The 72,089-nt window shown below is 40.8% G+C and overlaps 1 protein-coding gene across 1 annotated transcript; it reads left to right on the top strand.

Annotated features, from left to right (window-relative positions):
* The first annotated feature begins 49,090 nt into the window (after positions 1-49,090).
* SLC10A2 (solute carrier family 10 member 2) lies at positions 49,091-69,973 on the top strand. The gene is made up of 6 exons (XM_045978540.1): positions 49,091-49,611; positions 56,561-56,679; positions 61,284-61,372; positions 62,475-62,650; positions 64,972-65,129; positions 67,441-69,973. Exons 1-6 carry the CDS (start codon positions 49,235-49,237, stop codon positions 67,566-67,568), a joined length of 1,047 nt encoding a protein of 348 aa, XP_045834496.1. The 5' UTR covers positions 49,091-49,234; the 3' UTR covers positions 67,569-69,973.
* The last annotated feature ends 2,116 nt before the right edge of the window (positions 69,974-72,089 follow it).

Genomic DNA, 72,089 nt, shown 5'->3' with positions numbered 1-72,089 from the left:
ATTTTTTAAGACTTATTTACTTATTTTGGAGAGAGAGGAGGGGATGAGGCAGAAGGAGAGGGAGAAAGAATCTCAAACACGGTGACACTTCTATGGTGTTTCCTTCTTTATACTTTTCTGTGCTTCTCAAAATTTTTATAATATGATAGAATAATATAAACTGCTTTTAATTAATCTTAAATAGGATGAGAGCTTGAAAGAGATCACCTCTAATGGACGTCCAGTTATGAAGGATTCTATTGCCATCACAATGTCACCATTCAGGTTCCCACAATTATTGTCTAAGTATAGGGGAGCCCATATGCACCAAAACCATTTTTAAGGCTAGTGATGGTCTACCATGAATTTTAAATCTCTATATTAGTCAAGCTTGATGGTATATTTTTACTTTTCTTGTTTCAATAAAGTGGCCTATGAAGAAAATCACCCAGCTTATTCTAATATGTTAAGATGTAAAGAATGGGAATACTTGATTGCTTAGAACATATTTGAAAATTCCACAAATTATTTAGACTCTTCAATGAGGAAAGCAAGCCTTTACATACATACAAGTATGAAATACATACACGTTTGAAATACCTGTCAAAGTTTCTGCATATAGCCTGACGATTTGGGTAACATATAATGAGCTGAGAAAGAACTGTATCATTTGAGTTTTTAAAATGAGGGGAGGGTGTAGTGTCTATGACTTTGCCTAGACTTGAGAGAGACTTCTGTCATCTGGATTTAAAAAGGAGAGAAGGGACGCCTGGGTGGCTCAGTGGGTTAAGCCTCTGCCTTCAGCTCAGGTCATGATCTCAGGGTCCTGGGATGGAGCCCTGCATTGGGCTCTCTGCTCAGCAGGGGGCCTGCTTCCCGCCCCTCCCCCACCTGCCTCTCTGCCTCCTTGTGATCTCTGTCTGTCAAATAAATAAAATAAAATCTTTAAAAATAAATAAAAATAAAAAGGAGAGAAAAGTTCAAAGATGCTGTCATCCATTCAATTGTTCACATGAAGGAAAGCCACCAGATAGTTACTCATCAATTCACATCTACTACTGCAGAATGCGATCATTGATTTTGCCTATTTTGAAAAACAAATAAATCAGTTTGTTGTCATTATTTATAGTCTCCAATTACACAGGGAAATAAAATTTTTAAATGGAAAGTATGCAGAGGATCTGAGTGGCAGTCCAACTAAATTATAGGCCCCAAACAGGCTTTCAAATATATATGACTTACATAATTAACTCAACGTATTTTGTTCTCTGTGCCCGGGTAGACATAGGCAAGAAAATCCTCCCTTCCCTTCACTAAAATAAAACTGAAGGTGTCATTGATGGGTTTGCATCTCATCAAGCCTATTACCCTTATCTCTTCCTTATTTGAAGGTTTAAAACTGAGATTTCTTCATTTTCACGAGTTCACTATTCTTTAGGAATCTAAAGGGAATACGTTCAAAATTTGCTTACCCAGTCCCAGTAACGGTAAGATTGCTTTGGGGAGAATGTTTCTTAGAATAGAAACTCCATTATTTCCCTCTATTGTCAAGATCATCTTTTACTACAGAGACAAATTCCCAATCTAATTAATCATTACTCTGACTTTCAGTACCTGAAAATTAGAAGAATTTTGCAGTTTCCTATGTATTTGTAACACTTGAGCTAGACATAGCTAGTGAGTTCAGTGAAATAGTTTCTGCTACTAACTATTCTCTGTGATAAACTGTTTACCTCAGCGACAGGTTTGAGTCAGTCAAAAAACTGCGAATCATTAGTTATTGGAATAATTTGATTAACCACTTTAAGTTTCAGGAATCAATCCACAGTAAAATCCTTTTCTTATTGTTTTTTTCATCCACCATATGCACTCTTCCTATTTACCTTATTCTGTGTAAATCAGGAAGTCTGCAACACATCTTAATTCATACAATTTTGTTCGGGTCTTCATGTCAACAGATGCTTTGTAACCATGATCCTGTCTTCAACTTCCTTTCTTCAAACTGCGAAATCTTTCAATTTCTTATATAACCTATTCTTCTTAACCCTCAATGCATTTTTTGTGTTCACACTGTTGATTTCAACCTCTTTCTAAATTCTGAGACTGACATTTTCTCTAATACATTAATTCATCCATTGCTTTTATAGTAATTGAGCATATGACATGTACAGAGTCCCATGGTGACCTGTGGGGGTGAGTACGTGGATAGCTTGAATAATTACCCAAATGGTATGAAAGACCACATTCCCTCTCTCTCACTGGTAGTGGCTCTCTGACCGTGTCACAGCCACTTGATTTCTGTGCAGTGACAGGGAGTGACTGGTTCTCACCTGATTATGCGCTATCGTTTGACTAATCGAGCCATAGAGTTTCTAGGTCATTTCAATATCCTTTGGCTGAGTTTGATGTTGATCCCTACATATGTGCTTTTGGTTTCAAGACACAGTTCTTAATTTATCAAAGCCACTATGCAATCATAGACGTCACAGACCAAAATCTCAGTGTTTATTCACTGAACTCACATGCTGGATCTGGATTGAAAGATAATTTCTGTTAGTCTTCAGGAGTAACCCATTTGATTAGTAATTTCATTCTTGAGACGACACACTGTGCTTAGAACCCATATGACAGGTGTCGGTCTGGAGGAAGTGGTATCTGAGACCTTCAGGAAGTAATTCCACCTACTTGAGAAAGCAGATTTTATCACCTCTTTTGTCTCCTGGTTTTGCCAACTTTGATTAGAACTCACCAAAATTGAAAGAGGAAATATTAAGACAACTAGTGAAGCCAAAATATAATTAAAACAGACCAGAGAATGGATGGAAGTTCAATGCTCTGAAAAAGTATCAACAGCATCAAATGGGCTTTCTTAGTCCCTAGTATTTTCAGAATACAGTTAGAGACGTAGACCCTCTGTTCACTATGCTTCTCTCCTAATCAACAGCGACACATTCAGCTATAATTCAGAATGGGCAATGAATTTGGTTTGAACTTAATGAGACAGAAAACACAAAATAACAGTGGCTGAAGCAAGAAGTAATTTATTCTCTCTCAGGTAGACAAAGTATGATGGCTCCACAATCTGTGGGATCTCGGCCGTTCTCGCCACACAGCAGAGACCCTGTGGATCAAGATGGCTGCCTCAGCTCTAACAACATGTCCAGAAGGAAGGAGTCAGAAGGAAAGAGGAAAGGGCAGAAGTGTATTCTCCCTCCCTTTAAGGATCTTTACTGGAAGATGCCTATACCACTCTGTTCACAGCACTTTGGCTGGAATTTAATTATATGGCCGTAACAGCTGTGAAAGAGATTAGGGAAATTCATCTTTATCCTGGGAAATTATGTTCCCAGCTAGCATTTGGAAGTTCTATGATTAAAGAAGAAGGGAGAATGGATATTGAGGAAAAACTATCATTATCTGCCGAGAACTAATTATTTTTGTTAAATAATGATTTGAATCATTTAATGACACATGAAATCTGACCACCTTTTTTCTACTTATGCTCTCAGTCCAGCTTTCTCTCCATAAAGTCTGATTGAGTCATCTGCCCTAAAAAGCAGTTACAGCAACCGTGATTGCAGTAGAGATATCACTGAGCACAATATCTACATTTACCATGGATAGCACAAGTCTGTATTCAGATTAATTAGACCAAATAACCTGTGCACAAAATTTCATGTAGAAAAATAAAATAGATATTAAAGGTCATGAAAATTGATCCCTTAAATCTAAGTAACGTTTTGATAAACACATGAAAATGTGCATCTCTTCTCTGACTGTACTTTGGCATCACCTGGGGAGTTTGCCTTGTTGTTCTTACTATTTGCTTCATTATCTTCTAATAATTCTAATGCCCAGTGCACACTTGAGACCAATTAATCCAGAATCTAAAGGGTGTAGAAAAGGAACGTGGGACCCAGGTCTCTGTATCTTTGAAAAGCACTTTCTCAAGCATAGGACTCCATCCATAGTAACTGCTAATGAAGTCTTAGACTATAAGCATTAAACAGGGCAGCACCAATGCTTTTAATTGCACTCAAGAGTAAAGTGCAATTAAGAAAATCTGTGATGTGATTGATCTCTCTATATATGGAAGATTTTGCACTAAATAAAGTAAGTCACTAAGGTGAATTAAACACATTTCTGACTTTCCTTTGAAATCAACATCTTTTTTCCCCCTTCCAAGTTAATTATATAAAGCAACTGCCATGATGTAACACATAGTAACAAAATACTGTACCAGAAGGAGGGGAGACTAAGGGGCTCAACATGATAAAAAAATGTAAGTTATGACTGAGATCCTTTAATGTCTTCACAAAACTGTTTCTATTCAACCTGTTAGTACCTGATGCTCCTTCAGCTAGTCAGTCTTCTGGTTATTCCAGCATTCCTAAGTGAAAGGGACAGAACAGAAGGACAATGCCCGTCCCCTAAAAAAACAATGTAAGGGCAAAGTCCTGTGACCAGGCACGAAAACACTTGGATTTTAAGCCTAGACCTGCCCGATTTCCAATATGAGTTCCAATAGCTCATTCTCCTTAAAGCAAGGCATCCTCATCTGTAAAACCCAGGCATTTGACCAATGGTGTCCAGGTCCCCTTCTAGCTCCAGAATCCAAAGTTTCTACCCAGCAGTCATCCTACTTGGCGAGAAAATTACTAATTCAGATTTCCTGTCCAAACGATTGCATCAGCCTTCCCTGACCCAGGTGATACCAGAATAGCAGCAATGACCAGAGGGCAAATCCTCAATCGGAGCCTCTCCCAGGTCCTCCTGACAATTCAAATACATTAAGTTTGGGGCACATGTCTAGAGTGTGCTCAGAGTTTACACACATAATATAGAAAACACGTGGCAGGGGCGCCTGGGTGGCTCAGTCGGTTGGGCCTCTGCCTTCGGCTCGGGACATGGTCTCAGGGTCCTGGGATCGAGCTCCGCATTGGGCTCTCTGCTGAGTGGGGAGCCTGCTTCCCCTCTCTCTCTCTGCCTGCCTCTCTGCCTACTTGTGATCTCTGTCTGTCAAAGAAAGAAAGAAAGAAAGAAAACACGTGGCATGAGTTCCTCCTTTTGTGGTCTCTAGGGAGGACCACTGCTTAAAGTTTTTGAGACTTTCTAGGAGGTATTTAAAGGTCATATAACTTTCCAATGATCCAAAGAACACAGCCGACTTCAGAATGGGTGGTAAGAGGGCTGAGGTTCCAAGGGGCTAGATCCAATAAAAATTCAGATACTGAGGTTCAATATGAAAACATGGACAGGAAAAGAAGGAGGCTCATGGGTATGAGACAAGCCTGGAATGTGTCTTGTTCCCAGAACGAAGAACCACGGATATAGCGTGGGATATGCAACACGCAGCCTCAAAGATGGAGTCAAGATACTTGAGGATTTGTACCAAGTTACAGGCAACGTGTTAAGGAATCAGAGTGAGAAATGGCATAAGGTTAATGAGAAAAACACTGAGAGTCTAGGGAAGCATATATCAGAAACGAGAATACCAAAACTACCCAAAGGCGGGGCCAGATGAAAGAAAGATTGATCATTAGGCTCAGGAAGGGATTAAGCTGAGATGGATATCTTAGGCAGACTGTACACCAGTATCCCTCCCATTGCTTCCTAAAGAATCCCAGTCTTGTTCAGGGCAGCAACCCGTGCTGCTGGAAATAGTCTCACAGCCTCCCAGGCATGAGTAGGGGGTATAGGGTGAGGAACAGGGTTGTGAGATAGCTCCGGCCCCGCGTGAGGAGACAGAAACCCCTGGAGGTGTGTCACCCCTCCCCAAAAGGGATGATAGAGTCTCTGCGGGAGGCCGGCTGTGGCTCTCCCACTTTCCCCAGCCTGAAGCACGAATATGAAGCTGGAGCAGAGCTGGACCTCTGTCTTCCAACCACGAGGTGTAGAGACGGAGACAAAAACCATAGGGTAAGGATGGGAGGAAAATGATGGAAGGAGGCTAAGTCAGGGGACATCACAGAACCACCAGACCATCCTGGACTCGTGCTCCAAGGGGAAGGAAAATGCTATTTGATGAAGCCAAAATACAGGCAAACTACAACCTTCAATAAGCCCAACAGCTCATTAATTACAGTTTAATAATATGCATGAGTCGGCAGTGCAGAGGAGCCAAAAGCATGAAAGCCTGTACAGCAGAGCGTATCTTTCTCTTCCAACAGCTGCTCGTAGGAACCAACGAAACATCTCTTGTCTATAAGGTAATCTCCCTTGAGATTAAAAAGAAAGTTAAAAACATCTTCAAGGAACCAGATGAACGCAGAACTCCAAGGCACATGTGACCAGATGCTTTGCATGCCCCTACCAAATGCGGGGTTGGGGAGGTGTTTATGCCGTTTCTATAAACAATGGAGGAAAGATAGAAAGGAACTAAAATTAGAATCATGCCAGAACCCTGACATTTGAGATGATATTAAAACTACAAACTGGCACTTATAAGTGATGAGAAATTCACAGGAGACAAGCACATCTGCCTCGTGTAGCTGATTAAAGTTTGAAAGGCAGCATTAAGACTCAGCAGTTCCAGATAATGCCTGGAGAATTTCGGATTAGTTGAAGAGGGACAAATAGGAAAACATTACTTTTCTAGTTCAGGAAGAAGTACTGAGACCTGAACACCTGTGGCCGCTGGAATAAATGAACTCCCTCGGGGCTGCACTGCATTTATTGCTTGACGTGGGTAGTCTGACTTCGGGATGGGCGGGCCACAGCACGTCAACAATGTGGCTAAGCCTGGCGACGTCAGTGGTGCACAGCCATACCGTCAGTGACTAGGCGGGCGCCATTGAAAGTGCAGAACAAGGAAGGCCTCCCTGGCCCCAGGAGTTAGTATGTTTTTTTTTTTAGATTTTATTTATTTATTTGACAGAAAGAGAGATCACAAGTAGGCAGAGAGGCAGGCAGAGAGAGAGGGGGATGCCGGCTCCCCACTGAGCAGAGAGCCCGATGCGGGGCTCGATCCCAGGACCCTGAGATCATGACCTGAGCCAAAGGCAGAGGCTAAACCCACTACGCCACCCAGGTTCCCCTCCAGGAGTTATTTTTATTAGGAAAACCCAAACTTTCAGAGGAGCTTCAGTGCAGAAATACAGCCAGCAATGTTTTCACCAAGGAGTGGAAGTGCAACCCTTCTCCTTGCCAACCAGCGACCTGACTCTGGCCCCTCCAAAATTCCCCGTGTCTGAACCCTGGTCAAGGGCCAGCACCAGGTAGAACCCCAGAGCTGACTATGGCCTCACTGTCTGGAGTCAGCAGTGGTGAGGGAGATGGGACCCTGGCAGGGAGTCAGCCCTGAGAGTGCCACCAAGATCACCCTGCTCCCGCCCCCGAAGCACCCAAAGGACAAACGAAGCCGAGTTGTCCAGGCAGGGACAGACATCACACTGTGAGGGCAACAGAGTCTGAAGGATGTCTCCCCAAACTGCTAAAAACTTAACTGATAGTCAAGTTAATCTCTGGCCAGAAATTATGTCAGGAAACCTGGACTACAACAAAAATGAAAAGCACTCCACAGAAGGAAGCTTGAATTTTAATTGTGACTATACTAAGCAGTTGAAGAACATCATAGCAACAGGATTATCTTTGGAAAAAGGAGCAGTGTGTTGTAAAAATGAGGCAAACCGGGATCGGAAATCCAACTTCCCTCAAAACTAGCGGTGTAGGTCTATCCCGTCCACCCTCCCTCAGAACACCAGCCTCCATTAAAAGGGCATCACCACAACTCCCTGGAGAAGCTCGGGGAAGATTAAATGAGACAGCACCTGCAAAGCACTTGGCCCTTTGGTAGTTAGTAGAATTGTGGCATCATTATAGGCAATCTCTATAATGTGACTAATACTTCCTTCATGAGGAGAATATAGCTTCAAGATTAAATTCTATCATAAATGATAGTCACTAAAAAGGGACTTCTGACCCTACATCTGAAAAGTACAAATCACCTTGACATGGGAAGATCCTGGCTTCTCCAAGCCACTGGCTAATTGGTAAAGACGAAGGTCTGCTAGTCCAGAAGGGTGCACTGCCCTTCATCCGGGGGTGAACCCCCTCCAAAGGAGCACCAAAGAGTATATGTCTCCAGACCAGGAGTCACCTGGGGCAGACGTAATAAGGAGTGAGCTAGAATGGGACAAACCCACAGTGTGATGAAGATCTGGGGTCCAGGAAGAAGAAGGAATAGTTGGTCTGGCACATGTGGGTTCTAAACACCACAGGTTTCAGAACAACAGTGAGCACTATCTGCACAAAGATCTGGAGAGTGAAGAAGCTGAGTACAAGCTCATGAAGTCATACTGATAACAGTTCCATTACGGAGTGCCCACCCTGAGCATGTCAAGTTATACTCACTCCTCATTGAATGCTGACAATCAGACTATGAAACAGACCTCGTTCTCTCCACTCTATGAAGAAACAAGTGTCCCAAAAAGTTCAGCAAAAGGCCATACAAAGTGTCATGAGTTTCCTTACCCTTTTCAACTTCATAAGGAACCAGCTGCCTTCAGGCTGGTTCCTAGCTTCTTAGAGTATCTTTACAGTGACAGATAACTTGGGTCCTTCTATCTTGCTATCTTGGGTCCCATTTATTCTCCAAACCTTTTCTTATTCCAATTTCCTAACTATAACCTGCCTATGTCTTGCCTGGTTCTCCTATGACAAAGACAATCTGGTAACTAGATAATCTGATAAATGGGGGTGGTACTAAGGTAAGCAAAGGTCATACTGTTCATCTCCTTCTATAGATAAAATAAGAAGGTCCTCCAAGAGTATTTTCAGCAACCCTGGAAGTCCCCAAGAACTTTCAGTGGTCCATATGGCCAAACCAATTTTTTAATAATGCTGAAATATTGTTTGTCTTTCTCACTGTTCATTATTTTCCTTGAATGACTGATCTATCGAGCTCATTTTTAAGAAAATATCTGCCAATACCCAAGTCTAAAAAACCATAGATTTTCCACCATTTTCTCAAGTCCTCCAAAAAATTCTCACAACTCAAACAACAGCACAAGGTCTTTTCTTGGAGATGACCATCAAATTTTGGTCTACAGCAGAAGTCAATATACATACTTGTCATTTCATTACTAATGAATAGTTCTAAAACCATGTACTAACGGGTGGAGATTTAATAAAAATAATAATTTTTGCTATTTCATCACAAACCCTGTTTAAGGGAAACTGATTTTATTTCTTTACTTCTCCTGCACGGAGTGGGGAAGAACTCCATGACTGTCAGTCCAGTTTGCGATCATGGCCATGATTCATGGGCAGGCACCAGCAGTTTTACCCACTTCTGCTTTTGCACTATTAGTGCAAATGCCCACACAGGGGAAAAGGCAGATTTGTTGCCAATAATAAAATGTGAGCTTTCAAGAAAAAAATAAAAACTTAGAAAACTCATATTGTCAATATGAGCTTTTCAAAACTTAGTTGTTGTTTTTTTTTAATATTGGACCATTTCTTTTTTTTCTGAGATTTTATTTATTTATTTGTCAGAGGGAGAGACAGCACAAGTAGGGGGAGTGGCAGGCAGTGGGAGAAGCAGGCTCCCTGCTGAGCAAGGATCTGGATGCACAATCCAATCCCAGGATCCTGGGATAATGACCTAAGCCAAAGGCAGACATTTAACCAACCGAGTCATTCAGGCATCCCTAAAACTTAGTTTTCTTTTCTGATAAAATTAACAGTGATATTCACAAATGTGGGTTTTGATATACTAAAAATTCATTAATTAGATGATCTTCATAAATCTATGAATCAATATTTTCCAAATTATCATGAATGGGATTATAAAACCATGCATGAGTTAAGATCTATTCAAAGTACAAGACCATTGGACAGTAGAGTAATAGATTATAAAAAGTTATTTGATGTGTTTTTATATTCCACATTGCAATTAACCTTTTAAAAACCACCACCTGTCTCATTTGTCAAATTCTGATATAGTATCAAAGAAGTATACCCACAATTATCTGAAATTGAAACATACCTCCTCCCATTTTCCAACTATATATCTGTGTGAGGCTGGATATTATTCATATACTTCAACCAAAACAGCATCTTGCAAGAAATTGAATGAAGAATCAAATATGAGATTCAACTGTCTTCTATCAAACCAAAGAGATTTACAAGAATATGAAGCAAGGCCACTTTTCTCACTAAAATTTTGTTTTAGAAAATGTTTATTTTTAATTAAAATGTTATTCATATTAACATGTAATACATTTGTTATGGACACTTAAAATGAATTAATAAATAAGTGTGTTTAAATTTTCTCAGTTTTAATTCCTAATGCAGTATATATCAATAGATAGAGCCCAAATAAACTGAAGTTCTTTGGGGTCTTCAAGAATTTTAAGAATGTAGAAAGGACCCAAGATGAAAAAAGTCTGAGAGCTGTTACCTTAAGTCAAAAAAATTCTAAGTACTCAAAAAAGTAGTATTTGGGAAAATAGGTCTTTTTGTACCTCCCATGAATTATCCAAGAGATGTATAGTGCTAGGCAAATTATAATCCCAAAGATGTCCTGTTTTCCTGGAACCGGGGGAATGTGTTACTTTATGTAGCATAAAGGGATTAAGGTTGCAGATGGACTTAAGATCCTAATCAACTTACTTCAACATAGGAAGATTATCCTGGATGATGTTGTGGAAGAGCAAGGCAGGAAGGTCGGTGTCAAGGTGAGGCAACATGAGGACAACTCTACCATCCATTGCTGGCTTTGGAGACTGGAAGGAGCCGCAATCCAAGGAATGCTACAGCCTCTAGAAGCTAAAAAATTCAAGATAATATATCCTCCCCTGAAGCCTCCAGAAGGGAACACAAGTCTGTCAACACCATGACTTTAATCCAATGATACCCATGTCAGACTTCCATCTTCCTGAAGGTAAGATGATACATTCACATTGTTTTAAGACCCTGGCAACTTTGAATTTTACCTAAGCCCTGTCATCCTGAAAAACAGCCAACTGAAAAACTCATACTGCTATTTTGTGCTCTGGGAAACAGCAAAGAACCCCTCTTCCCCCAAATGACTTAAATCAGACACAAGGATGCCCCTCTTGTTTCCCTGAGACAGGGCCGGACATGGACCTTCCAAATCCCTGTTCTTTGCCTCATACATGATTGAGTGGACTGCTTTGTCCACATTGACAATTAGAATAAAATCCACATTAACTAAACATCAGTTAAGTTTCTCTCCTTCCTCTTTCTCTCCTTCCTCCACATCCCTGAACTTTGACCCAGCCTCAACTGGAGCCCCTCCTTAATGTCCTATCATAAGAATAGGCCAACCTCAGGATAAAACACTCTCTGATCTACTGTCCTGTCATCCCACTGCACACGCCTGGTTCTACCAATAGCCTTATTCACTTGTTCTTATGAAAGAGAAAACTTTTGCTGCCTGACCTTGGAGATGCTTACAGATCTCAGGGACAGAATGTTCTCCCTATGGCAACAGTCACTCCACCTCTCTTGCAATAATCCTTTCAAATAGAGTGCCTCCTTACCAAAGTCCACATCTGTTCCTCATTTGACCTCATTAAGCGTGCTGTCATTTGTTACAGCAGCAAGAGGAAACTAACACATCTGCCTAGTTCTTCTAACAGTACTTACCACCAAAAGCCATCTTGGGAGAATGAACAAAGCAGAAGCAGGAGAAGATGACCTCATTTTCCACCGCATTGCTAGTATGGCAGTGCTCCGACCAAATGTGGTAATGATTTGGGGTTGAAGGAGGTCACAAAGAGGAGGATCTTTGATCAATCAGATCAATGATCCCTCCATCCAGACTTACAGGTGGAATAGCAAGGAGTCTCAGAGAACCATCTTAAATTCCTCAATCGTCCAGAGTCCAGGGGATCATCACTATGGGGACTCTTTGGCAGCCCAAACAACAGGGGTGCACTTGGCCTCTGAAGATGTTCCCCTTCTCACTCATGTCAGTATGTAAGAACTCTTGTCCCATTTCAAAATCAAAAACTACAAGTTGCAGAATCATACCATTCACTGGGGTGAAGAATGAAAAGAGAATCTTCTCACAGTCATTATAGTGTGGAACCCTTGAGGGTATCCCCAAACCTCATGATGTGGAGTATTTACAAGGATGTCCTTTTAACAAAAAGTACTTTGTTTTCCAGTGTGCATTATTTCAAGCATTAAGAGATACAATACGAGCAATGCCAATCATTGCTGACATTTCTGAAGTCGCAAAATGAAACTGTTTAGTTCTTAAGAAAGCAATCCTTACCTCCTAAAAGTCACCCCGCTGAACCAGATGTTTGAGTAATACTGGGTGCTGTTTTAATGTCTTAAGTTCTCGTTCTTTTCTTGAAGATTTAAATACGATGAACCTTAGCCGCAGAGAGAGCCTGGCTGGGGAACAAGTCACACACGTACGCTTCGCACACGTGCAGGCACACTTCTGCCATGTGTGTCCCTCCAACACAGACGTTGTTCAACTCCCCCTCCCTAAATCCAGAGTTTACAAACTTTACCCAGAGCACTCACTACCGTGTGAGGAATCCCCACTGTGCTAGAGACAGCCACCAAGCGTCCACCTGAGCTCAGTCCCCATCTTTTCTACACAGTAAGTAGAATCTGAGATTTCTGACTTATCATCCTATAAAACTCAGAGCAGGCAATTTAGGATATCTCATAAAGTAAAAAGGTTTTCAATGGGGGGACCTACCCACAGCTGCACTCCTGGCCAAGTTTTATTACTATTTCGGAACCCAGAAGCCTGGTTTGCATTTCCCCTGCAGCTTGAAATCTGCAAGAGGCCTTTCCCAGCTGAGTGGCCCGCAGCGGGAACTATGGCCCTTCTCCAAGGAGCACACAAGACGGCACACGTGCTGTGTCCAACTAGCCACCTGGCAAAACTCTGAATTGCCCCCATGTGAGGGTTGCATGTTATGGAAGGGAGTTAGAAAAAGCAAAAGAAAGAAACAGCGGTTGTGCTTAAAATGAACTCAACATGTGTGTGGACGATCTCCCATCCCTGGTCCACCTTGGGTTCCTGTGTATGCAAAGCATTCCCAACCCAAGCTCCCCAAGTGGGTTTTGGGAAAAAGATGGTTTCCTGTTACTAGATGCAAAATGGGGTGGGGTGGGGAGGTTGAGCAGAAGTGGAAACTGTTTTTATCAGATTCTCAAAAAAAGGTTAAAACCCATCTCAATAAGTTTAAAATTCAGTTGAGTCAGAAACATCCTCTTTAAACTCTCCAGCACAGCTCAGACTACTAAAGGTTATCATTCTCATATCTGTGTTTTAACTTCAGTTGTCAAGAAAAGAAAACTAAGTGGGAAAAAGGGAAAAGCAAAGAAAAAGAAGAGAGGAAAAAAACAGTAGAAGACAAATTAACTTCTAGATAAAAAGAAAAGGTAAACGTTATTCTTTTATGAAAAATAAGGATCAAATAAGAAATTGCCACTGTCTGAAAATCTGAGAACTAACGGGATCACTTATGGGGTACCTGGCCCATTTAGTTAGAAGAGCATGAAATTCTTAATCTCAGGGTTGTGCATTCGAGCCCCATGCCGGGTTAATTATATTTTAAGAAGTTAAAAAACATTTTTCAGATGTCTTTGGGGCACCTGCGTGGCTCAGTTGGTTAGCCTCTGACTCTTGGTTTTGGCTCAGGTCATGATCTTAAGGTTGTGAGATCGAGCCCTGTGTGGAGTTCCATGCTCAGCAGAGTCTGCTTGTCCCTCCCTTTTCCCCACCTCCCCACTCAAGCTCTCTCTCTCTCCAACAAATAAGTAAATAAATAATCTTTTAAAAAAATAAAATAAAATGAGATGCCTGGGTGGTTCAATCAGTTAAGCATCTACCTTCAGCTCAGGTCATGATCTCCAGGGTCCTAGGATCAAGTCCCGCATTGAGCTCCTTGCTTGGCAGGGAGCCTGCTTCTCCCTCTGCCTGCTGCTCCCCATGCTTGTGCACTTGCGTTCACTCTCACTCTCTCTCCCCCCTCCTCTGACAAATAAACAAAATCTTCAAAAAATAAATTAACAAAAACAAAAAATAAAATAAAAGGATCACTTATTCCAACACTCTCTCTTACAAAGTGAAAATAATTAGTGCTTTATCAAAGACCAGCAAGAAGGCTAAACTTTTGCCTGAATACTCTTACATCCCTAAACCAGCAGCCAGAAAACTGCTCAAGGTGAGTGCGCGGTGGTGAATCATCACAAACTCATCATCTATGGAGTCACCAACAGGCTCTTTACCTAAGATATGTCCCTCTGGGTTTGCCTTTAAAGATATTATGGATGCACAAAAGCATGCAGTGACAATGGGACCAACACTGAGCAAACTCAAGTGCAGATTTTTAAAATTCTACTTGGTGTTGATTTGGTTATAATGCTCTTCTTTCTACTTACCACTGTGCCCTAGGAATTAAAATAACTGGATTCAGGAAATATATTTGCTGAATGTCTATTCCATTGTTTCATGCACTTCTTGGTGCCTGTGTGCATCTTATTGTTTAAGAGGATGTGTTTCAAGAGCATAAAAAGATCTGGTCAGAACCTGCTGGGGCGTCGGGGCACGATTCACAGATCCTCCGGTCCTCCACTCTGACCCACACACACTTGGGCTCCAGCACTAGCCTCCGCCAGCTCTCTTGCAGTGGGCAGGAGAAATGTAGACTGGCCAGGTGTCTACACACCCCGGGCAGCAGCCTCATCCCTTCCTGGCTTTGACCCTGTCTGTCACCTTCTCTCCAGAATGCCTTTCCTCTTTGTCTACCTGGCAACCATACACTGCTATTTCCCTGACCTCACCACTGGCAGAAATGCCCCTTTTTCCATGACCCCAGCAGACTCTAAGGTCATTGAAGGTAAGAACCACATCTTACCCATCTCTGAAGACCCAGCTGTGCCAGAGAGTCTGGTATCTAGAGGGAAGTCTCTACTGTCAGGGTTGAGCTATAGATTTAAAGAACTTAGAATTTATTCACCTGACAAGCATTTTCTGATCATCTACTGTGTACCCGGTGTGCGCTATGAGGAAGGGATGTAAAGATGAATGAGTCACAGTTTCTGGTTATAATGAGCTCTTGGACTAATGAAAGTGAATGCAAATCTGTCACCTCTATGGAAGAAAACATTTCTAAGTTTATTCATTCCCTCTGATAATAGTTCAGAGGCGTTAGAGTCATGATGAAAAACCTACCCTTGTATTCTACAGGGGTAAGATTATTCCACCATTCTTAGAGGAACTCGCTTAACTGTATATCACACCTATGCCTAATGAAGGTTTAATAATTTGATATTTTTAAAGTTAAATTCGAGTTAACAGAGGCCTGAAGATATTAGGTTTGGAGAGGGGAAGTACAAGTGAGAAAGGAAGAAAATTAAATATGAGAGCAAGAAAAATAGAAAAGATAATCAAATTTTACAGTAGGAGATTTCATTCTATTTCTTTGTCTCAAAGTGAAGGCTGAGGAGAATTTCCCTTTATTCTTTAGAAAATCCGCAGCCGGCCCAGGAGGCCAGGCACGTATCCCGTTCCCACCTCCAGACTCCATTTAGAGCATTCTCCTATTTTTAAAAATGGATTTCTGTAAAACGTTTCATAATGTGGATTGGTTTCTTCGGGGTCTGCCTCTGCACTATACCCGCATAAAAAAAGACATTAATAACTTCTCCGTTAATGGGTTTTTCAGAGTCTCAAAAGACTCACCTTGTACATTATAACTTCCTCCCACTTAGCCCCCTGGCTAAGTCTTGATTGCCCTTGTAAGGCGTCTTTAGGACATATTGCCGAAGTTAAAGATGGTCCTGAGGAGAACTAAGTTCCCTGCGATGCACAACGCGAACTCACGCACCGGCCGAACAGAAGCCCCTTCACTTCCTGTGGCATCCCACGTTCATCCCACCACTGGCTCTGCTCCGGGAGGACTGACCCTGCCTGGGAGAGGACGAATTTTAAGGACAGGCCACGGAGGCTCCCAGACCTGAGGGGTACTTTGAGCCAGTCAGTTCACATCCTTGTCCTTTGTCAGGACACTGCCGTCCGCTCACCTGACCGTCGTGTCACAAGGTGGTATGTGGTGTGCTGGGGAGAAGTGGGAGAGAAGCCGAGATACATAGTATGTGTCCTGGAGGAGTGCCTCTGCACACATCCACACGCACAGGAATACCCGTACACTCGGGAATGTGCGTTTAATGTGTGTGTGTGTCTATGTGTGTGTGTGCGTATATATGTATGGGTGCATGTGTGTATAGGTGTGCGTGTGTGTCCGTGTGTATGCACGCATGCCTGTGTGTATCTGTATATACATATGTTGTGTATATATGTGATATATGTGTAAATATGTGTATGCGTCTACGTGTGTATGAGTATCTGTGCATGTGTTTGTGTGTGTGATGTGTGTGAACATGTGTGTGTGCATGTATGTGTGTATATGATGAGTATGAATATACGTGTGGTATTTATCTATCTATAGCATATAGTTAGATAGAGATAGCAAAGGTAGACTCTTGCAGTGGGTCTCCGATTTTGCCCCATAGGGGCTGACAGCCCAGGGTGTAAATCATTAGAGGGCAGGAATTCTGCTGGCCCGTGTTTTCACTTCTTCTAGTATTAAATTTTAGCCTTTTCTGGTTCCAACAGGAATGGCACCTGCATGTCTCTAAATGTCTGTCCTTGGGACTAGTAACTGCTTGGGTTCAACAAGTAAAACCTGAATTCAGTTGAGACAAGCAAAGAATGGAGGCTCTTCTGCTGAAGCAGGAGTTCCTTACCTTATATAAGTCACAGACAGCTTTTAAAAAATAAAACAATGTTTGGGGGCCTGGGTGGCTCAGTTGGTTGGGTGACTGCCTTTGGCTCAGGTCATGATCCCAGAGTACCGGGATTGAGTCCGACATTGGGCTCCCAGCTACACGGGGAGTCTGCCTCTCCCTCTGACCTTCTCCTCTCTCATGCTCCCTCTCACTGTGTCTCTCAAACAAATAAATAAAATCTTTAAAATAAAATAGTGTTTAAAACGATACCCCATATGTACTTACCCACACGCGTTTGCATGTGATTTTTGGAAGACCGTGGATGCCCAGCTCACTTGAAGTCTCTGCTCTTGGAAACACTTTCAAAGGCAGCTCACTTCATCTCCTCCCATTTTCCCCTTTTTACCTCCATGGGGGCGGCTCACTGTCTCTCTGTGGTCTCTGCGGTCTCGGTGCCACCCAGAGAACACTCCCTACCACCACCACCCGCGAAACCACCGCCTGGTGTGTGTCTCAGCCCACAGTAAATGACAGGGGGACTAACAAAGCAGCACCGGGTCTAGACAGATGACAAAGCTCCGGTGGCAATGCGATCAGATTCGAAGCAAACGGCTGTCTCACGCCGCTCGCCACTCCGTCAGGGGACTGGCAGGGACCGCCGGCGTCCCGCGCGTCCCAGGAGGCCCGGCCAACTGGCGCTGGGAGAAGATGACATGTATCAATGGCATCAGTCCCCACAGGCCTCCGCGGGCCCCCCCAGACGTTCAGACAAAGGATGAAGAAGAGGTATGCCGGGCTGGCAGCTGCTGATAAACGGCAAATAATGAAACCACGCTTCCAACATTCAGATTCACGGCTGGGATGCAGTGTAACGGGCTGGCTCAAAGCACCAACCTTGGGCTGCCGCACACCTCCTCTGCCACTTACTCGTCCACTAGTTAGGGAGCCACCCTGACCCTCGGTTTCTCCTTATAGAAACTGATAGGTATAATAATATTCACATATGATATAGATACATACAGATATATATTATATATATTATTCTAGCTATTAGGCAGGGGAGGATCTCCATTTCCCAGGGTTACAGAGAGAGAAAGAGAGAGGGGGAGAGCTCTCTGGTGTCTCTTCTTATAAGGACAACAATCCCATCAGATCAGGGCCCCATCCTCATGACCTCATTGAACTTTCATTACTTCCTAAAGGCCCCCTCTCCACACAGAGTCACACTGGGGGTTAGGCCTTCAACATATGAGTTTGGGGGGCATAAATCTGCCCGTAGCAAGAGAGAATAGATTTTATGCATTCTGAGCAACTCAGAATAAAGAGCTCAAAACTATGATATTATGTCTGATTGGGAAATTTAATAAATTTTGAGCTGAGGGGGAAAAAATTAGAGAAAAAAATCCCCTATAAAAGATATTTCTTCTCCTTTGGGTTCAGGGAGAGTCAGGCTAAGCACGGAAATTCTTCAATACTTGACCTGCTGTGTGAGAATATTTGTACAAATTGAGCCAGATGCAGGGCACAAGGAACACGCCAACAAGTACACGGAGAGCATGGCTGGGGGCACAAGGAACACGCCAACAAGTACACGGAGAGCATGGCTGGGGGCACAAGGAACACGCCAGCAAGTACACGGAGAGCATGGCTAGCAAAGAAGGTGGCTCCGTCCCGCACCAGGCATGCTGGGCTCAGCGAAGGAATTTGGAAGCCAGAGAGAATAGTCAAGGTTCACATCACCAGGGAGGCCTGAGTGCCTTCGGCTCGGGTCATGATCCTGGGGTCCTGGGCTCCTGGGATCTTGCCCCAAGTTGCATAGGGCTCCCTGATCAGGAGGGAGTCTGCTTCTCCCTGCTTCTCACTCACCCCACCATTCCCCCTGCTTGTGCACACTCTCTCTCTCTCTCGCTCTCTCTCAAATAAATAAAATCTTAAAAAAAAAAAAAAAGGCTCACATCACAACAGGAGTGAGAAGAAGAAAGGGAATATTTTCTGAGATGGCTAAAACCTGCCTGATTCTCTACAAAATCTGCATGGTTTTCTAACTATCTGGGGAAACTAAAATACAAGAAAAAAGGCCTCCTACGTTTTCATGCCTCTTCCTGTGCCTGAACACAATTCTTTTCTTCCCAGAGGAGCAAAATAGCTCCCCAGACTTGGGCAAGGCAGCACTTACTTTCTCCAAAGAGTCCACATTCCCTCCCTGTTGCCCCTCAGCATATTCCCTGACCCCACACTTGACAAGAGTGTGACCTTTTCCAACGTTCTTCAGAGTCTCATGCCTCAGCTCCTCACCTGCAAAATGGGTACAGTACTGGTGTGTATCTCATAGATTTGTGATAATTCCTGAAATCATCATTTTCTGTGCTTCATGTGGATAGTTTATATGGCTGTTTTCCAGGTCTCTGGCCTTTATTTCTACAGTGTCCAACCAGCTAGCAAGCCCATCTATTTGATTTTGTATTTTGGACATTGTATATTTCAGCTTTCTAATTACACTTGGTTCCTCTTCTCTCTTTAATTTCTGTTCTTGCTGTGTTCATGTTTTCTTTTAAGTCCAGGAGCATATTTCTGATACCAGCTTTAAAGCTCCCATCTGCTACTTCCATCATCTCTGTCATTTCTAGACCTATTCTATTGATTTCTCCCGCCTCATTATGGGTCACATTTTTTCTTTTGCCTCTCTTCATACCTAATAATTTTTCACTGGATGGTGGATTTTGTGAATATTATGTTAGAGTATTTTGTTGTCTTCCTTAAGCAGTAACATGTTTGCTTGGGCAGGCACTTAAATAGCAGTTTAATCCTCTAGATACTTGTTTTGGTTTCCAATACTGTAGATTCAGAATAATCCTAATTCTGGGGCTATTTTATCTCTATGTGCTGAGGCATGAACTCTTAGAGTCTCTTCTAAGTCATGCATGACCTTCTGGAATCTTGACTGAATGCCTCAGGTATTCCTTCTGACTTGTCAGAAATTCAGTGTCTCTTAGTGCTGTGTCAGCTCTGGGAATTATTCCTTCATAGTCTCATCCTGGTTATTCTTGGCCCTGCCTTGTGGAGTTTCATCCTTTGCCTGTGCAGCTTAGTGGTCAGCCAAAGATCAAGGGCAGACCTATGTACAGACTTCTAGAGCTCTTCCTCCCAGCGGTTTCCTTCTACAGCACGCTGCTCTTCAAATTCTAGCTATCTTCTCCTCTGTCTTAGGTCAGCACATTGGGCATGTTCTGGTTGTGTTCCCTCTCCCTGCACTAAAGTCCAGAAAGTACTCTCAGGCAGGAATCTGGGACAACTGTAAGATTCACATTGTTAGCCTTTCTTCTTCAGAAAGAATTGCTGCCTATTGTCAAATATCTGAAAACAGTATTTCCCACATATTGACCAGTGTCGTAGCTGAGGACAGAGGAACCTTGTCATTGAAATAGAACCATTTTTAAAATTAATCTTCAACATCCCACCAGACCACAGTAGGGTGGAGAATTTCTGTCTTCCCTATATGTAGACACCGAATCCAGCAAAATGCCTGGTATGGAATGAGCATTAGCCTGAAATACTTGTTGAATGGATATATAAGGTTTCTTCTTCACTCTTGACCCGGGCTGCCAGCTTTCCAGGTGTGACTGGAGGACTGACTTCAGTTTCTTTTTTACTGACTGTGTTCCCTCATCATTGCCCTTGCTTCCTTCCAATGTAAACCTATGTGGATTAAGGCTGATCTGGGAACTCTACCCTGATTCCGATTTATTTCTTTACTTGATTTTTGATTAGGGGATTTTTTTAAAAGATTTTATTTATTTGACAGACAGAGATCACAAGTAGGCAGAGAGGCAGCCAGAGAGAGAGAGAGGGGAGGAAGCAGGCTCCCTGGGGAACAGAGAGCCCGACACGGGGCTCGATGCCAGGATCTGAGCCAAAGGCAGAGGCTTTAACCCACTGAGCCACCCAGGCGCCCCTGATTTGGGGATTTTTAACTAGACCATATTCCAAGTCCAACTAGATTAGTAACAGAGCATAGAAGATGTGGACTTTCCCCCTTGACCAGCCTATACACATCACCGTGTAAAAGAACTTTCACAATTCCTGGCACATAGGTAGTAGCTAACAAATGTGTTACATTTTTGTACTCTCAACCAATCAGTCATGACAGAATCAGAAAGAGCCATAGGAATCCACCACATTTTCATTCCCAAATACAAATTAGGAGAAGCATGCAGTGGTTAATTTGCCATTCTAATTACATACATGCTTTTTACATGCAAAAGTCTTAATTTGGCTTTGATCTCTATTCACTGTAAGGGTTTTTGTCCCTTCACTTACTAGTTTTCATGTTTTCTGCTGTTGTCTGTCTGTTCTTCAGATGCATAAGCTCCTGGTAGGCAGTAATATCAGGAAAAGCCAATGCTTATCTAGCACCTACTCTATGTCAGACACAATTGCAAATATTATATGTCTATTAATGCATCTAAACTTCCTGAGGTGGTAAGTATTATTATGATTTCTATTTTAAAGATGAGAAAACTTAGGGCCATAAAGGTTATCCAGTGTATGCAAGGTCACCTAACTAGGAAGCATAGGAGGAGTGATTCAAACGCTAGAACCTAAACTCCTACCTGCTGCAAGTTACTGCTTCTGCAAGGATAATCTTATGTCCTCCGACAATGCTCTCGTCTTCATACACGAATATGGTGTGTCTTTAATTGGATACTAGACCAGCATCTCCCACATCCACTCAGCTCCATCTGCCCCTGGGTCTCTGCTCCTTGCTTCATCTCCTGGCCAAAATGGTTCCAGCAGAGACTTGCATTTCTATAGTCATTTCTTCATGTCTCTAAACTCCAACAACATTCTCAGCCTCTTCAGATCACCAGAGTCACGCTTTGTCACGGCTTCTGTGCATTCACCATTGCAAGAACTACATAGTCCCAGTACCCACAGCCAACATGACAGGACCCTCGGAGAGTCTAGCTTTCCCAACAGTGGTCCAGAGGGACAAAATGATATTACTAAGGAATATAAAGGGTTAATGCCCCATGGGAGTACTTTGACCTAAGGCAGACAGGAGTAAGCTAGCAGATAAGTTCCTCTCCCTTCCTCCCCACTTGATTGCTCTAAGGCACAGCGGTGTCATATCACCTCCCCGCCCTTCTGAAGACGCCTCCTAGGACTGAGCAATCAACTACATCCCGAGAAACTGGGGCCAACTGTGTTAAGCACCACTTTGAATTTTTTCCTGTCTTCCTCACCTCACTTTTCTTTTTCCTTCACTCGGGCTTCCTTTAAGATTGTGTCTCCAATATAATGAAAGCATGCAATCTTGACTTTAGGCTCTGTTTTCTTAGGCTAAAACAACTTGTTTCCTTTCACTAATACAGATTAATTGGTGCTGACACATACATCTTCTTTCTCGGTATATTAATTAGTTTTTGTTGTATAACAAGTTATCCTGCACTCAGTGGCTTAGAACAATAAACATTTATTTTCTCAAGGTTTCTGTAGGTAAAGAATTCAGAAGTAACTTAGCTGGGTGGTTCTGGTTCAAGGTGTCTCACGAGGTTGCAGTCCCTATACGACCCATGGCTGCAATCATCTGAAGGCTTGACGGGGGCTGGAGAATCTTCTTTCAGGATGGCACCTTCACATGGCTGTTGGCAAGACGCCTCGTTTCTCACTGACTCTTGGCCTTAGAAGGCCTTAGTTCCTTAGGCCACGTGGATCTCTCCATAGGACTGCTTAAGTGTTCTCAAAATGTGGCCACCAGCTTTCTCTAGTGTAAGTAATCCAAGAGAGAGCAACAAGAACGTTATAATTCCTTTCATCACATAATCTTTGAAGTCACACACCACCATTTTCACCTCACTCACTAAGTCTGGCCCACACCCAAGAGAAGCAAAATTCTTTTACTTTTTGAAGAAAAAAGTGTCAAAGAATTTGTGGGAAGATTTTTAAATCACCACACCTGGTTTCCTTCGTTTCCTAGAATAAATATTTACAGGTGAGATTGCTAGGGATAGAGTCTGTAGGTGAAAGAGAGTGATGCTAATAATCCTACAAAATCAGTAAACTAATGATCATCACCAACTCGCTGTCTTATTGTATTGTACTATCAAAAAGGGTTCACACATGGTTTCAGATTTAAGTATAAGGTCAAGGAAAGCACTCTGAAGTCTTCTTATCACCAGCTAGACCCCAAGACCTGACCTTTATTGCCCACCTGCTTGTACTCCACAACCTTGGTCCCACATTTTTCCTTAGGCTCTTCTTGCCAGTTTCTCTCTTAACTTGGGCAAATGGAAACTGAAACCACTTCAGACCTATAGTGACTGCTCTGAAGAGACCTCCAAATGGCCCAGACCACACTGACCGGTTTGAGCTTAACCCCCGACTCCTGTCAGCATAAATGGAGTGACCTCTAGAATGATTAGCAACTACCTTGACCTCATTATAATACTAAAATCTCCACCCAAGGAAGAACACATTTACATAACATACAATGTGTGCATAGGCATGTTTCCATAAGGTACATGAATGACCTTCTGCCCACCTATAATGACAAGTCTTCCCTATCTAAATATTCATCCTAACACTAAATAAAAAGAACCTGTCCTCCCTTGTTTGGGGAGTCATGACTTTGGAAGCTATTCCCTGTGATCTCCTTATTTTTTGCAAATAAAGTTCACGCTGTGTGACAGTTCCACCTGGTGCAGATTTTGACTCATCAAGAAGCAAACTGACATTGGTTCAGTTACAATCTGAGTATATTGTTTGTTTCCTCAGATCCGTATCTCCATGTTATAATCAATATCCCAACATCTGGCCAATCTGACTGCATCTACCAAGAACATTGACAGCATCTATTAGTGACTGTTAACAAAAATAAATGTTCTCATTTGTAAGCAGTTGCAAGGTTATTAAAAGAATCAAATAATTTAGCAGATGAAAAATCACTTTGGTGTACTACTTGGCACAGTAGATGTTCAGTAAATGTTCCTTTCTAAATCGAAACAAAACCAAAAAATCTATACCAACCACCAATCAGCCAATAGTTCTTGACATTGGCCGTTGGAGTCAATGTAGCTATGATCATGTAGGCCTTAGATCATATAACCTGATTTTCTTCCCCACTCTGGCCCTAAATGGTAGAAAATAATTTGTCTCTTTCATCTGATATTTTATTGGTACAAAATATATAAAAATAATAACATGTCCAAAAAAAATGTCAATTTGAGCATTTTCCCACTTAACTATCTTCTTTTCATACTTAGTCTATCCCTTTGCCTTTAACCTTGGTGAAACATGAATGTCTTTTCACACTGTGGTTTTAGGGACGTTATTACCCTGTATATCCAAAGAGATAGTGGTTTATGTCATAAGTTTCACACTTCAAGCTATATGCCTTCAGCTGTTGAATTAACCTTTTAACTGAAAATAAATTTTAATTGCTGATTATGACTAGAATTTTGGTTGGACTATTAATATTATTATTATTTTTATTATTTAAAATGCATATCTTACATACAAGAATGGTAGTAAGCCTTGTGAGTAGACATTCACTAAAAATGTTTCTGTCGTTCCTATGTACAGTTGACTTAATTATTTGTGATGACAGGTAATAACATAACTGAAATGAACAATCTAATAACTCCAACCTATTTTCCAAAACCCTTTCATTTTCTCTTTGCCACAACATCTACCACACTTAAATAACTAAAATTTGATCCCTTTCTATTTCTACGACCATGTTTATAGATGAAATGCTAATAAACAATCATCAAAATAGGTCAACTAGAAGAAGAAAAGAGATTAGTGTACCCAAAAATGAATATCCATTCCCTAAATAAATAAGAATGAACTGCACTTCCTATTATAATGAAGAAAACAGGAAGACTTGCCACAGTGATAATGATAAGCGATATGCCATCAGGTCAAGAAACAATGTTGTGCACTACGCCAATCATTTTCAGTTCATGTCCCATCTGTAACCTAAGGTACATGATGCTAAAGCATTGCACTGGAAAGTTTCCAAAACCAACGATATGGATGGAGGGAGGGTAGTGGCACATCTTTCTCTTTCTGGGCCTTTGAGAACAGCCTTATTCATAATAAATTGCCTAAACCATTTCATATTCATCATGCTCACTTAATTTACATAAGCTTCACCTTTGGGCCAACCATACCTTCCGTTTCTGGGATGTAGGTTACAGTTTACCATTCACTTCCTGCACCCCACCTCCACTAATCCAATGGCCCCTGTGGATTCCCTCATAAATGTCATTCACTCTCAAAGGAGGATGGCAGCAATGAGATAAGTTATATGGAAAGTTTAAGTGGGAGAAGGAAGTAGAGAAAAAGAAAAGACAGCCATGCTCCATGAGAAGAGTCAGAAATTATCACAGCTTTGGAAGGGACTTGAAATTCTTAAGGGGAAAGAAATAATACAAATTTGATGTCCCTGGAAATTTGCCTGGTAATTCACCGTCTTGAGGACAGACCCAGCTTACCTTAAGGATCTGTACTCACGGGTTAGAGAAGAGGGCAAATGGGCTTCCACCGCCGGCTTGGAGCTAGACTCCACCTGTCAGTTCTGGAAGACACTTCTTTGTTCAAAGCAGTAGCTTTTCTGTAAAAGGTCAATGTTAAATGAAAACGCATTGAAAAAGCATGTTTACCCAGTGCTTAGTTTATGAAGGAACACTGTAGATACATTGTTATCATGTGCAGGTATCTCTACCAGATGACACTCTGGCAGAGAACTTGACACTCATGGCCCCTTTGGAGGTTAGCACAAAGTACCAGTCTGGCTTATCAGGGAGAGAGTCCAACCCTTTCTCTAGAAGAACAAGGGAACTACTCCACAGTCACTTCTCTCAGACACCAGGGATCCTTCATAGTCACAGAGGAGCAGTTTCCCTCCCCCTGGCTCCGTGCAGCTCCCAAAGCACAGTTATGCCCCAGCTGTCCTTGGCACCCGTTTTTTTAATGAGTGCTTCACCCTTACGGAGCTGAGTCAGACTGATGTGCAAGGGCCCCACCCTTGATAAGTCTGACATCCTGAACGTCCTGCCAAACAAATGCCCAGTAGCTGAGCCCATTTGTTGAACAGACAAGTGCATTTGTTCCTGTTACAGAGCTGCAGGCAAAGTCAAGCAGTCCCGAAACTGAAAGAGGGAAAAAATATCTTTGTATTATTATGGCCTCAGCATGACTTCAATCAAAGTAGCAAGCCCAACAAAGTCACAGGGTCAAACACATTTACACAAAAGACCCCCTACACCAATTTTAACATGCTCATGCATCTAGTTTGATTAAAAGAAAATCTGTTTCCAAGACTGAATCTTAATCTTGCAAATTCCTAATCGAATTCATTTATGTTAATAAAATGGGTCCTTGATGAGATCCATGTGCAATTTTTACCTGAATTTCTATGACTTTAATATTGAAAGGTTGGTTTTATTATTTTTTAAACCTCCTAGAGTACTTACCTACATAATTGCCTTTTTTTCCTGTTAAATTCTTTGTAAGCTGAATTCCAGATTGACCACTTCCAGGCTCTGAACTTGAGCAAGTCACTTCACCTCCTTCTGCTGCAATCTCCTCACCTATGGAGTGAGGCGATAATAGGGGTGCTGAAGGACCTTAAGTGTCAGTACATTGAAAAGCCCACTGAACTGAGGCAAGCATAGACCCGTGACATTTTTGGGTTGAAGACAGCCTCAGAGAGAGAGAGAAAAAAGAAATCAGGTTACAATATCTGAGACTTCAATATTATATAGTGAACATTAAATAAGTCTTGGCCAAAGGTCAGCAATAGGACCTATTACCCAATAGGTCATGTGCCAGGTGTCCCGATTCTGGACACTCTTATCTAATTCCATCATCTTTCATTGATAATATCCCCACCATTAGCTCACTCTTGACTATTTAGACTTTCCATCCTCTCCAGCACCCTGGAATGATGACAAGCTTAACTTCTGTGGTCCCACTTCTCAGACTCTCCGTAGACATGGTTTTGTACTTATCCTCTGGCTCAGATCTCTTCTATCTTGAGTAACTTCATGGGATCCCCGTCCTCCAATGCCTCCTTCATAACACCTTTCCCGAAGTTGACTAAGCAAAGATGCGCAGGTGCCTGTGCACGAGAAGTACCAGCTGCAGTGCATCTTGGGAGGGCATCCTGGGCAGGCACGAGGCAAATCAGCACAGACGCATCTTGAGAGCTTGTTTGAACTCAGTCTTTCTTCTGTCAGTTCACAGTTTAAAGAATGAGAAATGATATTCTTGAATGTTACAGTCATGACATTCAAGTAGGAAGAAAACTTGCCACCAACTGGACTCCACCAGCTAGATCTGCCGCCAACTGGAGCAGCCTGGGCACACGCTCATGGAAATCCTGTTCCACTTTTTTGCTTTTCAGAAAGCCCAGAATGGAGGAAACATTCGGAAAAGAAATGAGATACTCCTAGAAGCAGCAATGAGTTGACTGGCTGAGTCCATCCAAGCTTCCCTGAAAGCCAGCAGTGGGCACCCGCACATCATACATTCTCGGCTCTCCGTGACTACTACTGCCCGCCTCCTTCCTTCGAAGGCCTTCACAGAGTAGCCTCAAGCTTACCTTTCTGGCCTGATCTCCTCTGATGACCCACGCACATAACACACTCCTGCTAGGTTGGAGTATTTGATGTTCCCCAATGATCTTTCTCAATGACTTGTGATCTTATTTCCACAAGAAAGTTCTTTCTCCATCTCTCCCCCAGCCTTGTTCCTTTTCCATATCAGATTTTACTTCTTCCCTGAGCACAATCACCGTGTCCTCCCACTCTTGCAACAAGATGTAATCTCTCTCCACATAACCTCTCCTAGCACCATGGGTGTACCTGTCCTTGGGCCCTTATTCCATTCCATTCTATGTTATAATCATTCACATATTGAATTGTTTCCTTCGCCACCATCAAGGGGTATTCACCTTGAGGGTAGAGACTGTATCGTTGTATCCCCTGCCAGGCCTAAAACACAGCTTGGCATGCTGAAAGCACTGAGTAAATAGTTTTCATGTTGAATTAAAGATTGCATTGTGGATAAATATCCTTTGATTTACTTTATACTTATTTAAATTTATTTTGTTTTATTTTGCAAATATTACTGACTGTATCAACTTAATATTGCTTTTCCCCTGTTTTGTTCCTGTTACTGGCAGTGAACAGTATTCTCAATATGCTGTGTAGATGCCGAAAGCCAAAAAAGCAGAAAGAGCAACAAAAAATGGAGAATCAGGCCTTGTATTTAATCTCCATGTTTTTTAAATTTTCAGGGCAAAGTCCAAAAGCATCTCATGTTCTCAGATAACCTGCATACTTCAAGAGGCTATGGCTCCGCAGGAATAAAATGAAATTTTAAAAGCTAGTTTATATTATTATCCTTTGAGACTGTACTTCTCAATCATCCTTTGGTTTATCTCTAGTTTTCCATCCCCATGAAAGTCAGCTTTCTCTCACTTTTTTCATTGTAAACAATTCACTTCACGAATGTAGAATAATAAAATTAGGCTTCACAGGAAGAAGTTCTGGAAGCTGATAGAAAATAAATCTTAGCTCTTTGTCTTCCCTGAGCCTGGCTTCCTGGTCTCTGTGGTTTCTTGTCTCTGGATCTGTGCCTCTTAAATGCCTTAAGATCAAAAAGCAGGAAGGTAGATGGCACCTAGTTCAGTGTTTTAATATCCGGTTCTTGATTTTGGCTCAGGTCATGATTTCAGGGCTATGTATGGAGCTCGGCATTCAGCTCAGTGAGGAGTCTGCTGGAGATCCCTTCTCCCTCTCCCTCTACCCTCCCCCTGCTCATGCGTGTGTGCACTCTCTCTCCTTCTCTCTCTCAAATAAATAAATCTTTAAAAAAGTAAAAGAGGAGCGCCTGGGTGGATAAGTGGGTTGAGCCTCTGCCTTCAGCTCAGGTCATGATCTCAGGGTCCTGGGATCGATCAAGCCCCACATTAGGCTCTCTGCTCAGCAGGGAGCCTGCTTCTGCCTGCCTCTCTGCCTGCTTGTGATCTCTGTCCGTCAAATAAATAAATAAAATCTTAAAAATAAATAAATAAAAATAAAAGAAAGTAGGAAGGTGGAAAAGATGAGAAGAATGACTTTAACAAGGCCAGCTGGGTACAGTGACTTTGTAATCGACACATTAATTACAAAGTAAAGGTAACTTCATTTGAGCCATCTCAAAGGTGTCATCTTGTTACATCTCAACAGGAGCGCCTAGAAGATTGTACTATTTTTGCTTAAATGAACTTTCATTAGGTTCATCAGAGCCCAGCATATTATAATAAACAGATGATACTTAATACAGACAGTGTGATAAAGATAAAAATTATCAATATTTTTTACTTCCTGATTCTTCAAAAGACATTGAATCACTGAACTAGTTGAAAAGAAGGAAGGAAGGAAAGAAAGAGAGAGAGAATGAAAGAAAGAAAGAAAGAAAGAAAGAAAGAAAGAAAGAAAGAAAGAGAAAGAAAGAAAGGAAGGAAAAGAAGAAAGGTAGGAGGGAGGAAGGGAGAAATGCTGACCTTGGGAGAGTGAGCTTAAGCTGTCTCCTATAATAAGCAAATTGAAAAAGCAAAGGGAAGACTTCCATCTAACTTACATAGCGCCTGTCAAAGTCCAGGGTTGAGTCTATCTAAAGAAAGCAATACGGTCGGTTTCTACGTTAAAGAGCTCCAATAAAACCACTTGAAATGTCTAAATGGATGTTTATTGTAACTCGCTTATTTTCTCAACACATAGCCATGGACCTCTCTGTGCTACAGTCAGTGGCATGTAAGGTATCCTTCCAGGTTCAACGACCAAAGAGCTACGTGACATAGAAACCCTTTGTCCTGCACCTTATATAGCATTTGCAAGCTGGTGTGGGCAGGGTGGGGGTGGAGGAGGGGGCCGGGGAAGAACAAGGTTAGGTGAAGGGTGTTCAGAAACCAAAATGCACGTTTTTAAAGAAAATCAGCAAGTAAATGGAACTATTTTAGGCACCATCCTCTCTCACAATTCTCCATTCAGATATTCCTACTCAAAGACTCAAATTTTCTTAAAAGCAAAATGCCTCCCTCTTTTTCTTTTGCCATTCCTTTAACTTGAAATCCTTCTATTTTCTATTCCTCATATTAGGATTGCCAGATTTTGCAAATAAAAATACAGGGTATCCAGCTCAGTTTGAATTTCAGGAAATAACATTTTTTTAAAATAGTAAGTATATTCCATGCATGCAATATTCAGAAATATGTTCTAAAAAAAGACTCATTGTTTATCTGAAATTCAAATTTAAACAATGAATCATTTTTTTTAATATAAGTGTGTCCCAAATATCACACGAGCCCTACTTACACTGGAATGTTATTTGTGGTTTATCTGAAGTTCAACCTGAACGGGACCTGCTGTATTTTATCTGACAGCACCTCTCTTAGGTGAATTCTCCCATCATTCGAGCCCAGATTAAATCCCATTTCTTCCATGAATGCTTTCATATCCATCCTATTTTGAAAGGAGTCATGCATTTATTCATTACTCCCCAATCAAATATGTATTGAACACCTATTTTCCTCCAGGAACTGTGTTGGGTACTGGGGATAAAAACAAACAAAGAAACAAACGAAGTCCATAGCTCACAGGCAGAGGATGGCCTTGAAGGCAGGCAATAATGAACCGAGGAACAAGTGTCATGAGAGAGAGATGCACAAGGTGTCACGGAAAATCCATACATAAGCCTTCTTGTAGTGTAGGGCTGCAAGCTAACTGTCCCGTTCATCGCCAATCCCGTACTACCTTATATTAACCCTTAACTATATCTATTACTTCGCACCCTCTGCCTGGCGTCGTCCTTTGCTTATAGTAGGTACTTATATTTGTTCTGTACAATGAAGCCCTTTTTCCCCCATTCATTTGCTCTTCTTTGGAATTTTTAGAAAGATAACCACAAGATTAAGTTTGGTTTGTTTCACTTCAATCACAGTGAGAAATCATGAATTTTCCAACGTACTAAATGTGCCAGGCATCACTTCGTGTGCTTCACAGTTACTGAATCCTCACACTGTCTCAATGAACGAGGTACTCTTTATATCCCACTTTCTGGAAGAGGAAACAAAGACACAAAACGGTTCATTAACTTGCCCCCAAATCACACAAATAATAAAGGTGAAGCTGAGCTTCAGACCCAGGCGACTGGCTTCAGAACGCCATGTTGCCACTTTGATGGAGGTGACTTTAAAAATTAAGAGTAAACAAGCTTCTGGAGTTTTCTGTGGACACTTTATTTGTTCTTTTTTAAAATTTTTATTTTTAGAAAGAATAATCCTTTTTCTGTTTCTAAAGATCCACAAATGAACCACTTAGGCTCCAATACAATTCAAGAGAAGAAATTTTGAAAGGAAGCTAACGCAGTGCCAACTCACATAATGAAAGCGTAAGGTAGTTCACGACCTTTCCCTTCATCGTTATCTACCCCAGTCCTGGTCTGTGCTACAGTCTAGAGCCTGGATTCAAGAGCAAGCCAGTACACATCCCCAGTTACTACTGGACAACAGCAGATCTGATCCATCTAAGAAAGCAGAGTCATGAAAGCCTTTTCAAGGAACTCTTTTAACTGAAGATTAGTTATCATGTGATTAGAAAAAGCAAAATCATTCTTCAACATGTGGCAGAAAATTTAGAGAAAATCAAACATGGTGCCAAGAGACATACCTAGGATGGAGTATTATAACCTTATTACCTGACTTGTAAAAATACAAACTTAAGTGTACCGAATGCTCTAAATCTTATGGCTTCTAAAATGTGACCTTGAGAAGCCTATTTAATGAATGCTAAAAATATCCATTTTTCCATTTGCATGAAATGAACATACTTAAAACATGAGGTGAATTTGGAAGCACTCAAACCTGAACTCTCTAAAAAGGAGACTGTCCCTTCCCTCTTCTTGATGACTGGGATTTCTAGCAGATATGTTCTTATTTAAATTCCAGCTACATGGGATGCCGAGGTTTTTGTCTTCAGGAAATCACCTCCCTCTACAAATAACAGAGGCTGTTGCGGCCTGGTCTCCGTGTTTATGTCCCACTTAGTTTGGTGCAGGTACTCAGTGTAATTATTGCTAATAGACTACGATGTTAAAATAAGTAAAATTATTGACAAAAGCTGTTTGTCCCTACATGGCATTCTGATACCAAAGCTAAGACTTCAGTAGTATTTTTTTGTAAATCTGTGAACTAAAATGTTGTCTGTGGCCTCTTTTACTTTCTGAGTCAGTGGACAGTGCAGAAATGGGAAGTTATCATAGTAAATTATATTCAATACTTAATATAAATCCAAAAATTCAAAATCTCAAAAATATATGAAATTCTCTTACTTTGGACAAATTTTCTGCCATATAAATTAATGGGAGCTTCATATATAATTGAAAATGCTGTGACATTTGAAAAAATATAAAATGTCAAACAGAGACATCATGAGTAAACATATCACAAAAGTCTGTGTTTATAACAATAAAAGATAAATCGGTTTGGGGGAATAATAGAATCTCAAAGGTTGAAAGAACTTTAAAGGTTATTGAGTTTACCACCCCCAAGTTTTAATATACTCTCCAGCATCTTCTTCCCATCTAGGCAGCGCTGGCCCAAGTACAGGTGACTATATTGTATCACCAAGCAGTTTGTGCCTATGTTTCCATCAAAAACCATCACTGAGATTGACCTACAGACAACAAGAGAACAGAGGGACTTTGAAAGGGACCTGTTTCCACCTGTCCCACAACAAACTTTTCTTTTAACTTCCAGAAATTTTGTCTTCCAAGACTTGGAAAGAATTTGGGCCACTGAGGAAGCCCAGCTGGGTGAACTGAGAACCATAGGCAGGAACACTGATGTGAAATGAGAGCAAGGCTGAGAACAGATGTGTGTGAGAGGGTTAATGGGAAGAGTGCAGAGTTCTCAAGGAGAGAAGGAAGTGTCTTCACCACTCTGGAGTTGAGAAAAAGCCATGTGATCAGAGACTTCTTTCTTTCAGTCATGGTAAAGAACACATAACATAAAATTTACCATTTTGTCTAGTTTTTAAGTGAACAGTACCTTAGTGTTAACTACAGGTACATTAGTGTCAACTATGGCTCTCTAGAAGCTTCTCATTTTGCAAAATGCATGAAATCCTGCACTCACTGAACACCAACCCCACTCTTCCTCTTCTCTCAGCCTCTGGCAACCTCCTTTCTATTTTCCCTTGACAACGGTCGACTAGTTCAGACACTTCATGTAAGAACCATACAGTATTTGTCTTTTATGACTGGCTTATTTCACTTACCCTAATGTCCTCAAGCCTCCTCCATGTTGTAACATGTGAAGGAATTTCTTTCTCTTTTGAGGCTGAATAATATTACATTGTACATCTAGGCCATCTTTTCTCTAGCTGCTCATTCACTGATGGACATTTAGCTTGATTTCACCTCTCAGCTGTTGTGAATAATGCTGCAATGAACATGGATGTGCAAATACATTTTTGAGATCCTGTCTTCAGTTCTTCAGTTTAGTTCTCCAGCCTTCCCTTTTTTAACTATTTGCTATGTGTTCTTTTCAATTGCCAGTCCTTCCAATTCTGGCTTCTAGGAAGACACACCTAATACTAGGCAGGGACATCTGGTGACAACCTTCCTCTGACTCCTCCTACACAGATTAGTGCCAATACTGAGAGCAAGTCTCTTCTGCACTGCTCTACACGGTCCTCCAACGATAAAACCCAGACCAGTTATTCTTTTCTTACTCTCTTAGAATGGGGTCTATACAGATTCATCTAATAATTAAGTGTTTCCCAGTTTATCTCAAGAAAACCTATCAGGAACACAAACACAGTTTCTATTTCAAAGGAATGATCTCCTTCCCCTCTTCTTTGGAGAAAGTAACATAGATATTTTTAGTTAAAAAAAAGTATTCTTTGGGGTATTTGATATGAAATGTGTATAGATATGTTGTTTATGTGGTGTAGTAATTTATAAATGTAACTTACAGAATTAGGTAGTGCCTACCTAAAATCTCAAATTCAGGTGTCTCCTGTGAATTACGTTACTGAATAAACATATCAGGAAAAAGGCAAGTTTTGATGTTTCTAGGTAGAACTCTGAAAACCAGGGCCTAATGAAGCTTAATGAAGACTTGATTCATGTATTAGTCAGGATGTTCCAGAAAAACAGAACCAGGACAGAGAGAAGTTATGATGAGTTAGCTCATGCAGCTATAAAGACCAAGTCCCAAGATCAGCCATCCACAAGCAGGAGACCCAGAAAAGCCAGTGGTATAATTCAGTACCAAAGACCTGAGAAGAACCAGGGAAGCCAATGGTGCAAATTCCAGTTTAAGAGGAGGAGAAAATGAGGTGAGATGGATCCAGCTTAATTACTTGAGGCAGAGGGGAAAAGGATGAACTCCTCCTTCCTCTACCTTTTGTTCTATTCAGGCCCTCAAACAATTAAAGGATGCTCACCCACAGCTGGTGTCAATAGTCCATCTATTCAAATATGAACCCTATCCAGAAACACCTTCACAGATACAACCAGAGACAATATTTAGTCTGGGTAATGAATCCCCACTCAAATAGACACCTAAAATTAAATCACAACTGGGTATCAAGAAAATTTTGCTTAATTGATGGAATTATTATTCTACAGGAGGACTGTGAACATCAAGGAACCAAAGAAAGACAAGCGCAAAGCAGAGAAATTTTCCACGGTTTGCCGAGAATGATTCAGAAAAAAAAGCAATACTGAACCCAAGGTAGAGACATGCTGCTCTTTCTAAAGCTGGCGAATCTGAAAAGTAGGGAGGGAAAAGTCCCAGAGCCTGGAAAAAAACAACCCTCAAGGTGATCTCTTTCTCTTCATTCAATATCAACAAGCAGAATTTTGAGTAACCCAAAGTACCCTGATAGTGCAAAGGAGGCATCAGATTGAGGTCACTGGAAATAAATTTTCTCCATTGTCCATAACGGTTTGTCATTATGTTTATACATCACTCTCTTGTGAGTTGGTTTAAGGTAGCAGTCTCTGGAACGTTGATAAATCCCTGCCACTCTGCATCAGCAAACTAGAAGACAAGACCACTCACAGATGAGCTCTCCAAAACTCTCCACCGGAGGCATACTCCATGAGCAGCTGAGACCCAGTACAGGTTTATTTTCGATACCTAACTTCCATGTAGAAGCAACAGCTATGTATCTCTCTGTCTATCTATCTTCCAACCACTGTAAAGAATGAAGCTGAGTAGGAAGATCTACCACAGGGTCTAAAGATACAATTTGTCTCAGCCTGAGATAAAGGACAGAAACCAGAATAGAACAGGATAAAAGCTTAAGTTGGGAAATGAGCACAATAATTAAACCCAGGATACCCAATAAAAATGAAGAAATAATTTCAATAGTTCCAAGCCATGATGGGCAGGGCTGGATGGGAGGGACAGCACCAACCAGGACAGAGATGGCTTTGACACCCTTCCCCCCTCCCCAGTCAGTGAAAGAATGCCGTCGGCCATCCCCACCCACTATCCCTGGATGAGAATCTCTCTTCCTCTCCCTTTTTAGGGGCAACTTTCAGGAATAAATACAAAATCAGTCATTTATACCTTAATATGAATTTAATTCTGCTTAAGGGGTTCCTAGAGTGACTCAGATCTTAATCCTCAACTTCTTATTAGGAACCACAGTGAGTTGATCTCATGGGATAGCGGTAGAGGTGTTGGAGTGACCAAGTGGCAGGGAAACAGATGAGGTCATCAGTAGGGATGCTAGACGAAGGTAGGGTAGGTAAAGTTCAGAATCAAAAACCCAGCCATGCCAGAAACTCAGATTATAAATAGTTCTGACCTCTCTGGCTGAATTTTATAACAGATATCTGTCACTGACTGCAGCTTTTATCTCATTTTCTGGGGTTTTGTTAGTTTGCAGATTTTTGTTTGTCCGGCATCTCGGTAGTCCCTGATGAGGAGGGGTAGAGGAGGCGGCTGTGGTATTCATTCCCTGAGATGAACATAGATAGGAATGACCAGGATTCTGAATTCTCGTTTTGACCAGGTATCAAGAATATCTACAAGCAACCCTGAAAAGGCCTGGGGAAGTCATACACTCAAAAAAACACAAGGATACACAAAATCACATTATATTTCTTTAACAGTTTGTCCCATAACCCTTAAACTACACAACTCAGTCTCATTCTGATATACACCTAATCTAATCTTTGCCCTCTGATTCTTCAAAAAACCACAGAAGGATGAGCCCAAGGGAAAAGTAAGTCAAAAAAAGAAACTTTGTAGTCCAAATACCTGCTTTGAGAAAATAAGATAAAAGTCAAGATCCATAGACAAAAATTGGCCCAAGCCATTTATTTTACCTTTCTTTTACCGTGGCTATCACCCCTGTTTGTGTTTGTTTGTTTGTTTGTTTGTTTTTAATATGTTCAGTTATCCAACATATACTACATCTTTAGGTTTTTTTTTTTCCATTTTATTTATTTTTTCAGCGTAACAGTATTCATTCTTTTTGCACAACACCCAGTGCTCCATGCAAAACGTGCCCTCCCCATTACCCACCACCTGTTCCCCCAACCTCCCACCCTTGACCCTTCAAAACCCTCAGGTTGCCCCAACCTCCCACCTCTGACCCTTCAAAACCCTCAGGTTGTTTAGTTTTTGATGTAGTGTTCAATGATTCATTAGTTATGTATAACACCCAATGCTCATCACACTTGTTTTTGCTTAACAGGGCACACACTCTACCACTTCCTGACGAATAGAAACCCAAAAAGTGACCAGCAGCTTGGAATGAAGATCGAATTCTTACAGCAAAAACAGAAAAAAAGTAGTATCTCAAAAACTATCCTGCCACACATACAACAAAAATCCAAAATGCTCTCCTCAATAATTATCAAATGTTAAGATAATCCTCAGTGAAACAGATGGAATAAATTATAGTCAGATAATTAAACATTTATTGATGCTGCAGCAACTTTCCAGACAGTCCAAAATTCCAAAGTAATATTCTTCTTTGGAAGTAATATACTTCCAAAGTAATGTGGCACAGATTTCTGGAGTTCTTACCACATCTGAGAAGCTCTGCTCTTTCTATTCAGTCCTCAGGAACAGGGAAGGGCATTCTGATGGACGACTTCCAAATCAATGAGATTTTCTGCTTGTAGAAACAAGATATGCCACAGGAAAATCAAGCCCATGTGTGAATATACCGGAGTGCCTCCACATCTCTTTATGGGAATTGACATCCATTGATTTTTGAAAGTATACATTTTACCAGAACTCAACAGTGTTTTTTAACGAGGCCTTCTCACACCGTATCATCAGCTTCAGTCACTCTGTAATTAGGTTCAATTAACATGTCCCAAATGCCAGAAGGGTTAGCAATAGTGACAACACCGAGTACAGTTAATGCATAAAAATTAAAATGTTTGCTCTCCATAGCATTAAATTACATATCATATTCCTCTTTGCTTCTCTAATGTTTCCTTGTAGGAACCTTGAGAATTATGGTTTCTCACTGTGGGTCATTCATATCAACATATTTTATAGACAAGTTTACTGATAGATTACATAATAAGAAGACAAAAACAGTCAACTCCTAACAAAAGTGAGAAGTTTCCTGTCCCAACCCCTCTTACCTGTCAACTGTGGGGCTGAAAATAGGCTTCCTATATGAGCTCATTTTTGAGGATGAGCGAAGGGTAGTTTGAAAAGAGAAAATGTAATCTTCTCAAGGCATTCAATAGCCATAGCCAATTCTGTCAAATAAGGAGGATAGGATAAAATAAAATCTAAATACAGTCATGGCTATAATATTTAGCAACTACATGAGCATGAAGCAAAATACAGTTACAACAGTGAAAGATAGCAGACAGTGATAAGGATAAATCATAGTGTCAGGTCTGAGGTGGGACCTACTGGTACAACAAGCTGCCACTTTATTTTATTTTTTTTATTTTATTATGTTATGTGAGTCACCATACAGTACTTCATTAGTTTTTAATGTAGCATCCCATGATTCATTGTTTGTGTATAATACCCAGTGCTCCATGCCACAGTATTTTAAAAACAAAGTTTGCACATGAATTCCAATTCCAAATTGATGAATTCATTGACAGAAATGAATTCACATATAAATATCAACCAATAAAAGAGAAGAACAAAAAGGAAGACTAAAGAAATATTTAATAATTTATCAACCACAAAAGTACCACAAAATTATTACCACAAAATAAGCAACTTCAGCCAACACTCCAGTGAGATTAAAATAGGTGTAAATACCTTTTTAAGAACTTGAAAATATAAAAGCCAATAAGAGAGGAAATATAGAGTTAAAAGGAGGTTAAGCAAGCATGTTGGGGGGGTGCATACAATTCTGGAGGAGAGTCAAAGGATTAGCTGCGTGATTCACAGATTTTGAGGGAGGGAATACAGACTGGAGTCCAGCACATCATAAAAAATAACCAAGATGCAGGACAACTTAAATGAAACCCAGTGGGGGTGGGGGGTGAAGAGCAGAAAAAAAGCAATAGATTCAAATCCATTGTGGTCCAGATATTAGTTTATATATTTTTTTAAAAAGTATTTCTACTGTTTTCAATAAGATGCAAACAAAATTGATGAACTATCATCAGAAAACTAGACAATCTCAAAACAATGAAAATTCCAGAAATAAAAGGTATGATGACTAAAATTAGAAAAACATGAATAGTTTTGCCGAATTAAGACAACTAAATGCAAAGAGTATTGGTGAACTGGTAGATAGTCCAGAAGAAAAGATTGAAAATAGAGGATAAAGAAAATACTATGGAAAATAACATGAGAGATTGAGCAAGTCAGAAGTCACAATGAGAAGCCGACAGTACATGTAATTTGTGTCTGAGCAAAAATATGGGACAGAAGTAACAGTCACCAAAGCTGTAACTGATACTTTGTCAAAATTGAGGAAGATATTGAACATATTTAAAAGTACTATGATGTACTTCTAAATAAATCTTGTTTTCAAAGAAAAAATTAAAACAAGAATTAGAAAAAAAATGTTTAATTCATTGATATTAGAAATCAACAAATCAGGATTTGTGGAATGCAACTAAAGATGTAAAAATGTGTGTATTGGAAAAGAAGGGTTATGTGTCCATCTCAAGAGACAAGGAAAAGGCACAGAAGTAAAATGGAGAATCAGAAGAAAATATACAAAACAAGAAAATTATAGCCACTTTCATTCTTACCTCATAAAATGTATTTGTAGAGTGTTTAAGTATTTAAAATAATTCATCAGTGAAGGCATTTGGGCCTGGAGTTTTCTCTGTGAGAAGATTTTAATTACAAATGTAATTCCTTTAGTAGCTATGGAACTATCAGTATTTCCTATTTTTCCCTGTGTTAGTTTTGGTGAACAGTGCTGTTTAAGGAATGTGTCCACTTCATCAAAGTTGTCTAATTTATTGGCATAAAATTTTTCATATTTGTTTATCATTATCCCTGTAATCTCCATGAGATTAATAGGGATATATTGTCTTTCATTCCTGATGCTTATCACCAAGCTTTTTTTCTAACATGATCAGACATTCTAGCCATTTATCAATTTCACTGATCTTTTCAAAACACAAATTTAACTTTCTCTAATGTTTTATTCTCTTTCATAAATATCTTGTTAGTACTTAGATTATTTTGCTTTTTTGTCTTCTTAAGATTAAAATTTGGATCATTAAACTTTTCCTCTTTGTTGCAAACATTTGAAGCTAGAAACGCCACTGTTTTGTGGAGTCTGATATTGCGTGTTTTCAATTGCATACATTTCAAAATGCTTTAAATATTTCCTGTGGTTTCTTCTTTGACCCATGGATAATTTAGAATTTTCTTTAACTTCTAAATTTTTGAAATGTTTCCAGTTCTCCTATTGGTAGTTACTTATAATTGATATCCTGTGGTTAGATCACATACTACAGAAGGTTTGATCTTCTTACATTTATCAATGTATCTTTTGTCCTGTTATCTGATCTATCTTGTGACTGTTCCATGTGCACTAGGAAATAAAAACATGTATTCTATTGTTATGGGTACAAGATTTTTAAAATGCCAATTAGGTGAATGTGGTTGATAGTATTATTTAAATCTTCCACAACCTTACTTAATTTTTGGCTACATGTTCTATCAATTAATTACTGAGAGAGATCTCAAAAATCACTAAGTATTTCTGGATTTCTTCCTTTAGCTCTATATTTATTTCATACATTTTGAAGTTCCGTTAGTAGGTATATACACATTCAGGATTGTTACATCTCCAAAATAAATAAAATCTTTATGATTATGAAATATTTTCTTTATTGATAATGTTGCTCCTTTTCTTAAGTTCAGTGTAAATAATATTAATAGAGCCACACGAGCTTTTTTATAGTTGGTAGTCTGATATATCTTCCACCTTTTAGTTTCACCAGTCTATGCCTTTGTATTATGATGGACTGAAAGGTTTGGTCCATTCATATTCATATGTTGATGCACTAAGCCCCAGTGCGATTGTGTTTGGAGAGGGTCCTTAGGGAGATGATTAAATGTAGATGAGGTCTTAGAGGAAGGGTGGGCTCTCATAATAGAATTAGTGTCCATTCCACCACAATTCAGTGGTGAACATTCATAAACTACTGTTCGCATTAAGAAATACAGTATCACCAGCACCCAGGAGCCCGTTTATGGACCATCCCAACCACTACTCCCTACCTCTCTGCAAAGTAGACCTTCACTTTCAAGGTAATCACATCCTTGTTTCTCTTTAATATTCTGCCACCCAAGTATGCCTCCCTAAAGACCATAGTATGGTTTGGTTTTGTTTTTAAATAAACGGAATCATGGTTTCACTTTTGAGGGGAACATAAGCAATAGCATGGAGGACATTAGAAGAAGGAAGGGGAAAATGAAGAGGGGTGTAGTCAGAGGGGGAGACAAACCATGAGAGACTGTGGACTCTGGGAAACAAACTGAGGGTTTTAGAAGGGAAGAGGGTTGGGGGACGGGTGAGCCTGGTGATGGGTATTAAGGAGGGCACGTATTGCCTGGGGCAATGGGTGTTATACACAAACAGTGAATCATGAAACACTACATCAAAAACTAATAACGTACAGCATGGTGACTGGCATAACATAATTAAAACAAATAAATAGATAAATAAATGGAATCACAGGGGTGCCTGGGTGGCTCAGCAGGTTAAAGCGTCTGCCTTCGGCTCAGGTCATGATCTCAGGGTGCTGGGATCAAGCCCCACATCAGGCTCTCTGCTCAGCAGGGAGCCTGCTTCCCCCTCTCTCTCTGCCTGCCTCTCTGCCTACTTGTGATCTTGATCTCTCTCTCTCTCTGTCAAATAAATAAATAAAATCTTTAAAAAAAAAAAATACAATCACAGACTACCGTTTCTGGTAATGACACAGGGGCTTACGGTGAATTCATCCTCTTACAGATATCAATTATAAATTCTGGGAAAAATATTAAAAAGAACTACTTGAAGGTAATGAACAAAAGGCAGAACAAAACTGGAAGGTATTTGATCCTTGATAAAAGAGAACCACTCTGAGTGAGATCTATGATTACAGAGCTCGTCCCCTCAAGGCAGCCATCAGTCCATGCAGGGTGGTATGTTGGAATTAAAGTAGAAAGCCACACAAGCTTGAGATGTCAGAGAAAAAAGTCTGCAATTGCCAGAGAATCTAAAAATAAAGGGAGAAATCTCAGGAAAAGGAAGAGATGGGGACATTCCCCAGTTTTGCATATAATTTTCGTAAATCGTTGGCTGAGCCCTGAGCAACTCATAAACAAGAGAGACTTCACAGAGTAAAGCAGAAAGAAAGAGCTGGAAGTCTGAAAGAGCTGATCATAGATTTCAACTCCTGCCCACCAGAGAAGACACAATATTGGATTTGAATTCTTACAAATTAGAGAGGTATTGTAAACACCTCAGGCTTTTCATGAATGAAGGGCCATGCCACAAGAATAAAATACACAAACAATGAATCATAGAACACTACATCAAAAATTAATAATGTACTATATGGCAACTAACATAACTATATATATAATGTTAAAAAAGTAAAAATAAAAATAAAAAAATAAAAATAAATAAAATCTATGTCTCCGGACTAAGAATCTAGCCATAAGACTAGACGAAGTGCAACCAAAAGGCTCATCCTTGCAGAGTTCAATGTAATAAGCCAGTAATTTTACTCCCCACTAAGTCAACTGCCATTTGGTCAACTGCATGAGCTGCCCCTCTTCAGAAAACGATTCCTCAGTTAGGGTCTCTGCAACATACAGTGTACAATGTCCAGCATATGTTGAAGAAAATAAAGCCTAGGTATGTGAAGAAACAAGAAAATGTGACCCATACTCAAGAGGAAAAGTAATGATGCCTAGGAATAGACCTCAAAATGTCTCCTTTTGCCTCAAAAAATAGTAAGGTCCAATGCTCCCCACAAAAAAAAAAAAAAAAAAAAAAAAAAAAAAAATCATCCAGAAACAAAGAAGGGAGATACCTAAGCCAAAGCTAAGATTTCAACATGCAGGATCCAAGGTGAAGAAAAGAAGACCCTAGATCCTGTTGTAGCAGGGCTCCTAAACATATTCTCTGACAGCTAGCCGTTCTCTGATAATGAGGAGGAAATATCCTAAAACTGGTCACTAATAGTCCAATATATGGAAACAAGCAAGCTGAAGTGATACCCTTATATTTTTTTACCTTCAGATTTTTTTTTTAAATCAAGAGAAAGAAGTGAATATGAGGATGTGAAACTCAGGGCTGTGTCAGTGGTCAGTGTGTGAATTTTAGTATATACACTCTCAATATGCTGGAGAACAATCCACAGTTCAAGGGTAGAACACACTTTCCTCAATAGGTGGAACATATTTTGGCAAAGGTATTTAGCAAAATGTAAAAAGTAGACAGAATTTATTACATGTGAAAATGTTAGAGTGTTGATGAGAGGAAGAAAGAAGACAGGAAAATATAGGAGAAAAGGAAAAGAGAAGAAGAGAAAGGGAAAGAACAATGCATGTAAGACATAGATAAAGAACCCAGTCTGGAAGAAAATCTAACTCAAGGAATAGAAGAAAGTTCTGTGTGAGCACTTCCCATTTTAGAATAATTAAAAATAAATTCAATGAAATAAAATTCAACAGATTAAATGTTAAAAGGACAGACTTTGATAAATAAACAATTTAAGGACAAATATATCATTTCCATGGTAAAAAATAATTTGGAAATGACAAGGAATCAAACAGATCTATAAAAGACTAGAGATAGCACGATAAATGAAAAGAAAGGAGAAAAAGATATTTTTAAAAACTAGAGAATAGATAACAGAAAGGAGGGATCAACTATGTTAAATAACAGAAAGGAGGGATCAACTATGTTAAATAACTGATTAATAACTAACTAGTTATTAATAAATAACTAAATTAAATAACTGATCTTTCCTTAAATATAAAAGCTAACATATGAAACAGAGAAAGTATCCAGAGATAAAATATAAGAAAACTTCCTAATCAAGGAAGAATATTTGAATCTAAACACACAGAGCATATAATGTTCTAAGACATGTCAAAATAGTATGACCAAACCAGAGTCATGCTCTGATTGGATTCCTGAGCTTCAAAATCAAAGAATAAATTCTTGAAGTATTCAGGCAGGGAAAAAAAAAAAAAAAAACACTGAAGAAAAAAATAATCTAGCCTGAAACTTCTCTATGGCAACATTCAATGCCAGAAGATAATATAGTAATGTCCATAAAGATCTAAGAGTAATATGAAATAAGAATATTTTACTTTCCAATAGGAAGGCAAAAAAAAACACCATTCATAAATAGAAAAGCACAGGAAATGCAAACTCCTAAAGTCCTTCTAGATAAAACTAGTCTGTGGAATACACACAATCAAAAATTAAAATTAAAATTAAGAAAAAAAAATAAGAGAACTCAAAAATAATAGAGAAGTCAACTCTGGTGAATTAAAATTGGCTATGATTTTTTTTTTCATTTTCTACAAAGAAAGATGGGAGTTTTCTTCCTTCTACTTGGAATCTTCGGCGGAAATGGTACTGTGCCAGTTTTAGGCTCAGGCTTTTAGGACTAGCAACCTTCGAGATGAAGTCCTCTCCAGGTGGCTAATGCTTCTCACAGCTCCCTTCCAGATCATCCAGAAGGATTGATATTCAGCATTAAATTCATTCTTAAAGACTAAACATCTGTGAAGATTATAGTTACAAAGCAGAATATAAATACTATAATGACCGCAGTGAGAAAAAGAACACTAATAATGGCTCCCATTTCATATCGGTATTGGGCAACATCCTCATAATAGCCTACAAGAGATCTATGTGATCTCCCATCCTGTACATTTTCTCTCCTCTTCCATTACTCTGCTCTTCATCAACTCCCTTCCAGCCTGGCCAGCCTCCCCAGGGTTTCTGGACATACCAGACATTCCTTAGGGATTCACTCTAGCTTCCCTGTGCCAACAATTGTTACCTCAGACACCTGGCGAACTCCACTCACCCTTTTCTCCCACTTTGCCTTTGTAACGAATGATTGGACTCCACCTTTCTTCTGCCACTCCCACACAGGACACACCTAGGCCTTCGAACACTTGTTCTTCTATTTCTGCTTATTTTTTATTTACTAAATTATTATCATGTTTGCCTTCATTATTTATTTTCTGTCTCCCTCTGAATAGACTGTAAGTTCCACAAAAGGCAAGAATCTGTTTCATTCACGGATGTATCCCAAACACCTAAAAGAGTTTCTGGTTCAGAGTAGGTGCTCAACACATATGAATTCAAACAATTTGGAAGCTGGAAGGCACACAGGGAGGAAATGTGAGAATGTCCATTTTCCTCCCTTGTATGCTAGGGAGTTAACACTACATAAAATTCAGTATATGTTTTTAAATGCATTCAACATCTTATGCGTTCCATAACACCGTCTCAATATTTATCTGAAGCTATATCATTCCTTTTTTGATATTTTTCTGTTAAACTCATATACCATAATTTTAATACATCTAATCTTTACCAGAGCATGGAGATGTGTTGCAAGCTTGTAACCTTATGCTGACAGAAAGACCTTTTCATTCCCTTCATTTATCTGCAAAAGGACACATTTGGACCAATGATCCCTTAGTATTAACAAAATGCCCAATAATTTGGGCATTTTTTTTACTTCCTTCTTCAAATCTTTTTGCATTAAGTAAAATTTTTTAAATAAATATTTATCAGTTGTAAAAATTATAAAGTGAAATTTATACAATAAATAACTTACTTCCTTAATGAGTTAGTTCTACCCCCAAATATCCCAAAAGTAGCTCAAGGACCGGCCTTAATCCTTCTTACCTCAACCTGGTTTTCTTGTGTGTCATCAAGGATAAGGCATGCTTATCAAATTGCAACTTGATATTTAAATTTATCTTTGACTCCTGTTTTAACAAGGTACTAGTTATCAACCATTCTCTGTTTTTAATTTTAATTAGCATCTCAAATCTAATTCTGCTCCTCAATTCCATTGCTACACTCAAATACCCTACGCAGGAGGAAGTCCAAATTCCTCCACCCATGGCTCAGATGTCTTGAGAACCTGCCCTTGATCGCCTTTCTTGCCTCAGTCCCCATCTCTCCCCAGCCTCTGCACCAGGCTTGTGTTCTCAAAAGTCCAGGCAACTTGCTCATGATAGGCTCTCCTGCCTTTTGTTAATTTTGTTTTCTTCTGTCTTAGTCTTTACTGAAGTTCCCTTTGAAAAGCCCAACCTGTCTCAGAAGTGTGGAGGAAAACAAGGAAGGGTTGTCCGTCCATTTGTTTGTTTTAGTGTTCCCTCGAGCTGGAAGTTTGAAAGGAGGTACAGTACACGGAGATGGGGAAGAGACGGTGAAGGCATAGTCCTCCAAGGAGAAACAAAGGGATAAAATCTGAGAAAGGAAGCACGACCAAAGGGCATATCCCACTGTTGCTTCATCTGCTTAATCAGCTGTCCTGCCACTTGGAGAGATCTTTTACCGGAACCCCGCTGTTGCAGTTTTGGACAGCATGGGTTTTATTAAAGAGATTATTACCCTGAACTTTGTTTTACGAAGTGCCATTGAACACGAGCCTCCTGACATGATTGACGTACAACAGGGGCACCTGGCGGAGCCTTTGATCCCACTCAATGAATGGATAGCTAGTCTGGACCTGGTCTATTCTCCCCAGGGAATTTTTGCCTCCAAGAGGGTCAGTGGAGACTCCACTGACTATAGGACTTGCAGGCTCCATAAAAGTTCAGAGTGTGGGAAGGAACGGGAGAGAGAGGAGTAAGGGAGTTCATCTCAGCCCGAGGGAACTATTCAATAGAATCACTCAAATTCCCAATGACTGTTGATCTGAATAGAGCCACAATGGGAAACAGAAAGCTTGTCTTTCACAAGTGATCTTCAGGGCAAAGACTGCTTGGAAAGCTGTTAAACCTTCACTACTCCAGTGAGATCCACAGACACCAGATGGAAGCCCAAGCAATTGAATGGACCCAAGACCTGCTGTACCCGGAGGCCAGAAGCAGGAATCTGCTGCTGGTTTCTTAGAGATGGTCTGTACCTGAGCTCAGCGCATGGAGAAAATGAGCAGGAAAGATTGAAGAGGATGACAGTGGAAATCAAGCCCCACTTTCCCGACAGTGCACTCAGGTGTGCATCTGCTCCCTGAGTCTGCGTTGTAATTAAAAAGGATGATTTTTACATATTTAGATATTTTCCATTTATCCTGGTCTGATGCCTGAATTTGAATGCAGCTGAAGTTAAGGGTACTAATTAATTGTGAATCACTCCAATACTTGAATATGAGGCCTCTCGAGCCTAATGTGCAAATTTATGTAAAAACAATGTGAAAATTAGAAATGCATTGGCACATTTTTTTAACCAGAACGGTAGCATTCTGTCTAGTCAAACAGACTGTTCATTTGCAAGTTGTCTATATGCAAAGCGTTCTGCCCCTGGGAGCCTCAAATCTCCTTAGCAAGTCGTCTGAAATTTGAGAACAGCTTTGTTCTGAACCTGCTTTCTCCTCTCTTCACTTTCTCTCCTTGGCTTCCAGCAGTGTGGACAAAAGGCTAAGTACAGATTTCACCCAGCAGCCAGCAGTAAGCAGGGCCCGGAACAGGAAGCCCACCCAGGGACCAAGCCAAATCACTGGCCAATCCAAAAGCCTTGTTTCCCCTTGCAGGCCAGACCCAGGGAAGGGAAAGACGCTGTTGGTGGGTAGGTCCTAAGCCAGCTCTCTGACTTTCAAGTGATGGTTGAGGTTAGAGCAGGACAGCTGCTTTGAAAGCCCATCACCATTGCAGTGCACACGGGCTCACGTGGGCTTCGTGGGAAGAGCCAGGACTGACAGGTGCCAGCATGCAGCAGCAGAGGGAACATTCACCAGAACATGGGTCAGAGGTTAGTCCCAGAAGATGCTTGCCGGGGCCTGGCAGGCCAGGGCCAAGTCATTCCATGTGTGGGAGTGGCAGGGGAGTCCTTATGGGAATTATCTAGCTAATCACTTAGTTGTGGGAGCAGAAAGGGTAATGACAGAGATGGGAGGATTTCCCAGGAATTGGCGTGAAGTCAGACAGAGCTAAAGGCAACCCTCCCATGCCGGCAAAGGCAGCCGTGAAGCATGGCAGCTGAAGAGGGGCTCTCCTGGGACAGGAGCTGCACCAACAATGAGGGTGAATCACTGTCACCCCTTAGGGACATTGCACAACGTTTTCCCAGCAGCACAATCCCAGATTAAACGGACAGCATCACTAGGGCCCCAGCGCTGGACGAGGCGGGTGGGGGAGTGGGGAGAGGAGACATTGGACGCAGCTGACTCCTCTGCTTGGTGCTCACTGCCCATGTTTACTCATGGTATGAAAAAGGTAATTCCCCATATTGAGTTGCTCTGTAAATGCTGTTCTCAGTTGTAACAGGAAGCTCAATTTCCACCAGCCTCAGTGCCATGGTCGTTACCCTGACGTCGGTGTTCTATGGCCTTGATATTCACAGTGTGGTCCCCTAGAACGGCATCATTACCATCAGCTCTGAGCATGCTGGAAATGCAGACATGCTGGGGCCCACCGTGGGCTTCCAGAATCAGAATCTGCAGTGTGACAAGATCCCTGGACGATTCATGTGTTTCTGAGAAGATCTGTTCTCAGGTACTCCTCCTAATTTTCACCAAGTCAGACTGAGTTTCGCAGGGTCCAGCTGTCAGCTGGGTGACATTGACTAAAGCCTTCATTTCCTGACCCTCAAGTCCTCATCTGTAAAATGGGCATGCTCATCCTACTTAATTTAACATGATTAATGTAAACAACCAATTAGAATTTGTCCTATAAACTGAGAATCCTGATTGAAATACTGGGTTTTATTCTTACGCTGCATCTGGGCTGAATAATTGGATTATAACTCCTGAGAACAAGAACAATCTCTCCTCTACTTTTTTTATTAATCTTCTTTACATACCAAGTACCGTTTTCTGCCTACAATGAGGTTGACTATTTGACATTTACAAAAATCAACCTCCCTTGGAACCTCCAACCACCGCCCCCACCACAAATAAAAAATCTGATTTCAATTCCTGACTCCAAGTACAAAGAGTTCCTGTCACTCTGACCCAATCCTCTGAGGTTCATCCCTCTAAATAATTGTATTGTCTCTATCTCAAACAGCACTCTGTTACCATGACGACACACACATAATCGCTTGTGTAATTGAGGGTGGCTCCCCTAGTCAGCACCCTCCCCACCAGACAAGATAGAAAACATTCTACCCTCCTGCATGTTCCTCTCCCATAGGTTTGCATCAAGACACTGCGTGTTTCTCAAACTTACATATACTTTATGAACACTATAGACCAGTAGGAGGAGACTGATTGATACGGTAGGAAGACGATTTGGGGGTGGAACTGGAGCTCTGGGTCCCAATCAGAGCCTGACACTAATTTGCAATTTAAGTTGGCATAGGACACTCGACTTTTCAGGACCCAGCACCACCCACCATTCAAAGAGCGGTGAGTGAACGAGGTACTGGCTTAACCCTCCAATGTTCTGTCATTTCCTGAGCTGTTTCTCAGTGTCACTTAACTGACATTATTTAACAAACCTTCCCGGCATTAAACATTAACACAGCTCTTTTTCTATGGCATGGTTCATTATCATGCCAATAAATGATTAATTACAATTCTCCAACCGGACCAATAATTTGGCAGGAACTGTATGATTCATAACTTGTGCTGTGTTGTAATGTTACCTCTGAAAACTGACAAACTAGCATTTATTGTTTTTTATTGCCCCTCCCAGGTGGCTTCTGAAAGAGAAAACCAAGTGACACATGTTTAAGAAGGGTTTAAAAGTTTGACGTGGTTGGATTAGGCATTATTTATCTAGCGAGAAGCAGAAGATTGGTGCTTCTGCAGGCTTCTGCGGACTTCTGTGACCATCTGAGCAGCAAATCCAGCAATGAATAATTCAACGGGCTGTCCAGCCAGTGCAACTGTGTGCGATGGCACGTCCTGTGTGGTAACTAAGAAAAACTTCAATGACATTCTCAGTGTGGTACTGAGTACTGTCTTGACCATCCTCTTGGCTATGGTGATGTTCTCCATGGGATGTAACGTGGAAATCAAGAAATTCCTAGGACACATAAAGCGACCGTGGGGCATATGTGTCGGCTTCCTCTGTCAGTTTGGAATCATGCCCCTCACAGGGTTCATCCTATCAGTGGCCTTCGACGTCCTCCCCCTCCAAGCCGTGGTGATACTCATCATGGGATGCTGTCCCGGAGGAACCACCTCCAATATCTTGGCCTATTGGGTTGATGGCGACATGGACTTGAGGTAAGATATCTAAAGCTCTGCATACTGCGATCATATTATGAATTAATCTTTTCAGAAGCCTATGTCACTGTGATGTCCGTCTGATCTGCCACTGGTCTAGGGTACGACTGAGGAATTAAACCAAAGAGACTAAATGGATTCACTCGCCTTCCTGTACAAATGCTTAGCTGTTGGAGTTTGGGGGTTATATTTTGTACTTGTGCCTTTTAATCTAACTCAGCTCACAGGCAGTTGAATAACTGCTGTTTATCTTTGGGGAAAGACCCAAAGTCTTTCCGAGCCACACGTATACCTGGGAAAGTTTTCCTTGTTGGTACCAGCAAAACAAAACAACAAAACAGCTCTTCTCTGTGGTGATGAGAAGCTCCGAGTGCAATCATGAAATCAAACTGTTCATTAAACGGTAGAATCGGTGCTGAGACCATGGTCAACTCCACATATCTGGCCAGATCTTTGAAGAAGCGTTTTCCTGGTATAAAGCCTAAGGGAGAATTTGTACATTTGCCTCACTTCTGCTGGCATTTAAAGAAAGAAAAGAAAAGAAAAGAAAAGAAAAGAAAAAACCTACAGCAGCTTTTTTTTTTTAATTATGCTTACCTTACTATAAAATAAACAGGAAATGGTTTCTCTGCTTCCCACGGAGTAATCTAAATTGCAATGTTTGCCCAATTCTTCCCGTACCAGTCTGAACTAGCACTGAGGGGGAAAAAAAAAAAACAAAAACTAATCGAAGTAAGACGAAGCATTAATGTGATGAGACCAAGAAAGTTAGTGCTTTAAGTTGAATAGAAAAATGTCTTTTTCCTTCCCTGACAATTCCTCATTTCCTGGGAAAGGTATGCATTTCTGCAAAGCAGCCAGGTGTTAATGTAACGAGTGCTTATTAAATACTATACGGTAGGTAATCAGCTCTGTTCATCACCAGCTACTCTACTCAGAAGAGAGAAGCTTAAGGTATAGAAATGCAACCGCTGCAAAGTGTAAAACTGTATTCCACGTTAATCCGCTGCCTACTGAGCAACAGGGAGCCTGCCATCTCCTCTCAGCTGGGGCTGATCCTCCCAAAGCTTGAGAAAAGCCACACAAACGATGTGTCTGCACTTCACATATTTTTCCACTTAAGGAAGTACCGTATCCTCCTTGCAAGAGATTTTTTTTTTTCCTAAGGAAGTCCTGTAAAGAACAAAGGATGGCAACTGTTGCTCAGGTTTAGTTCATCTGTGAACCACCACACAGCAACAAGATCCTTTTAGACTTCAACTTAGTTTGTTCTGGACATGAGCACACAGAAGTGACAATTCTCAAAGCCAGCAAGGGGAGTGACCTGAATTGAATTCGGGACTTTGACACCCGCTGACCAGCTTTTGCATAATATTTGTGACTCTTGAGCAAAACGGGAGAGTCTTCTACCTCAAGATGATGCCACACGTGTAATCGTTTTTGTGAGATGGAAAAGTATGCACGATGCTGGGTTGTTTGGCTGTTGAAACAGATTTCTTTCTGCAGGCTAAAACTGTAGGGACCGCATCTAAAAGCTCCAACTTACACTTTTCTGTGGTGTTAAGGAAATCTTACTGGTCTTGAAACAGGTGATTATGTAATCCTATCTACCTCATATAACAATTCCTCAAAAAAATAATTTTTTTTTTTTTTTACAAAAACCTAACCAAAGTAGAATTTGAAACCTCGGTAGAAAACATCCAGCTGAATCAGTGTATACGAAAGGTGCAACAAGTCAGAATTATCCCTGAATGGGACATACGACATTGGAATTTTTAATTTTCATTCTAGAAAATGTGTACTCCACCGATCGCCCTTGTCTTGCAATAACAAAATAACACCAGTGGCTCTCCAGGCCAGCAGTCACCTTGCCGGCAATTCCACCTATCCAGAACGCAAACGAGACCCAGAAAAGACTCTACACAGCCAAAATAAATCCAGCTTAATCTAACAAATATTCCTTACACAGGACCTTCTTCATTGCTTAGTCCTAGAGCTCTATCGTGCTATTTCCCAGCACTGAAGGTGAAAATAAGAGGTGGGGGCAGGGAACGAGGCACCAGAGGGGCAAGCCTATGTGCCATAGCAGCAAGTGACCCAGAAAGCCTGACCTCAAGAGCGAAGACCCAAAAACCGCCTGCAAAGCAATGAAGGCAACTCACAAGACACAGCAGCCTCTGCATCGCTTCGTCTAGAGCCCAACTGTTCTATAAACACAACCACCCAGAGGACATTGCTATATTTTAGCAGAGCACATCATAGCGCCTATCACGACGGCTCATGATCATTGAAAGGAGTTAAATTATGCCACTATGTAAAACGATGACATTATGCATTGTACATGTTAAAGGAAAAACTCTTCAAATATTTCTTTAAAGCAAATTAAGAGATTATCACCTCAGCTCTCAGGAAACAGTTTTCCAACACCTTCCATTCTTCTGGAGTCAATTCTGTCCTCTGAGAACTTCACCTTCTCCACTTAAACTGGGAACTCTGGCAATGGCAGCCAAGATAGGACTGTTTAGACCAACAGGTATCTGTACTGGCTACTAGTTGCTCAGACGGATACCACACACTGCCGCAAAACTACCCCATCCTTATCAACTTTCCCGGTTGTGGTTTCTGGGAGAAGAAACCAAATCATCTCCCCCCAGAGCCTCCTGTTCCCCCCTCTCACCTCCAATCCCATCGCCCCTCATCCTGTTGTCCCCTCTCACTCCCACTCCCATCCCCCGGTCACCCCATTGTCCCCCTTCACACCCCTGTTTCCCCCTCTCCTCCTCATCCCTCCTCACCTGAACCTGGGAAGCCACTGCATTTTGCAATCTGTAGTGAAAAAGAATAAACATCAACAACACAACAACAGCAAAAGCAGACGGCCATCCCTAATGAAATTACAGACCGTGCTCATTGAAATAGAGCAAGTGATATTTCAGCTCCTTCTCAGATCTCTCCAGCCTAGAAAATTGTTGCAGGAATCTGATTAGCATACAGGTATTTTCACCAGTTCTAGCTGGGCTGTGGGTATCCTGTGCACAAAATGTCTCTGGGAGAAATGAAGGTGACATTTTCAGGTGAATTTGCCGGGGGCAGGACCCAGAGGTCAGGGGACACAGAGACGTCTGTCTCCTTCGTGCCTGCTGCATTCCCAGAGATCCCCCATTTTCAAGCCTCCTTTCTCAGCAATGACCTCAGCCACAGCATGCAAGGACTTTTTCCTCTTATTTTCCCCTTTTTCACTTCATCGTTGGGCAATCCCTGCTCATGCCTCCTTTCCCCCACTGCCCCCGATTCCTTCACTACCATCTGTTAGCTACATTCCCTTTAGTTATTTTCTAATATTAATACTTTCTAGATTTTTCTTCCATGTCCTTTGTTCTCTGGCTAAAGACTATTGCATTTTTTGATCTTCCAGATCAGTTTTCATAGTTTATTCAGTTGTTCAAGATCCCCAAATTTCTGGCTTATCATAAATGTGAAGCAATCTCTCCCATTGAAACCACATATATGTCCAACTCCTCTCTACTCTAAGAGCTAACCTAACAGTATTCGATTTTTTCTGTTTTTCCTGATAAGTAACCAAATTTTATTTCTCTCATGTAGCATTTATTTTTATTTTACTCGCTAGCATTGCCCAGGCACTATTAGGACTCATGCACAGTACCAGTATTCCATATACACGGGTGTACTCAACCCTCAAGATAATCCTCTTGAGACAATACTATGATTTTCTGCCTTTGACAGACGGTAAATTTAAGGCTCGTAACCTTCACCAAAGTCACAAAGGCAGTACGTGTCAAAATTATTATTTGGATCCACACTTCAGTTATCCCTACCCAGACCCTTAACCTTTGTTCAACATTGTTTCTATCACTTATCACATCCCCAATTTCTAGCACTATCTGTATACACTTTGATCTTTCAAATTCGGTGTTTCACTTCTAATATGGTAACAGTCTTGGCATTCTTCATCACTAATGTCACCAAATTCCTCAACATTTACTGAATTCTCATTTATTGTTTTTATTTCTAAAAAGAAAACCGTTAATAGAGCTAAACCCAAAAATTAAAGACAAGAGATATTTTTGCTTTTCTTACATTTTTCCTCATTCCAATAAAAATTCATGGTAGTATTTCTATGTTGACACCCATGCTTCTTTTTTTTTAATTTTTTTTTATTTATTTGACAGAGAGAGATCATAGGTAGGCAGAGAGGCAGACAGAGAGAGAGGAGGAAGCAGGCACCCCGCTGAGCAGAGAGCCCGATGTGGGGCTCCATCCCAGGACCCTGAGATCATGACCCGAGCCGAAGGAAGAGGCTTAACCCACTGAGCCACCCAGGTGCCCCGACACCTATGCTTCTTATAAAATTTCAGATTTCATTCAAGTAAAATGACTTTTTTTTTGCTAGTCTATTCCCCTATATTGCTCCCTAAAACTATTACCTATGAATTATTTTTCATCTCTTTTTGAGTGGCTTGATATTGTTCTCATATTAGTTCAAATGTCATCAACTTCTGGGCCATCTAGTCTCCTGCACCTCTGCAATGACTCAGGTCAAGGTGACCCACTAAAACTAGACCATTCCATTCTCCAAGTGTTGATTCCTCCTTCCTCATGTTCTTTAAGAAACTAACTATTCTTGCCAAACTCAATACCATGATACAACTTCATAAATTATCTTAGCAATAATTCAAAATTGAAGCTTTCCCAAAGAAATTTGAAAGAAAAAAAAAGAAAGAAAGAAAGAAAGAAACAGACTTCCTTCGAAATGCTGTTCTCATAGTTTAAAATAAAAAAATTCTTGGTCTCCTTTTTGCTCTATGATCCAGGTGGGAAACACTTTCCCTCGTGCACCCCTCTCCTGTCCTCTTCGCTCTGGTAAGTACACCAGACATGCTGAAATAAAAGTGATTTCATCATGGCCATAACCTTAAATCCATTCTAATGTGTTTTTTAAATAAAAGATAAAAAAGAGGGCACCTGGGTGGCTTACTCATTAAGCATCTGCCTTTGACTCAGGTCATGATCCCAGGATCCTGGGATCGAGCCTGCTTCAGGCTCCCTGCACCACGGGAAGCTTGCTTCTCCCTCTCTCACTACCCCTGCTTGTGTTCTCTCTCTTGCCATGTCTCTCTCTGTCATAAACAAAATCAAACAAAAACAAAAAATAAGTAAATAAATATTAAAAAGATAATGTCAAAGGAAGGGAAAGAGTTTACAAACTCCAGTATTTTAATTATAAGTAGGACTGTTTCTGAAAAGTATTATTCTGGTTTTGGATTCTGCCTTAACCTCCCTTTTTTGTATCTCAATCAAGTTAACCTGTCACCATAAATAGATGGAACTTCTTGGAAATGTTTTACGTACATCCCTAGCATTGGTTGGTGTTATATTATTTTAGCTGCACTAAGAAAAGTATTTTTTTTCCTAAAATCTTTAAACACATTTTAAGTGAGGTCATCTACAGTTTTTTTTTTAAATGGTTATTAAGGAAGTTAAGCCCCTGATAAACATTATTGCCACAACCCTTATTTTCGTGCCAACACTGCTTCATGCATTAAAATGAAATTCCTTACCTCCAGCTGTTCTCCTTAACACTTGTGTAGTGTGGTTGTTGGTGTTTGTGGGGGGCAGGGGAATGGGAGGGCACAGGTGATATAAATAGTTTCACATTTTCCTTCAAGTCCACATATGATACCTTTAAGAAATTACTACTCTGATAGTCTCCAATGCTACAATTTTTGGAGAAAGATCTTTCAGAAAAATTTCTCCAGTTTCCTGATTCTGTATTATGACAGAACCCCACAGACACACACACACACACACACACACACACACACACACTCACACACACAACCATGCACACACATGCATACACACAATGGCTGCATGGCTACACAGTAACTGAATTTTAATAAAAGCCTTGCATTACTCTAAGTACTGGACTCACTGGGTCATTAGTCCTCACAGCCTATGAGATGGCGACAATTTTATCTTCATTTCACAGATAAGGAAGCTGGCAAAAGGAAGTCAAGTAAATTACCCAAAGAATATAGTACTTGTGTAGTAAGTGGCCACGCCTGCTTCCAACCCAGCCAGTGTCTGGCTTTAATATCTGGACTAGACACTTAACAGCTCAGTATCCCAGGAAGAGAATGTGCATCTGGGCCCATGGCCCTTAGACGGGACCAGGAAGACCCACTGCCCAAAAACCTCTCTTCCGTCCACTGTCACTTTGCTGAAAACAGCACCATTCCATATATTCTTCCATGTCAAAAGCCAAAGTCCACTTACCCAGCCAGGTCCACTCACTGAAACACAGATGCTCTCAGGAGGAACAGTGCCAAACTCTGGTCTTCTGAACACACGTTTGGTAAATTTCTTAGTGGAAAATAGAATCCAGGTCTCCCCTGCCTTCTCAGCTTCCTCTTTCTTTCTCAAGCCACAGGCATTGGAAAAATAATCTGTCTGCTTTCAGAAAAGACACTGAGGCTCCCTCTCTTGGGTATGTGTTCTCCTCCAAAGGTCCAGGGAGACCCAACTCATCTCAGTACAGACAGACACAGCAAAGCCCCTAAAGTCTTGGCTGGTATAGATGTGTTTGCTCTTCTCTGACGGGAATTCCAAAGGATGGAGTGTCCAAGCACCTTGCACCTTTCTAAATAACAAATTAAAACAGCCATTAACTATCTTCTCTGATCCTTGAGAACCCATGGGGAGGGAGGAATGACCCAAGACAAAGTAGAAAAACAAATCCAGATCTCAGCATTTTGCCCAAGGCTGGGACCTGCACAGAGATGGGTGCATGTCTGTGTCCATCCATCAGCCTAGACGCTGCTGCTGTCGGAGCATCTTTGTGGGACTTCCTAATCCCAAATTGCACCATGAAGCAAGCTCTCCCCCAAGAAAGCCCAGGGGATGAATCAACCTGCCCATTTCCTTCCAGCATCAGCATGACCACCTGCTCCACGCTGCTTGCCCTGGGAATGATGCCGCTGTGCCTCTTTGTCTATACCAAAATGTGGGTCAACTCTGGGACGATCGTCATTCCCTTTGATAACATAGGTAAGTAAGCCATGAATATCCCCCTCCTATTCTGTATGTCTTCAGGCCAGCCTCAGACCCAGCTTGCACCAGCCCAGTTGGGATTTCATTACAACTCACGACGCCTTTCAATGCAAGTTGGCAGAATCCAAATGCCAAACCTTGACCCCACGGGAAAACTTGCTTTTCCTCCATCGAAATCATCAGGTAGAGGGGCTGACTTAAGGCTTAGCTGTCTGGACCTCAGGAAACCAAGATGGCTGGGACACAAGAGGCTCTGTCCTTTACGTAACCCATAGTACAATTAGTTCATGGGAACATGAGTTTGCTCCCAGACATTCAGATCGAAGAAATATTTAAAAAAAAAAAAATCTGCCAATGCTTTGAAATTAGGGCACCTAGTAAACAATCATGAGTGTGGCACTTGGAAACTACCAGATGAAACATACTGTAGATAACACTTGACTGTGAGCCACTGTGAAGAGGGAAAGGTGACTGGTGTTTACATAGCGCAGGAGTCAAGTCTGCTAGTCATGACCCTGTCTTCACTCATGTTGCTCCCAGATGTTTACCCCCACCCCAAAAGGGCTGTTTTTCTGTTTCTGGGACAATAGATGACAGTGGGAAATTAAGTCGTTTGTGTAACATGGGATCAAGGGTAAGATGAACCACTTCCCAGCCTTCCCAAACCGGGCATTTCCCACAGAGCTGTAGTCATAAAAGACGAGATACAGGTGAGATAGTACATATCGCCAGGTACATGGCATGCTGCATAGTCATTATTCAGCTGATGGCTGCCTCGGGAGGTGTGGGTGTCCACTGAATGGAGCTTAGTGTAAGCGAAGCTAAGTGATGACTCAGAAGGATATTTGTAAAGGAATTCCTGTTGGTATAGGAAGCTGGACAGCTGTGTCTAAAATCCTTTCTGTTTCTACAAAAGATTGTTTCCATGATAAAAATGGGATGGGGGCCTACACAATTGAATTTGAGCAAACTTTGAAAATACTAATCAGGGACGACCTGTATTGGCATATCTTCCTCAATATGCACAAGGTCCTTTTACTGATCTGGGCAACTCCATCATACCAGGTTTCAGGGGGACCCTGCAGAACCAGTCACCTCTTATGTCTCATGCTCCTTAACTCTCAGTCCACTCCCCAGGAGGGCATCTTCCTTCAACTCAAACAATGTAGACTGTTTGCATGGTGTGCATTGTAGGTCTCCCAAAGAACCTGTCTGCTGAGTAAGGAGCTTAATTCTGTATTACTTATTGTTTTAAAAATTAAGTTTGGGGTGACTGGGTGGCTCAGTATTTAAGCATAGGCCTTCGGCTGGGGTCATGATCCCAGGGTCTGCTCAGCGCAAAGCCTGCTTCTCCCTCTCCCATTCCCCCTGCTCATGTTCCCTCTCCCACTGTGTCTCCCTCTGTCAAATATATAAATATGTGTCTCTCTGGGTCAAATAAATAAATAAAATCTTTTTTAAAAATACTTTAAGCTTTAAAATATTCTCCTCTAGATATCCATTCCCATTTGGAAAACATTCCATGGTAATTGAATGTTCATGAATAATTTGAACTATAGTATGAATATAATAATTTGAAATATAGTATGAATGACTTATTCCACACCCTTTAATGTGAATAAATTTTGAAAGGAAGAGAACATAAGAAAGAGTAACTAGCACCCCAGTGGAGGTAAAAGTCATCAGAAAAGAGGTCAGGGCAAAACGAAAAGAAAATAGAAAAAAAAAGAGAGAAAAGACATGGAGAAGCAACATGGGGGGGTAGGGGGATAGGAGAAGAATAAATGAAACAAGATGGGATTGGGAGGGAGACAAACCATAAATGACTCTTAATCTCACAAAACAAACTGGGGGTTGCTGGGGGGAGGTGGGATTGGGAGAGGGGGAGGGGGCTATGGACATTGGGGAGGGGAGGCGAACCATAAGAGACTATGGACTCTGAAAAACAACCTGAGGGTTTTGAAGGGTCAGGGGTGGGAGGTTGGGGGAACAGGTGGTGGGTGATGGGGAGGGCACGTTTTGCATGGAGCACTGGGTGTTGTGCAAAAAGAATGAATACTGTTACGCTGAAAAAAAAATAAATAAATAGAAAACATAAACTAAAAAAAAAAAAAAAAAAAAAAAAAAAAGAAGAGGAAAAGATTAAAATAATAATGATGATGATGAATTTTAAGAAACAAAGATATTAACTCTGTTTATTCACCATTTTGCCCAGACTTGTTTTCCAGCTTAACCTTCCTGCTATTGGTTTTTCTAGACCTTTAAGAAAACAAGCAACCTCATTACTTCACAAGTTGTTCTCAACACTTTCTGGAGAAGGGAGCTAAGGCCCAGGGTAAAGGTTTCATTTGTCCCAGATGAGCAGGGAGCTGGAAGTGCCCCTGGGCTGCGCATGCTCTCTGTGGGCAGGACTCCAAACCCAGGCTTCACGCGATGCCCACTCACTATGAGGGGAAAACACTCTAACTGAGCCCTCCCATGGGCGCGTGGAGGTGGAGGAGGGCAGCCCCACAGTTGGCGCCGCTGAAAAGAGCTGCCACTGGTTGCCATTCCTGCCTCCCCCTCCGCGGTCTCTTGGACGGTGTCCAGCGCCGTGCACTGTGCACCTGCCTCATCACCTAATTCCCACAGCAGCAGCCAGTGGAAACTAGATGTAACTCTCCCCACTTCACAAATGGGGAAATCAGAGCACAGAGGGGCTGGGTGGTTTGCACCCTCCCCACAGTCTGCAGGGTTCCACTCTGAGTCGACCTGGCTCCACAGCCCCACTATGACTGTCTGCCTCTCGCTTGTATCCACCTTTCCTTCCTCCTGTATGTGCTCTGTGTACTTGATCAAGGCTGAGTTATGGATCGGATGGTACAACCGCAAGCAGTGCTTTCCGGTCTAACTGGACAGGCCTTTGACACGGGGCGGGGGTGGGGTCGGGGGTGCAGGCACTTAAAGAAGAGGGAAAGCAGCCCTGAGAAGGAAAGAGAATCTTTACCCCACTGGGGAGTCAAGAGTCACACCAACCCACCTCTTCAGGTGGGAGCCGCACACTCCGAGTGCAAGGAAGGGCAAAGAGTGTCTTTTCCGATCAATTTCTAGTCCTGGAAAACTGTCCCTGGCCTCCTCTAGTGAAGAGAGGAAACACGATTTGGGCAGGTGGTCCTGCTTGCAGGCTTATCCTATAGCCTTAGGCTGGAAATCCTATAACCTTAGGGAGGAGATAAAGACTCAGCATGAGGGGCCCCACCATGGTGAGGCAGGGGGAGAGGGTCGTTCCCCTCACAGAGCCAACCCCTTTAAAGTACACAGTACCCAAACCTAACCACACTGACATTCCAAGCACAGCATTTGCACCAATTTAAGTTCCACACGACAATCAATGCATATCAAGATGGTTTTAATTTAAGGCCTACAAACTTCACACAATTTAGAGAATAGTCTGGACACCCCAGGGAGGAAGTCTCCTTCCTCCCAAAGGGGATTTTTCTGGGAGCTCTCACCAGCCTGTCTATCAACAACTCTTTTCCGTATCCTGTGTTCCACCATTTTCTCCCCATCCTGTCTTCCCATCTTTCTTTTTTCCTGCTGCAGGTACTCCTGGCCATGACTTAATCCCTTTGAGTAATTTCTGGGAAAAAGTAACTGCTGACCTTTATATTGCCAGGAAGACCAGAAGGCTACAAAGAAATTATGTTTTCACCACTGTTGTGTTCATTTTAAATTCATATTTACAGCCCTGAAATCTAGAATCCATTTTCCAGTCTTCATTGAACCTACTCCAATGCTAAGTAAAAACCACTCTCAAAATTTCATTATTCAATTCCACTTTCCCCTACTGCTTTAAAAGGATATTTGAAAAAGAAACAGCCCATCAGAAGTTCGAAGTTGTTGGTACTATATTATATAAAAGCAGTGATTGGACCAATGAGTGTTAAGTAACATGGAGGAACAAACCACATGTCATGGGAACAGCAGTAAATTTAACACAGGGAAATTGAAGTACGACTCTTTTATCTGGCTGGGTGAGCACGTTCCTGCAAAGAATTATAATTACTTGAGAGGTCGCCAAATATATTATCTCACAGAAAATTTAAAGCACGCTTTTTCAACCTCTTCTCTCACCTCTCTGCCATAGATTTGAATAACTGAGCTCAGTCTGAGCCAGAAGTCATTAGCCCATGGAATGCCTGGAGAATTTTGAACTTTTTGTTTTATCTTTACTATGGGGAAGTAACAGGGAGATGTATAATATCTGTGTGTACCCCACAAACATAAACATATACACAAAGTTTAAAGAGGCATTTTTCCTAGGATATAAAGATCTGAAGAGCAAAGAAGCCAAGATTCCAATAAACTGAAACTAAAAAAGTGTCAGTATAAAGAGCACCAAAAAGGATTTATATCATCCCTATTATCAAGACTGTATCAGCAATATGAAATTATTTACTGAAGTGGGTAAAGACGGAGAGTTTATTGTTGTTTTGCTTGAGTCTGTTTTGGGTGTTCAAGAAGGGAGACTGACCAAGCTTTCTTCAAGCTGCTACTCTCTTCTTTTCCTCTGTCCTGTGCTCTGTGTTCTGCTGATGAAATGTCTCTTCTGTCACATTTAGGTACATCTTTGGTCGCTCTTGTTGTTCCTGTTTCCATTGGAATGTTTGTTAATCACAAGTGGCCCCATAAAGCCAAGATCATACTTAAGGTAAGTGTCCCATGCCGTAGGTTGGAAAATCAAATGCTCCACAGTGTGAATTCTAAATTGGTTCTGGTGAATTCTAAATCGGTTTTCTCATTATATTATAATTCTCCATCTAGGGGGATTTGATGTTGTTAGATGTGCCATCTGCTCTTCTAGAACACTCTTCCTGATCCCACTACAGGGCAGAATTCTATGCCCACTTTGAGATACTCAACTCAAACACTGCCTCCCGCTTTTACTCTACCTTGTACTCCCATGGCACTTGGCTCTGATCTCTGTTCTGTGGGTCTGTATTGTAAAATAGACTAAGAGAGCTGTTTTTGAAAATAGATCATCTGTTTCTTATCTCTGAATCCATATGGTCAGTTCAGCACCTGGCAACTGGTAGATGTTAGTACCCATAAGTAATCAGTAATCATTCATTCCCCTTCACCAGCTGTATTCTACCTAGGTGAGATGGATATGGATAAGATAAAGACACAGAGGATATAAATATCCAGATATTAATGCAGATAAAGGTATAGATAGATATAGATGTAGGCATACATATATCCCATTGATCAGGAGACAAAATAAGCTAGCCAGTGTTCTTTGTTCCTCTGGACCAAATATATATATATATATATATATATATAATCTCAATTTTTTTTTAATGTGAAAAGGAGAAAACAGTAACAATAGTAGTTTGTTTGCGTATGTTTTTTAAGTTTTGTAGAGTTTTATATCGCTTTTCTCACTATGATCATCATGAAAAGTATCTAGGGCAACATTTTATCTTCAGTTACAGATGAAGAAAGCAGGACTAGTAGAAGTTGTATGACTTACCAAAGGAAGGAGAGCAGGAGGAGTTGAATCTGGAGGCCAGGTCTTCCAGTTCTTGCAGACTTGGCTTTCTTCCTCTCCAACAAGGATAAGTTCCAAGCTAGAACATCTTCTTCAGGCTAATGGAGCATGGACATCAGAGGTCTCACTATTTTCTAAAAAATGAGAACATAGGACAAACACCGCAGTTTCTGGTGAGCTGACCACAGTCATCAGGAGAGGAATACACAGCACAGCGACTTCATCGTCTCAGCTGTTGGGTCTGCTTGTGTCTTCCTTTCAGATCGGGTCCATCACAGGGGCAATCCTTATCGTGCTCATAGCTGTCGTTGGAGGAGTCCTATACCAGAGTGCCTGGATCATCGCTCCCAAACTGTGGATCATAGGAACGCTATTTCCATTGGCCGGATACTCTTTAGGGTTTTTACTGGCTAGAATATCTGGTCAACCCTGGCACAGGTAGGGTGCTTTGGTAAACCAGACTGGAAATTTTCTTCTGTAATCATTGTAGTATGCATTTGTTAGGGCTGCTGTAAGGAACTACCCCAGACAGGGTGGTTTAAACAACAGAAGTCTATCTTCACTTAGTATTGGAGGTCAGAAGTCCAAAGATCAGCAAGCCAGAAGGATGGTTCCTTCTGAGGGCTGTGAGGGGGAATCTGTCCAAGGCCTGTCTCCTAGGCTTACAGATGGCTGTTTTCACATTGTCTTTCTTCTATGAATGTTTCTGTATTCAAATGTCCCCTTACGATAAGGACACCAGTCGTACTGGATTAGGGCCCATCCTAATTACTTTACCTTAACTAAGCATATATGTGATAACTATATTTCCAAATAAGTCCACATTCTGACGTCCTGGGCACGAGGACTTCAGCATATCCATTTGGGAGGACACAATTCAACCCGTAACAGCTGTAAAAAACTGATTAAAAAATTCAAAATTTTTCACCCTTAATAACTTTCACCCCATTTCCGAATATGTCATGATATAGACTCATTCATTTCTAAATTATATAAGCTCCCCCAGGAAGAAAATACTGACAGCCTCTCTGTTGCTCAAATGCTTGGGGACCATTCCCCACACAACGCAGATTGACCCCTTCAATGCCTCACATTCTTATTTTCCAAACAGAGTAATTTCAGCAAAAGCACTCAGGCTGGCCTTGTCGCTCACAAGGGCTCCTCCAGCCAGCGGCAGGATGGACTCATCATCCCAAGGCACTGATGTTAGAACTGGGGTTAGCATGTATGAGTCTGGTCCCAAGTAGAAACTTTTCCTCTCCTACCAGCCCATCTGAATCCTTGGGCAGAAAAAAAAAGGTGTCAGCGTCGGAGCATGTATGAAGTTGGGAGATGAACAGCACTGGGTAGTGGAGAGCGTTACATATATGTTGTCAAGCTGACCTGTGCCTACCACTTACTGACCTCGGGACCTCAGGACAGGCACTCACTCTTCCTCTGACCTTTCTCATCCGCAGAATGGGGAAATAACATCTACCTGGCAGACTTTTTTTTTTAATCAAGATTTAGTCAGAAAAACAATGCCAACTTAAAACTGAAAGAACTCTAACAAATACTCTATCTTGAGTGTTTTCTCAGCTCCCTCTGTGCTCTGCACAGTTACCAAGGGCATAATTGAAAAGAGTGAAATGAGCCCACTTTGAATTTATGGAACACTAATATAAATGATCCTGCTCTTTTCATATCTGCTTTTTTATTTATAAATCCCTGCTTTAAATGTATATGTATTATTCAAAATGTAATTTTATTTATATTGAATATATTACCTACTAATAAAGATTATGACATAATATAAATAGTCTTTATATATAAGGATATATACATACATATATACACATATATACAGATCAAAGATATACACAGATATATAATATATGGACACAAATATAGATCTATTCCACTGCTAAATAAGCGAGTTGGTGTTCTTTGTTTGTCTGGACAAAAAAAAAATTATCTTTAAATTTTTTTAATGAGAAAACAGTAACAACAATGGTTTTATTTGCATATGCTTTTTTAACTTTTGTAGAGGTTTATATCCATTTTCTCATTATCATAACAATCATAAAAGGTGACTAGGGTGGGCACAGTTGGGTGGCTCCATTGGTTAAGCATCCCACTCTTGATTTCAGTTCAGGTCATGATCTCAGGGTCCTGGGATCGAGCCCACATCGGGATTCCTGCTCTGAAGGAAGTCTGCTTGTTTCCCTCTCCTTCTGCCTCTCTCCCACCCACTCTCACATGCACTCTCTCTCTCTGTCAAAAGGAAGGGTAAATCTTTAAAAAGAAGAAACAGTAACTAGGGTCAGATATTATCTATGTATATAGGGAGAATATTTATATAGTATATAATAGTATATATTAAGAAGTTATATATCTACGTAGTTTAAGTAAAAGTACATGTTGAATAAATATATACATTTAAAGCAGATATGAATATATACACATATATGTACTTGTTCTCATTATGTCTGCTTTCTTTTGAGAGAGAGAGAGCACACATGCATGTGTGCAAAGTGGAAAGAGGGGTAGGAAGAGAGAAAGAGGGAGAGAATCTCCAGCAGTCTCCACAACCAGTGTGGAGCCCTATGGGGCTCAATGTCCGACCCTGAGATCATGACCTGAACTGAAATCAAGAGTTGGGGGCTTAACCAACAGAGCCACCCAGGTGCTCTCACAGTATATCTGCTTCCAGTGTTATTCAATAACAAAGTAAAAAATACTGACAACAAAAGGGTAACTCCTCTTAATGTGTCTCATAGGTGCCGGACAGTTGCTTTGGAAACAGGGATGCAGAACACTCAGCTGTGCTCCACCATCGTACAGCTCTCCTTCACCCAGGAGGAACTCAACCTCGTGTTTACCTTCCCGCTCATCTATAGCATCTTCCAGCTTGCCTTTGCAGCAATATTCCTAGGAAGTAAGGAGTGATGCTAATCACATGTTGCTGATGATGTTCCTCCTTGAGAAAGCCTCAGGAGACTAAGATGGCATTTTTTAAAATAATATTTTGTGGCAGTGAATGACATAAGTTAAACTCCCTTCTTCTGGTAATAAAAAAAAAATGGATGGGAAGAGCCACCTATAATGTTATCATGACTTCCCAAGAAGACTGCAATTTTATCAGAAGGTTCTAGTAAAGAGTATTTATTTATTTTTACATATTTTATATATTTATGAATTTTTATTTATGTACTTTATATAGTTATTACTTTTAAATGATGAGTATAGAGGTCAATTCTCTCCATCAGCTTTCCTTTTCTCAATAATGAGGGAGGCATATTAACCTGTTAGGAGAATTTTATTGTGTGTCTTTCTACATGCTTCCAGAAACGCCAAGCTGGGCATTTTTTCCAGATCATCATCTTGATATACTTTGTAAATATAGGCTCTTTATCCAAAACAGTTGCATACAAGGGATATTTATCAGGCTGTTATACTGGAAGACAGATATGTGTGCATGTTCATGTGTGCCTACACTGCGTAATGTCCATATAATTGAAACAGTCAAAGCAAACACATCCTTATTTCAAATCCTAGGGCTAACTAACCTGGTTTTTCATTTTCCTCCACTGTAGCTTCCAGCTCTAAGCCTCAGCACCTGCCACCTGCTGGCCTTCACCTAGTTAAAGCTTTCCTTGCATTTTGTTCTCCAGGGACTGATATGTTTAACCTCTATTTTTAAACTCAATTTTATTTTCTAAATAAAGAGACTGATACCTTAAGCTCATTGATTTTTAAGGAGGGTTATATAGTGAAGGTGAAAGACACAAATAGTGGGAGTGTTAAGTTGTAGAATGCCCAGTGGCCCGGTGTTGTTTGTGTCTGGTTTGGCTTTGTTCACTCCAATAGGTAATGCACTTGCCCGTGGGCACTAACTCTTCTCTGTGCTACTGTCCAGAACACTACTCTCAAAGCAGAGTTTCCCTTCTCCTATAAGACTCTCTGGATCCATTAGAAAATTTCCACTGATCTATCATTCACACAGGAGACAGGAGTCCATGGTCTAATTACCTTGTTGTCATGTATGATAGACATACACCCAGCTTGGTACACCTTGAGATTTTTCTGAATAATTAGCTAGTGGTGTCTACTAGAAAGCCAGAGAAAGCAGACTGGTTGATAGAACAATTCAGTGAATTTGCTAGTTGAATAACTAACTCAAAAGAGACTCATAGATAAGCCGAAGGAATGATGGAAGGCAGGTAGCGATATTGCTCTTATACTTTCCCACGTTTTTATCAGTAAAAATAAAGATGAGGAAGTCATCATTATTAATTACATGCAGTGCCTGGAAACATATTTCGGTAAAAGGATTAGAAGCTTAAATTTTTCTGGAACAAGGAAAAGAGGAATGGAAGGCACAGAGGAGGGAGGAAGGTAGGAAGGAAGGGGAAGGAGGGAGGAAGAGAGGGGAAGAAAAAGAAGAAAGAAAGAAGAGAATAAACAATTTGGTTAAATAAAATAAGTGGTGTGTGTTGAAGAAGTCCCAGCTGAAAACAATTTATAATAAAACTGTTGGACTATTTTAATTAACCACAAGCTCAGTTCAATAGACTCAATAGCTCAGTGGCTTCAAAATTAATATATTGCTAATGGGACCAATAAGGAGACATGGATCGTGACATATTAAGATCTTTGAAGCAGATCCTTGTCTCTCGCAGCTGTGTATCATGAGAGATAATATTTCCTGAACAGTAACTACTCTCCCAAGGCCATAGTAGGCATCTTACTATTTATTTCTTTGAAGGTTCACAATTACCCTCTGAGATAAACAATATTATTATACCTATTTTAAGTGTGAAGTTCCAATAAGTAATACTTTCTCTCCCTCTGTTAACTTTGGAACCAATTGAGAAATAGAAGAAAAATCAGTAGTGTAGATTTAAAAAAAAAAATAGTACTTTTATTACAGGTGAAACTTATATAGAAAATATGGCTCAAAATTGTGACCACATGGGCTGATTCACCCCTTTCCACCGCCCCATTCATGGGTACATTGCACGTGTATACACACATACACTGCTCATCTCCCCTTGCCAGGAAATAACAACCATCCCTCCCACCACGGCTGGCTGTGGAACTAAAGAACGTCGTCCACTTCTCTAAGCAACATGCAGCCTACAGAAAGTGCAAGCTGATTTTGAGCCATAGATTGTAATCACTGCCCAAAAAATGCTTGCAGCTAATTGTTGTGAAACTCCACTAACTTCCTGTGTATTACTTTCTAGCATATGTGGCATACAAGAAATGTTATGGAAAAAATGATGTGGAATTTTCAGAGAGCAAAGACAACGAAATGGTCTCCGGGTCATCGCTCCATAAGGTGAATGAAGGATTTCAACCAGATGGAAGGTAGACACTGAGTGGACAAAAGAGAAGAATTCAAAAGTACATGCTTCTGTTAACAAGATTTCTTTGTTTTGATGGGATATTTGGCAGGAAAAAGTTCAAGTGAAAATTTAAATTCCAGTTGAATCCATACATTGGTTTTGGTACCGAGTGACTGGTGATCCAAATCCTTAATGTGACAAATATTTTTATATATATATACACATATATATACTGTCTTTGAAATATGCCCAAGAAATATCCTCAGACCTCCGACTAAAACTGACATTGGTAACACTGAGACCGTCCTAACTCCTGAATGGATTCTTAACCAGAATCTCATAACCTGACTTTTCGTATCTTAATATAGATGCAATGAATTGTTGTTATTACTATAAAATGATCAAGATTTTCTTCAGTATTTATGATTGTAAAAAGATTGAAATGAACATCTTCCACTGACATATTAATCATTACTTTGAAAATGTTGTAACCTATTTATTTATATAACTTTGTAGTGTAACATGGACAAATACCTGACTTCCGGTATTAAAAAAAAAAAAAAAAAGTCAGTCTTCTCCAGGAACAGTCCAAAAGCAAAAATAAGAGAAAAGAGTTACTAAATAGAATTCAATCACCAAATTAGAATCAGGCCCATACTCAGCAGTGACATTATACATTGGTTGCTCTGCCTCAGGAGTCCAATGACACCACCAGGTTTTTTTAGGAAAAGCAGAATTCTTTCCTATGTCTTAAATTTGGCAAAGAGCTCTTCAAGCCCTAGAAAGGGGCTTCTTCAAGGTTTGTCTGTAGGAGGCAGATCTATTCAGCTAACAGGAAGGCCCCACGGTAAGCATCAGGGAGCGGGGAGGGGCCAGGAGGCTCAAAGACTGCAGGGGTCCTGCAAAAACCACCCCTACTCTAGTGGGTGAGTTCAGTTCCATGAGAGATGATGGGAAATGCAAGGCAAAGCACCGATAATAAAGGCCCACTTGAAATGCATGATAAGGGTTAGTTAGATGTTACCAATAAAAAGAATGAAATCAGGGAGCCACGAGGGAAGTGGGTATTAAACAGTATTTGAAAAGAGGACATGTCCAGGACCCAGAAGTAGGGTGGCCACTGCCAAGTGGGTTGTCTGCGTGCTGTGAGTAGGCGTCACAAGAGGAAGCAGGGAGGATTTGATCAATGGCAGCAGGGTTCAGTGTCAAGGGGGAAACAACTGGCCACGTGTTGGATCTAATTGAATTTCTTTTCCTTCATTCTGCAGCAAAAGCGGGCACATTCTTAACTCAGATCACAGTGGTTTAGTTCTGTTTTCCATTTGGACATTTTCCCTGCCTCATAGATTTCCTTTCGAGTGTTTGGGTTCCAAACGGCCTTTTGCATTTGGGTGATGTGAGTTCAGATCCTGCTGGTGTTCCTCAGCATTAAAAGAACACGAAGATCAACTCTGAGTTTTCAATGGAGGGTGAGGGCATATGCTTTTAAAATTGTAACACTTATGCCTTTTTATAGGAGGGTCACATTTACAATTGAATAAAGCTCCTGTATTTTTTTTCATCATTAGACAAATATATTAAAAAGGACTAAAGATTTTTATTAAAGGCCAGTAGGGGAGAGATGGTACAGATTTTCCATTAGGGAGTTCCAAAGAATATGCTTTCGAGAGTGTACAAGGAAGACTCTGGGTCTGTCTGTTAAGTACCTCCTGTGCTTTCCTCGTCAAACAGAAAACAGGCAGGTGTACTGAAGCCACACAGTGAATTCAGGTGATCGTTTCAACATACCCAGAGTCGAGGGTCTGGATGCCAGCAGCTGAAGCAAGCAGGCTTTTCCTCCCTATAAGATCCAGATATATGAGGCAAAACTTGGCTTTCTTACATGGAATGGTATCTTGTGAGTTGTGGTTTTTTTCCTGATAATGCTCGAGGGGAGAAAAATAGCTGAGCTTTGTAAAATGACAGCTCTGTATGTTTAAATGAGTTTGAAAAGCCGACTAAATTATGTATTTTATTGCCTCTGTGAGTATCATATTAAATGAATATTTTATTTTAAAGGCTTAAATAAATGAAAATAATTTTTGTAATGTTTGGTCTATGCGAGTCTTTGTGACAACTGTCAAGATTTCTTCATTGTTCAATCGTAGAGATATAAATAAGGTGGGGTTTCTCTAATATTAGATTGTTCTCTGAGAAGTGCCTGAAAGAAACTCTTAATTAAATATTCTAATAATTGGGTCTCCCACAGATACAGATTGAGGTTGTCCCCAAGCAAATCATACTGGGGGAACATTAATCAAAGACTTAAAAACAGTGTGACAGGGGCACCTGGGTGGCTCAGTGGGTTAAGCCTCTGCCTTCGGCTCAGGTCATGGTCTCAGGGTCCTGGGATCGAGCCCTGCATTGGGCTCTCTGCTCAGCAGGGAACCTGTTTCCCCCTCTCTCTGCCTGCCTCTCTGCCTACTTGTGATCTCTCTCTGTCAAATAAATAAATAAAATCTTTTAAAAAAAAAGCAAAAAACAGTGTGACAATGACAACTGACTTAAAATAATAATAAAAGTATTACATGTACTGGTAAACAAGACTACTATCACCTTTCATGAAAAATTGACATATATACATAGTATAATGTATAAATATGAATATGAATATATATGGACATGTATATAGCGAGAGAGAGAACATATATATTTAGAGAGACAGAGAAAGAGACTTCAATTATGGTAGCAGTGCATTAAAATCTCTCACCAACTGGACTGAAGAAATTCTGGATATGAGCCCCATCTGACTCCTCAAAGACATCACTCTGTTGTCCCTCTAGGAAACTTGACTCCCTTCCAGCAGAAAACAATTTATCTTCCTTGGAATATTTGACAACCCATTGCCTCTCACGCATTTGCCTCTTCAAAAACCACATTAGTTTAGCATGAGGGTCTTTATACTACGTTATGGATACTCCTGGGAGTTCTTGAAATTGTCCAAGGGGTATGCAGGCGTGGATAGGGAATCAGTTTCCATTTCTTCAGTTTCCATATGTGTGCTTTCCCCAAACTCCCCTGCTTGAGATGCCCCAGGGCTGCACTTGCCCTAGGTTCCCCCTCCCCACCTCCCCTTTCTTGGCAGGGCTCTTCCCTTGAAAGGAAAAGCCTACTCTAGCCACCCCTCATCTACCTATGGTGGAGACGCCCAGGGGAAAAGACTCGAGCACCAGCTAAAGGAATAATTTAAAATAATAGTGTCTGTGAAAGGCCTCTTATCTTTTTAATTGATTACATACATATCTATTTAAGACTTTAGGAACAGGGCATTTTTTTGTATTTTTTTGTTTGTATTTTTTTGATTTTTTTATTTTTTAATTACTTTTCATTTTACTGGAATTCATTGTTTATGCACCACACCCAGTGCTCCATGCAATACGTGCCCTCCACAATACCCACCACCGGGCTGGCCCAACTTCCCAGCCCCCGCCCCTTCAAAACCCACAGACTGTTTTTCAGAGTCCACAGTCTCTCATGGTTCATCTCTCCCTCCAATTTCCCTCAACTTCCTTCTCCTTTCCATCTCTCCATGTCCTCCGTGTTATTTCTTATGCTCTTCAAATAAGTGAAACCATATGATAATTGACTCTCTCTGCTTGACTTATTTCACTCAGCATAATCTCTTCCAGTCCCATCCATGTTGATACAAAAGCTGGGTATTCATCCTTTCTGATGGAGGCATAATACTCCATAGTGTATATGGACCACATCTTCCTTATCCATTCGTCCACAGAAGGGCATCTTGGTTCTTTCCACAGTTTGGCGACCGTGGCCATTGCTGCGATGCACATTGGGGTACAGATGGCCCTTCTTTTCACTACATCTGTATCTTTGTGGTAAATACCCAGTAGTGCAATTGCAGGGTCATAGGGAAGCTCTATTTTTAATAGGAACAGGGTATTTTTTACTTATGTTGGAATATTTTAATATAGAAATACTCTAGAGTGGAAGTCAAGAAAAATTTCCACAAATATGCTAGTATTTCCATCCCCAACGTTTTACCCCCCCCCCAAAAAAAAACCTCTCTCTTGAGGATAATCCAAACCCATATTGATATATTTGTTAGAATTAAAAAATGAAGTCAGATTTTTTTTTTTTCTGACAGAAAGTCTGATTTGGCTGATTGGTTAAACAAGGGCCCCTGTTTTGCCAGTTAGGACATATGAAGGACACGTCTCATAAGTTAGATGAGCTAAATCTACAGCTCCAAGGTTTAAAAAAAAAATATTAAAAACGTGATAATACAAAAACCATATTTCAAAAATAATTGACCTAGAATATATAAAGACTCTTAACCCAAAAATAAGAAGCTAAGTCAATTTTTTAAATGAGCAAAAAAAATTTGAACAAACAAGCAAAGAATGACTGTAAAGCAAGTAAGCATGCGGCCATGGCAAATGAATACAAGAAAAGACGCTCAACATCATTAATAGACAAATGCAATACCTTAATAAGGCACTACTTAAGTACCCATAAAATAGCTAAAATGAAAACTTACTAATGAGAGC

This window comes from Meles meles, chromosome 14 (assembly GCF_922984935.1).
Source record: "Meles meles chromosome 14, mMelMel3.1 paternal haplotype, whole genome shotgun sequence".
In the NCBI taxonomy this organism is placed as follows: domain Eukaryota; kingdom Metazoa; phylum Chordata; class Mammalia; order Carnivora; family Mustelidae; genus Meles; species Meles meles.
Note: the sequence above shows the minus strand (reverse complement) of the source record. Positions and strands in the feature narration are given on the sequence as shown.

Coding starts and splice junctions, on each gene's coding strand:
- SLC10A2 (XM_045978540.1), top strand. CDS start 49,235: ATGAATAATTCAACGGGCTGTCCAGCCAGTGCAACTGTGTGCGATGGC. Junction 56,680..61,283: donor CATTCCCTTTGATAACATAG/GTAAGTAAGCCA, acceptor TGTCACATTTAG/GTACATCTTTGGTCGCTCTT. Junction 65,130..67,440: donor TGCAGCAATATTCCTAGGAA/GTAAGGAGTGAT, acceptor ATTACTTTCTAG/CATATGTGGCATACAAGAAA.